The 71,452-nt window shown below is 43.4% G+C and overlaps 5 protein-coding genes across 5 annotated transcripts; 2 read left to right on the forward strand and 3 right to left on the reverse strand.

Moving 5' to 3' along the window:
- The first annotated feature begins 6,672 nt into the window (after nt 1–6,672).
- LOC133892756 (probable ribose-5-phosphate isomerase 3, chloroplastic) lies at nt 6,673–8,882 on the forward strand. The gene is made up of 2 exons (XM_062333701.1): nt 6,673–7,189; nt 8,332–8,882. The coding sequence occupies exons 1-2, from the start codon at nt 6,803–6,805 to the stop codon at nt 8,764–8,766; spliced, it is 822 nt and encodes a 273-aa protein (XP_062189685.1). The 5' UTR covers nt 6,673–6,802; the 3' UTR covers nt 8,767–8,882.
- A 5,531-nt stretch (nt 8,883–14,413) lies between these two features.
- Nucleotides 14,414–15,679, reverse strand: LOC133892256 (uncharacterized). The gene is made up of 3 exons (XM_062332944.1): nt 15,676–15,679; nt 14,842–15,578; nt 14,414–14,719 (listed from the first exon to the last, which is right to left on the reverse strand). Exons 1-3 carry the CDS (start codon nt 15,677–15,679, stop codon nt 14,519–14,521), a joined length of 942 nt encoding a protein of 313 aa, XP_062188928.1. The 3' UTR covers nt 14,414–14,518.
- Nucleotides 15,615–20,111, reverse strand: LOC133891966 (serine/threonine-protein kinase Nek3-like). Its single transcript, XM_062332697.1, has 15 exons — nt 19,830–20,111; nt 19,336–19,471; nt 19,165–19,231; nt 18,717–18,782; nt 18,520–18,566; nt 18,391–18,436; nt 18,215–18,295; nt 18,082–18,124; nt 17,926–17,975; nt 17,763–17,844; nt 17,628–17,677; nt 17,475–17,548; nt 17,308–17,359; nt 16,738–17,193; nt 15,615–16,334 (listed from the first exon to the last, which is right to left on the reverse strand). The coding sequence occupies exons 2-15, from the start codon at nt 19,419–19,421 to the stop codon at nt 15,771–15,773; spliced, it is 1,764 nt and encodes a 587-aa protein (XP_062188681.1). The 5' UTR covers nt 19,422–19,471; nt 19,830–20,111; the 3' UTR covers nt 15,615–15,770.
- Nucleotides 20,112–43,134: 23,023 nt separating this feature from the next.
- LOC133893335 (leucine-rich repeat extensin-like protein 6) lies at nt 43,135–44,459 on the forward strand. Its single transcript, XM_062334334.1, has one exon. It carries the CDS (start codon nt 43,150–43,152, stop codon nt 44,251–44,253), a length of 1,104 nt encoding a protein of 367 aa, XP_062190318.1. The 5' UTR covers nt 43,135–43,149; the 3' UTR covers nt 44,254–44,459.
- A 1,690-nt stretch (nt 44,460–46,149) lies between these two features.
- Nucleotides 46,150–51,636, reverse strand: LOC133893600 (protein tesmin/TSO1-like CXC 2). The gene is made up of 11 exons (XM_062334664.1): nt 51,429–51,636; nt 50,297–50,463; nt 49,467–50,184; nt 48,883–49,316; nt 48,719–48,793; nt 48,385–48,565; nt 48,199–48,294; nt 48,033–48,099; nt 47,259–47,415; nt 46,778–47,169; nt 46,150–46,671 (listed from the first exon to the last, which is right to left on the reverse strand). The coding sequence occupies exons 1-11, from the start codon at nt 51,474–51,476 to the stop codon at nt 46,661–46,663; spliced, it is 2,346 nt and encodes a 781-aa protein (XP_062190648.1). The 5' UTR covers nt 51,477–51,636; the 3' UTR covers nt 46,150–46,660.
- Nucleotides 51,637–71,452: the final 19,816 nt, after the last annotated feature.

Here is a 71,452-nt window from a genome sequence, read left to right on the forward strand (position 1 = left end):
TTTTGCTAATGGGATCTTCTGGTTGCAGAAGATTCTGGTTATTACTTAATTTTTATAGAACTTGTTGTGAACAACTAGCCTCCTTAGTGGAGTTATTTTGAAGGTTGAAGTGTTCTTCAAATCTTTATCTTTGAGCAGGTTGGTTACATCCCACAAATTATAAATACAGATCAGCTAAATATCTCGGGTTGTAACATTTCTTAGTGGAGTGCTTGTAGCATCCACACTTGTGACAAATATTAGATTTGTAAAATTTGAAAATACCTTGATCTTGATCTAATACATAGGGCTTCATTGTTGCGTTTGCATTTACCGTTAGAGTTCTTTAGATGGTATATGAAAGAGCCATCAAACTTGTTGTTATTCTGGATATTATCATGTACTTCAGGTAAAGTAGCAGCGCCGATTGGACGCTGATGATAATTCCTTAGAAGGAGTTCATCATGTTTTTTGCCTGAAGTCATATATGTATTAAATCAGAATAACTTGGTATTCTCTTGCACGATATTATTGTTGTAAGATCCTATCAGTGAGAAAAATAGTAGATAAAATTTTCTCTATCTTTTCTGCATTTGTAAGTTCTTTTTCGCAAAATACAATTTTGAGAAAATTTTATGATACAACATGATTGTAATTTTCGATGGACATAAAATCTTGGAGTCAGAGATGTGTTCATTCATAACTTGCATCAGACAAAATGATTGTCTTCTGCTGTTCATATCTTGTTTTGAGAGCTAGCCATAATGTTCTTAGATTCTCTTCCATTAGATACTCAGATTTGATATGCGGATGAATATGATGCCTTATAAGGTACAAAGTGCCATATTGATCTGGTAGCGGTGGATCTACCTGTTGAGGAGGTTGGAGTGCCGCTACAATTCTGCGAGACACAAGACTAACCTTGACGTCCATTACCCATGTTGAATAATTGTGACCGTCAAGCGCGAGTTCATCGAACTCTTTGCCGGTCATTGTATTGTACATCGATTTGACCATAGATTTGATTAATTTACTATATGTAAATTAAAAATCATCATGGTAATATTGTAATAATGACGCAAAATTTGTAAAGTTAAGTTGGGACTTGAATTATATAGTGTAGACCTTGAAATCTGTAGCTAAAATATTGAAGATAATCACCAAATATGGTGTAGATCTCTCAGTAGTAGGAGGCATAATTTGACATTTATCAGTAGATTCATATGTTCATATTACCTTGTGCTATGCTAAATAGAATATTTAGAAGAACACTTTGAAGGTAGTCATTAAATCAAGATGACAAAATGTAGACCTCACAGTAATGGTGGATAATCTGCAAATATACAATAGATCTATATCTCCGATACCTTGTGTTTCACAAATATTAAATCTAGGTAATCACTTAATTTGATTTTGCATTTTAATTCTGCTTGAAATGAGCACATTGGGGTGTAAGAGCTTTCAGGGCTTAATTAAGGTGAATTAATGTATAATCTTGCAAGAAAATGAATCTCAATTGTAAAATTAAAGTGGTCGTAAACATAATTGCATGTTATAGGGATTGCATGAAGCAAACACATTAAACAATACAAAATATTCTAGAAAAATAGGGTCTGAAATGTTAAATTACAACAGTATACAATACTAAATGTAATTACGGTAAACTTTAGGGGCTAAACATAACAATTACTTAATAAATAGTACTGGTAGTTGGACCATTTTGCAATATGTTGGAAACATGGGGTTTCTTGCAAAATGGCCTGAGCAGCGCTGGGGGCCAAGACAACCTTCAACTCTTATTCTTCTCTATACGTCTGCGATTATGATACGCTTGCTCTGTGTCTGTGTTGTTCTTCCTCACTGTTGTATCATGTGATTGATGGAGGCCTTCGTGCCTCCTGTTCTTGAACTTTATACAGAGGCCTTCGTGCCTTTGGAGTTCTTCTCGATCGCTCAGCGGAGAGCGCGTTGATAACGTATTGAGAATCGATAGGATTGCAATATAATAGTAGAGAAAACAATGATTCAAACTCTATCTTTATTGATCTTGTTGGACCCCTCTTTTGGGTTACCTTGTGCAACTCATACCAGTTCCTGGATCAGTAGCTGGTACGCATATATTTCCAACAGAAGTAGACATCACAAGCATACAATGATTAAGTACAATATTAGGGGACAACACGGAGTTCATTACAATAAGGGCCCGTATGCCTAATTAAATAAACCCTCACAACACAATGAAAATAAAGCAAAAGCGACCCATACCCTTCAGGCAACTTGAGTGCAGACGAAACCAACTTCTCTATTCTTCATCTTCTCCTTCAACGCAAAAACGAAGTTGAGTGTAGACGAAATAGCAAGAGTGAGTACATAAGTTAGTCAGCAAGTCCTACCTCAAGGGGAGACATTAGATGCATACAGGTAGATCAAGGATAAGGCTGTAGAGTCTTTAGGTTTTGCAGAAAGCTAGTTTTTTTTATGCAAGGTTCAATTTGCAATGACTATCTTAAAAGCATTTCTGAGGGTAACACATAAGTCGAGCTTATGAGGGGCGTCGGCCCTGGGGGAGATACTTTTATCCCACCAGTTCTCACACTTCTTTTGTCGGTGGACACACAGTCCAGGATACTCAAGGCACATAGCCAACTCTTTTTGAAAATATGAGTACACTGCCCACTCACACACCAAGGAAGTACTCACGCCGAAAAGCTAATCATTGTGACCGAACCATAGCATGTCCTTGACCGAGGATACGGTAATCCGGATAGGTTTAACACTCTGCAGAGGTTATACACTTTACTTACAAGATATACACAGACTTCAACCTTAGCAACTGGTGGAACTGTCATAACGAGACGCAACGACCTCACAACGTAGTAACAATATCCACCCATGTGGCACTAAGATACCAGGGGCCTTAGAAGATCCACGGGAAGGACCACTTAGCAATCCCAAGGCTCTGACATAGCCTCAACAATATCAGCAGCTAGACCTTGGGCTACGTATTACCCAAGTCTTCTCCTGATCCCCATTGCCACTATCGGCCTCCGAGTGGGTCCCGAACTAAGTTGGAGGGGTTTTGTCAAATCCTGCCCATTCATGTCATGTGATTGTACGATTGGATACTAGGTAGGATGTCATAGCAAACCGGTCTTTATACGACCGGGGCAAGTGCCTCCCAGCAAGAACACCACAAAGGTGAACCTTGCTCCAAGGTAGTTCCCACCTGTGCGGGGTACCTTACTCACCCTCGTCAACAATACTCTAGAGTTTTCCAGGAACACAAGTCTTACACGCCCACACACACTGAGCACATAACACTTCATATTTTTTAAAAGGCATGATTAACATATATAATATCCTGGTTTTTTCTTCTGAGAAAAGCAATCTTAAGCATGCTAGTAAACAAGAATTCATCCAAACAATCATTATAGTTGATGTTGGGGACCTTCTAAGGTTTCAACAGAATAAAGGTAACAATATCAAGGCATGGCATAAATAAGCTAGGTCATAACTATATTAGCATATTCTTTAAAATTACAGTCATTAACTTAAGCATACATATCCCTATTGTTTGAAACAATGACTCTACGGATTGTATTTGAAAACATAGGATCAATATGATCAACGGTGTAGGACCTGCCTTCGTTGAAGTCCTCATCTGCTTCTTCTTCAAACTCCGGATCCTCTGGGTCTTCCTCGAACGCGCCTTCCTCGAACAATCGCAACATACGACAAAAGCGCACACATAAATAATCAATCAAATGATTATATTAAAAACTAAATAAATTACAAAAATGATGAAATTGATATGATTGGGTAGATCTCGAATTTAGATGAATATTGGTGGAAGAATCGTTGAAAACAGAGTTAGGACGGAGGAGAAACGAGCTTCAGAAGTTTTGTCGGGAGAGAAAATCAGAAAAAAGAAAAGGGAGGAATATTCCTGAAATATTCTAGTTTTGGAATCGGCTCGACTCAACGGCTCAGCTTGGCTCGGGCCCACCTGTCAGCGATGGCGAGAGAGAGAAAAGGAGAGGGGAGCTGGCCCGATCTTTTGTCGGGGAGATCGAGAGGGCGAGAGGGAGAGAGGCGACGGGGCGGTGGCAGGCATGGCGGTGGCGCACCGACGGAGGTCGGCGGCGAGCTCCGCCGGCCGGCGGATCGAGACGGCGGTGGCCGGATCCGGCTCGGCGGAGAGGGGGCGAGGGTGTCGGCCGGCGACGAAAAAGCGACAGCCAGCGACAACGAAGAAGGCTAAGGTACGCTCCTCTAGGGAAAGGAAGAGAGAGAGAGAGAGAGGGAGAGAGGGAGAGAGAGAGAGAGGGAGAGATGGAGAGAGAGAGATGGCGGTGGAGCTCACCGGCGGTGCTCGGAGAGGAAGAGGGAGACGGCGGAGGTCAAAGAGAGGGGTGGTGCGGTGCGGACCGGGAAGAGATAGCACTGTTCACCTTTTATAGGGGGGTGACGGCGCTGCGCGGGGCACGTGGTGGTGGCGCGGGGCGCGAGGTCCGCCTGCGACGCGTGGCGACGGGATTGCGCGGCGCGGCGCAGGGTCACAGGGGGAGAGAGAAGGAGAGGGGGAGAATTGTTTTTGTTTGTTTTTGAATCCTTCTTAGAACATGGGTGTGACAGATCTTTCATTTGATATATATAGAAGTGAGAAGGTGTCCATTCGGGAGACACCCCTCCTAAACGGATACCTGATCGTTCAAAGGGTACAGCAACCGTCGTTAATTGCTGGCAAAGATCAAATGATTTCTAACAATTACCACTCTTCAACTAGACACCAACAATGAACTCCGCAATTCTTTTTGTCCGTGCGTGATATAATCATACAAGTAAAGGGGAGCCGTTGATTCATCCTAACCCTAGTTTATCAAAAAGGAAATGACCCACGTATGACCAGGCATCACTACAATACCCTGGTACTGTAGTGCCATAGGGTGCCTTGGTGGGACGGCTGGGTCGTAAGACCTTGTACATATAGAAGCACTCTTATCAAAAGGATCGTGGTAAATTTTGAGATAATCTTGCTGCGCTGATTGAAAACGCATAACAAGTTTGTTTGGATAGGAAGGATTGCCATAGCAATGTTTGGGATTTAGATCAAATATGTACTAAATTATAAGGATCAGCGAGATCCCCAACTGGAGCTATGGTTCATGATGCACTTTGGCTTTATTTCCTCTGTCTATATTGGAGAAATTTTTAATACAAACTAGTAAATAGATACAAACTAGTAAATAGATATAAACTAGTAAATAGTGAATGTCGTCTATCTGATTTCTATCCGAAGGCTACGGTTAATCTCACATCTCCCAGTAAAGAAGTTATTTTGTGATATTTTATGGTCGTACATAGATTTTATGCAAATCAACTCCACCACTGGTGGGATCGACCATAGACTTTGGATATAGATCAGACGAATACCATTTTTTGTTTGCACCAATTTACTTGTTTGCACTAAAGATTTTCTCATGTGCTCTTGCAAAATATACATAATATGTTTTAGAAGTAATCCAAGTCGTCATTTTCAAATGAACTTGTTGGACAAACGAAGTGCTGCCATGTTCTAAATAAAAGTTCATCTTTCTGTGATGTTCACAAAAGTTCTGAATTTGTAGAGAAAACAATGATTCAAACTCTATCTTTATTGATCTTTTTATTTGATATATATACAAGTGAGAAGGTGTCCGTTCGGGAGACACCCCTCCTGAACGGACGCCTGTTCGTTCAAAGGGTATGGCAACCGCTGGTGATTGCCGACAAAGATGAAATGATTTCTAACAATTACCACTCTTCAACTAGACATCAACAATGAACTCCGCAATTCTTTTTGTTCGTGCGTGATACAATTATACAAGTAAAGGGGAGCCGTTGATTCAAGCTAACCCTAGTTTATCAAAAAGGAAATGACCCACGTATGACCAGGCATCCCTACAATACCCTGGTACTGTAGCACCACAGGGTGGTACATGTAGCAGCACTCTTATCAAAAGCATCATGGTAAATTCTGAGATAATCTTGCTGCGGTGATTGAACACGCGTAACAAGTTTATTTGGATAGGAAGGATTGTCATAGCAATGTTTGGGATTTAGTTCAAATATGTACTAAATTATAAGGATCAGCGAGATCCCCAACTGGAGCTATGGTTCATGATGCACTTTGGCATTGATTACTCTATCTATATTGGGGAAATATTTGATACAAACTAGTAAATAGATATAAACGTATAAATAGTAAATGTTGTCTATCTAATTCCTATCCGAAGACTACGGTTAATCTCATATCTCACCAATGAAGAAGTTATTTCCCGATATTTTATAGCCGTATATAGGTTTTTTACATATCAACTCCACCACTGGTGGAATCAACCATATACTTTGAATAGGGATCAGACGGATACCATTTGTTGTTTATACCAATTTACTTATTTGCACTAAAGATTTTCTCATATACTCTTACAAAATATATATTATATGTTTTAGAAGTAATCCAACTCGTCATTTTCAAATGAACTTGTTGGACAAACGAAGTGCTGCCATGTTCTAAAAAAAGTTCATCTTTCTGTGATGTTCACAAAAGTGCTGAATTTGTGCTGCTTTCCTACGTGTCACCAAAGAAAGATTTTTGTGAAAAGAAATATCAAGAAATGCTACGAAGAAAAACCCCTGGCCCTCCAAGTCACCACCAACCCAACCTTTGATCACCACCTCCGCCTCCACCACCAACTCCCCATCCCGGCATCCCCTCCTCCGCCACTCCTCCCCACACACCTCACCTCTCCGAGCTCCAGCTCCAGCACCACCCACGCGCCCCATGGCTGCCACCGCCATCTCCGTCCGCTTCCACCCCGCGGCCGCGCGCCACGCCTGCACCTCCACCCGCCGCGCCCGCCTCGGGGTCGTCCGAGCGCAGTCCGCGCCGGCGGCGGCGGCGCTGACGCAGGACGACCTGAAGAGGCTGGCGGCGGTGCGCGCGGTCGAGCAGGTGCAGAGCGGGATGGTGCTGGGTCTCGGGACGGGGTCCACGGCCGCCTTCGCCGTCGCCGAGATCGGCGCGCTCCTCGCGGCGGGCAAGCTGACTAAAATCGTCGGCGTGCCCACCTCCAAGCGCACCTTCGAGCAGGCGCAGTCGCTTGGAATCCCGCTCTCCACGCTCGACGACCACCCGCGCATCGACCTCGCCATCGACGGCGCAGACGAGGTCTGCCCTTGCCTCTTTTTTCGCTGCTTTGTGCAAATTAATCAAGCCTTCCATTGATTCTGACGGAATTGGGGCAAAATCAAATCTTTTTGATTGGTTCTTGATTCTTTGCGCTTAGTAGTATCTGGCGAGCTAGAATTGCTGTCCTATGAACTTGTGACATGCAAGGTTTGACTTTGCACCTTCTGTTGCTGTTCTTGCATGAAAGAGGAGTCAGTCTGCTAGGTTGTCTTGCTAGTGCTAGTTATGGAGGAAAGATGAAACTTTTGGTCTATATCTTTATACTTTTTTTCTCATTGAAAAGATGAAGTTTAGTGATGCTGTGGTAGCTTTGGGAAGAGAGTAGAGGCCAAAAAAGAAATGCTTCAATGATTTTGGCTGTTGCACTTGCTGGCTGCTGATGAAGGAGCTCACATTTTAGATGTTATTATGTTGGAGTTGGCATTTCGGCCTGTTTGTCAGTGTAGCAAGCAATTAGCTAATTACACTTCGAGGAGAAGAACTGTAGTTCATAGAGAAGTTTAGTAGCATGCACTTAAAGCTGAAACATGTCCCTTGCAGGCTCACTACGATTTATTCGTGTTTTATCCTCATCAGCTTTGCAAAATGTGTTCCTTGTTTTGCCTCTCTTTTTTTCCCTAGCGTCGAGGTTATAGTACCTTTTTTCTCATGCAGGATAAACCATAGCACTCTGAACCTCTAATGTCTGTCTCTGCCATTTTGCTATACATAAAATGAACCCTTAAAGTGTACTGAATCACTAAGTCAACCTTTGTTCTTGAAGGGTGTGGATAGTAACTAAGCAACAAAGCAGCAATATGTATAATGCTTCAGCGGTGATATATATATTTTTTGTAAAGATAACACCTTCACACATGCTTGCAGAAACAGCCTAAGGGGGTGTTTGGGTGAGTAGTATTTCATTGGAAAGTATTGTAGTTTTTTAAATTTGAACTAGATCCCAAACTATCTAATGCAATACCATCAATCCAAACATGCTTTTATAACAATATTGTGGCAACTTTATGCAACTCTGTTCTCCAAATAGGCAAATTCTTGCACTGATATTTGGTTTTTTTATTCCTGTTATATTCAAACTGCTATTTTATTACTAAGTACATTGCGTTTTGGTATTAAAACAGGTTGACCCAGACCTTAACCTTGTGAAAGGGCGGGGTGGTGCCCTTCTCCGTGAGAAGATGGTTGAGGCTGCGTCAGACAAGTTCATTGTTGTTATTGATGAGACAAAACTAGTTACTGGCTTAGGAGGAAGTGGTTTAGCCATGCCAGTGGAAGTTGTGCAGTTCTGCTGGAAGTACAATCTAGTAAGATTGCAGGAACTGTTTAAGGAGGAAGGGGTGGAGGCAAAGCTAAGATTGGAGGGTGACAAACCCTATGTCACTGACAACTCAAACTACATTGTTGATTTATATTTCAAGACACCAATCAAGGATGCATTGGCAGCGGGAACAGAGATCTCAGCTTTGGAAGGAGTTGTTGATCATGGGTTGTTCCTGGACATGGCGAGTTCAGTGATCATTGCTGGAACGGATGGTGTCAGTGTCAAAACGAAGTGAGGTTTCAGGTTACTTGTTGTTTCTGTGTTGAATTTACAATTTTTCAATGTATAAGCTTTTGGTGTAAAAGCAGGCAATAATATGCTTTAATAAATATGTTTCCCAAATTTCCCAAATTTTCCATCGGTTCTCATCCTATGTTTAGGTTGGCTTGTGAGGATTGCCTATTGTGGTATAAAGGCCATTTTACTAGGTTGAAACTTCTGTTGACTTATACAAGTATTATTTGAGTGATACTGTTATGTTCTCCTGCAATTACATTCCAAAGAGGGAGCTGTCAGACCAATCATCTTTGAGAATTGAGATCCCTTGCAGCACAAAATTTTGAATAAACTTTGGGGGTCCTGCATGTATATGTTTAATTGGAACGCAGCTCAACAGAGCAATCTAATGGGCAATGAAAATGTTTCTCTTAAAAACTGGGGGGGGGGGGGGGGGGGGATGAGGTTCTGTTCCTAAGAAAGAAAATTTAAATAAGATGCCAATCTTGCCACCTGAATGCTGAACTTGGTGTGTATAGTGAGGAGGCATGTTACCTGAGATGTTTTTAGAAGTAATTTCTTGCGTATTGTAAATTTGCAAGAAAATTCTAGGTTCAGAGAACAAATGTTCATGTATGTTCACTGATGAACTAAGAGCATAGCTTCATGTCCATGTGCCACTTCCAGAAAATTAGGTCCATGGTTTTTGAAAGTTCGACACAAATCTCCTGCTTGTTGTGAAACTTGAGTTGGGCAGGATCAGTGGCTGTATTTTACTTTTACAATGTGATGTTCAGTAAATAGAGAGTCTATAAAGAGATATTTGAAGGGATGGAATGACTCTAAAGAACTATCTATGGATAGAAGCACGCGAAAGTTAGTAATCCACAGTAGCACTATAACTTATGCATCAGTCTTTTTTACTGTTATTATTTTTATTTTTATTTACTATTACTAGTACATTTATTTATTATTGTTTTATCATCATCTTTTTAGTTGGATCTGGTGGTTTTCATCTTTAGCCTATTTCAACTTGCTTAGGGCAAAAGCTTTGTTGTTGTTGTTGTAACGTGATGTTCAGTGCTGCTGAGCATTCTTCAGTAAAAGTTAGATGCAATTGGCCAACTCCTAGTATGGCCCATAAGGCCATGAATTTTCTCTTTTGACCTGAAGTGTTTTGGAAAAGTGACAAGATTAGAAGGTGTAATCTTACTGGTCAAGTAACCTGGGATCAGCTTGAACTGAATGACAAGGCCACAGAAAGAAGCTAGCTGCAAGCAAGGATATTCTGATGCATAACATGATCTCCACTCATACCAGCAAATTAGCAAAAGATTGTACGCTTTGGTATAGTTGTAAAAAGTTGTGGCCTTTTAGTTTTGGATAAGCAATGTGTTCATCTATTGGATCGTGCAAGGCAGAATGAGGCAGGTCTGAAGACTATATACAAAAAACCCGAACAGAAGAATAATAATTCTTTATCCAGATATCAGCATTATATTACAAAATGCAGTGACAATGAACAATGCCAAGCTACATCAACGAAATAGATCGCCAAATGTCAACTTGCTGGCCCACATGGTTTTGGAATACTATCTTACAGACATCTAAGAGCAGCTTTAATGGTTAGAGCTAGCTACTACCTCTAACCATTAGCAGCATACTTCTCAAATTTTATATGTATCTCACTGTTTTCAATTCCCTATCCCTCATAGAGGAGAGAGCTGCTGAGGTGGGGTCTGCTTCGTACATAGAGCTAGCTCTTGATGAAGAGCTAGCGATCCTAGATTCCTCTCAACATTTGCAAAATAAGAGCTAGCAGCTAGCTTTATCTTCACCTCAACCACTTCGCTCTCTGCAAAATAAGAGATAGCATCTCCCTCAATCATTGGAGCTACCCTAAGGTGGTCTCATCTGAGTGGTAATGGCGAAATTTTTGGTGCAAACCCACCGGTGTGTGCAATAGTGCAAAATCCCACTGGACCGCCCAATCTGCATCCAACGGCTCCACACAATCCCACCATCGTGCCATGGTTTTTTTGCAGAAAACCCCCTGTGCAGTTGCAATGTTTTGCGATTTCACCCTCCTTCCCACTAACCCGCCCATAGCCCGCACCCAAAGGTAGGGTTTGAGGTCCGTCGTCGGTTTCCTCCTTCGTGCCCTCCACATCGCTCCTTACTCGAGTCTAGTATTGGAGGGTGATCGGATCAGCAATGATGGATTGGAGGGCGATTGGATCGGCAACGATGGCCTTGGCGACTACGGATGCTGGCGCGGTGGCCACAGGCGTGATGACGACGACGACGGAGGCTAGCGTGATGGCCACCGACGCGATGGCCACATGTGCGATGGGCACGGGTGCGATAGGCACAGGCACGGTGGCCAGAGGCGTGACGTGCATAAGTGAGATGGCCATAGGTGTGACGGGCATAGGTGCAACGCCACATGCGTGCCGGCCATGGGCGCGAAGCCTTGGACAGCAACGGGCACGACGCCTACAGGCTCGATGCAGATGTAGTGGACGACGATGGGCGCAATCGCGATGGGCTCGACGATGACGGGCGTGATGACGATATGGATGGCGACAGGCATGGTGGCGACAGGCACGTCGGCGACACCAGGTGGTTTTCCAATCAAGGAAGATGGGTGTAGCACTCCACGAAAACACATAATTCCATATTGTGTAAGTTCAGTTAACATGAGCATAGTTTAGCGCAATACATGTGTCATAATTCCATTGTTTGTAATTTGTTTATTTGGCGCATTGCTGATCGCAATACATTTGTGATATTCTAGGGAGTTACATGCACACCGGAAGTGTCCGATCACTTTGTTTCAGCTGTGGGGATGGAGTTTGCTAATGCCGAATTAGCTGAGAAGTTTTACAAAGACTATGCTCATGAAGCTGGGTTTCTAGTTCGGATTGGACAACAGAAAAAGATCAACAACCACCTAAAGTGGAAGCGATTCTATTGCTCAAGAGAAGGATTTCGCCGTGAAGGTGAGAAAAAAGTTGGATGCACCGCTCCAATTAGTTGATAAGAAAAAGAAGAGAAAGCACGTGCATAAACTGACTAGGTGTGGTTGTGAGGCCATGATTGCCCTAAAATGTACCATGGAGAATAGATATAGGGTTGAGATGTTCCAACCTATGCATACACACATACTTGTCTCACCTCGCTCGTGCCACTTGTTAAGATCAAATAGGCAAGTAAGTGAGAAAATTAAGGTGGTATTATTTGATTACTATAAAGCTAGTATCGGAACCTCCTTAGCATATAGATATCTTCGTGTTAGTGAGGGGGATTTTGAGAATGTGGGATGCATGAAGATGAACCTACAGAATTATCATAATAGCTTGAGAAATTTGATAAAGACAAAGGATGCACAAATGTTTATTGACACTCTTGCTAAAAAGAACTTCATCAATTCAGGGTATTATTTTGACTATGTTGTTGATGAAGAGGGTAAGTTGGTACACATATTTTAGGCAGATACTACATGCAGGAAGAACTACTTACATTTTGGGAAGTTGATCTCTTTTGATGCTACATACAACACAAAACATGTACAACATGAAGTTTACACCATTTACTGGAGTTAACCATCATGGAAGTTGTGTATTATTGGGGGCCGCATTGATTTCTGATGAGACAATATAATCATATATATGGTTATTCGATACATTCTTGAAAGCAATGGGGGTCTGCACCGGGACTTATCATAACCGATGAAGATGCCAGCATGAAGGCGGCCATCACCAAAGTGTTCCCAACTATGTTACACAGATTATGCATGTGGCACATATTGATGAAGTTTTTGGACAAGGTCGGTTCACCGGTAAGGGAAGACAAAGAGTTTTATAAGCATGTGAACCATTGCGTATATTCCTCTGAAATAGCTAAGGGGTTTGAGTCAAAATGGGCTAAATGATTATGGAGTATGGATTGGAAGGCAATAAATGGCTAGCTCACCGGTATCATATTCATGCATCATGGATACCAGCTTACTTCAGAGACACATTCTTAGGTGAAATTCTTAGAACATTTCAAGGTCAGAGACTGCTAACTCTTTTTTGAAATGTTTTATTGGTTACAAACATACCTTGGTCGAGTTCTGGGTTCGGTTCGCTGCAATCGAAGAACAACGACAAAAAGAGTTGATACAAGACAATGCTAGCCTCCATACAGAACCAATAATGAAAATAGGATGGCCAATTGAGAAACATGGAAGTGAAGTGCCGGCATATGAGATATTTTTACAGATTTAGAAAGGAGTTGTTGGCTTCCACATTGTATATGCCAAGCTACATCAATGAAATAGATCGCCAAATGTCAACTTGCATTGTTGATAGCATGAGGCAGGACGGTTGTTTCAAATTATATTCCATAGTCGATGACGGTCTCAAGGTAAGACAAGTCAACCTTGATTTAACCACCATGATTGCTCATTTCTCTTGCATGTTATTTCAAAGACTTGGTTATCCTTGCCGCCACATTGTATATGTACTACACGGTGCAAAACTGATTGAGCTACCTAGTCATAATGTCCTAAAAAGATGGATGAAAAATTGCAAGCGAGAGATTGTATATGATGTATATGGTAATTTGCTAGAAGAAAATAAGAGAACTTGTGAGGATACTGAATTTAAAATGATGGCTTCGGAGATGTACAAGGGAATGGAAGAAATCTTCCATCAAGCCAGAGGTTCCATTGACACCATGCATATTGTCAGAAATAAATTTCAAAAGTTTATGGATGAAGTCAAACAAGAGATTCATGCCAATCAATGAAGCAAAACTGAAGAAATTGAAGGTTTCATTGGCTATGATATTCCTTCCTAAATTAACATATTGCCACCAAATGAGATGCACTCTAGAGGGAGAGTCAAGAGGATTAAGAGACACTTTGACAAAGGAGGAGGGGACAATAAAAAGGAGGATGCTAAGAGAAGGAAAAATGAGAGGATTCCACGCTTATACGGTTCATACAAGGAGCTTGTGCTACATGATAAATGTACTTGCCCGAAAAAGAAGACACCTCCGTGAGGTATGCATAGATTGTTGTCATATTTTTGTGATCATTTATCTTACAAGTCTAACAATCTCATGTTTACTGATCACAATGCTCTTACTTGTTTCAGCACAATATATTTTGAAGCAGTGATGTATTTTGAGGCGTCAACATAATGCTGCTTTCTTTTATTTTGAAGCAAGTGGCAACATAATGCTGCTTTTAGCACAATATATTTTGAAGCAGTGATGTATTTTGAAGCTGATCACAATGCTTTTACTTGTTTTAGCACAATATATTTTGAAGCAGTGATGCATTTTGAAGAAAGCACAGTATATAGTTTATATTGACAATCGCAGCTGAGCTATGAATGTGATGTACATTTTTTGTCTGTTTTCAGAGCATCAGATGAATGACTGCAGCTGAATTGTATAAAATTCTACAATAGTACCCTGAATTGGAAAACTACCAGAACAACTATAAAATTCTGCATACTAATTTGCTTCATGTCAGGAAGCACGCCACACCAGAAAGTCGCACAATTAGGTCTGGAAATCGCACAATTACAAACTGATGTTTTTGCCACACTACCACAAAATTTACACCAATCAGATGCTAGATTCTTTTGAATGACAACACAATTTACATTGAATTGTACAAACTTTCTGCCACATTACAGCTTTCTGTTTACAACTTTCTACACAGAATTTCCACCACACATAATTTCTGCCACATTACAGCTTCACACATCATTTAGCTAGCTACCAAAAACCTTAAGAACACACTGTATACATCTCAATTTGAATTCATTTGGGATTGCTTTTCTAATTTCTGATGCCTTGCTGAACTGAAAATGCCCGGGCCACCAGGATTTGTAGATAGCCATGGCCACAATCTGGAAGGCCTTGGTCCCCAGGAACGGCACGAAGAATGCATTGAACACGGCTATTGCCACCACCTGCAGTTAGTCAATTACGGAACACAGTAACAGATTATGTGAGTGGCAAATGCTAACAACCGCACGAACACTGGGAGGAAAAGGGACGGCACAACCCCCGCGCTAACTAGATTGTACTATACCTGGAGAGGGTGGTTGACAAGAACTTCAATTCTGCTGACTGCTCCATTTCGTCGAACAGGTGGAGCGCGTCCTCGGCGCCGAGGCGTCCTAATCGCGAGCGCGGTAGGTGGAGGGGGCCTTGGAGAGATCTGCCTGATCCTGGACGACGCGACAGGCCGAGGCGCTCGTGACGCTGCAGCTGGCCGTGCCCGTGGTGCGGACGGTGTGGACGTCCACCGACCTCGCCAAGGCCGTCGGCGCCCTTCGGAAGCACGAGTCAGAGAGGGTCCGCGGCCTTGCGCACGACATCTTTCGCCGGTGGAGGGCGTCGAGCGAGGGCGACCTGGCCAGACTCGACAGTGGTGGAGGGGGCCGACGTCGTCCTGAGCGCGAGCGTAGCGGTGGAGGGGGCCGACGTCTTCCCGAGCTCGAGCGTGGCGATGGAGGGGTTCGACGTCTTCCTGAGCTCGAGCGCGGTGGTGGAGGAGGCCGACGGCGGAGGCCCCTCGCTCGAACCCTACCGGTAATTGCGGCTGCGGGCGGGTGCGGGCAGCAGGCGAGTGGTGGACTGGTGGGGAAGAAGGAGGGCGAAATCGCGAAACATTGCAACTGCGCGGGGGTTTTTTGCAAAAAAGCCGTGGTGCGATGGTGGAATTCCTTGGAGCCGTTGGATGTGGATCGGGCGGTCCAGAGCGGGAGTTTGCACGATTGCACACCGGTGGGTTTGCACCAAAATTTCGTCGAGTGGTAATATCAGCTGATTTGTGCTACAGGTTTGTAGAAAGAGAGAAGAGAATGATAATTGAATTGCCATGTATATAGTACTTCACAAAGACCAGTTCAGAAAAAAAAACACATAGATCACAAAACTGAAACTGTACAGGGTGACCTTAAGCTGATTAAGACGCAAAATTATTGCAGGTTTAGGTTTGCATTTGCTGGCCTTTAGTTATAATCCAATTTCTTTTAAACTCCTTGACAACCATATGGCTGTCTCTCTTGGAGATGCCTTGCCGGGTCCGAAAGGCTTCAGCAAGATCCCCAGCTCCTCAAACCGCTCCTGCTGCAGCAACTGGGCGCTGAACTCAAGCAAGCCCTCCAGAGCCTCAGCTCTCTGCTGGTAAGACCTCGTGTTGAACCTCTTCTGGCTCCAATCGGATGAGCTTCTGGGCGAACTGTCAACACCAAGAAGGTCGCTATCAGGAGTGTCAGTATAGTTTCCACTGTCGCTTCGGAGCACTTGAAAAGTGCACTTGTCCTTGGTGATGGATTGGTCATTGATCGATGGCGATGTGAGCTTCGTGATGGGATGCAATGGGTCTTGGAAAGAGGCCAGTGGGAATTCAGCAATTCTGTCCATTCGAGGAGCGTTTACTGAAACATCAGGAGATTTCAATCTGGTAAGAATGTCGGTGCCCTGGCGCTTTTCTGGAGTTTTGATCGTATGCAGGAGGAGTGATGTTCGCCGTGTAGCTTGAACCATTCGGTCAACTGAAGACCTTGACGGCGGACGCTGCAGGTGTCGAAAAAAAAAGAAAAAAAGAAGGTCAGAACTGGAAACCTTTGATGTTTGTTCAATTACACAGAATTCTTCAAATACGCATTGAGTGGCAGGTCTAATTTGCTTCAAACATGCACCAACAAAGGCAGATGGGTGTAAAGCTTTGGACAAAATATGAATTATTTGCTAGAGACAACGAAATGCCACTTTCGTTTGAGGAGCTAAAGTTTGGTGAAACATTCTCCGTGAACAATGACTGAATTATTGAAAGCGTTGGGTTAGTGATTCTACAGCTAGGAACTGAAATATCAACAAATATGAACTGAAATGTGAACCATGACTAGATGTTAATGCTATCAACAAGATATTAAACACTGGACCCTTAATCAATTTTGTACGGTCAAATAGTCCATACCTCCTTGTGAGCTGTGGTAGCATGAAATGTCTTTGAAGTTTCCAGTCGTCTTCTAGGCGTCGATGACGCCCTTCTTGGAGTTGGCGATGGAGATCTCGATAGTTCTGAAGACTTATTGTGTAATACTTCGTTGACAACTTTCTTGGTAACTTGGGCTGACAATTCATTCATTGGTAGACTAAGCAATTCTGGGCAATCTTTGGCAGTTATGGTAGAACTAGGAGGGCCATGTCTATCAGCAGCTTGGTTCTGTTTTACAACCCTCTCTACTTTAAACGACTGGCTCTTACTGTATTTGGGCTTATAATTGCCTTCGCCATCAGAAAAAAGTGCAGTCTTGTTTGTGTCATGTCGGGTAGGAAGCTTAGCAGAGAACAAATTGCGAGTAGGAGTCGACTTCGATCGAAGTTCAGACACGTAGGGCTGGAGGTGCGGATGTTTAAGCAGTTCTGCAGCCTGAAAAAGCAATATCAGTATCAGGCAATGGGAGGAAATGGGTGCATGAATGTGTTCAGAAATCGGAGTGAGGTGAAATTAAATTGAATTTGCTGATAGTGAACAAACACATACACTTGGCCTGTGATTTGGACTTTTGCGCAACATGCTTTTGATTAGTCCCCTACTGTATGACCAAAAAGAAAGGCGTCATCAAGGTTTCAGAGATTGAATTTAAAATGTTATGAGATGCAATGATTGTCATCAATATTTCATAAGTTCTGTATGGGGCAAGGGCTTACAATGCACCAGAGTATAAAGTTGGTAGAGGAGATACAACGGACTTGTTTATCTTGTTTATCAGTGCTTGCATATCCTATTAGGAAAAAAAATCGTCAACAAAGATACAGCTTACGGTGAAATTAGTTATCAGTAAAACATCAGATGCTACTCACAAACGCTTTGAATGCAGGCTTGAGAGCAGTCATCTCATAGATGCAGCAGCCTGGGCATTGCAGGAGTTTAGCCAACACGGCAGGTTTGCAATATTCAGAAGTAGAGATGCAACTGAATCTTGTAAAGATCATTACCAAGTGACCATATATCAGACTTGGAACCATATGGAATATCAGCAAGAAGTTCAGGGCACATGTAAGTTGGAGTTCCCACAACCTTCAGAAGTAACGCGTAATTAGAAGCAACTTAGGACGTGAGAGGCATCAAACGCCAAAGGGTTGAGCAAGATGAACTTACTGAAGAAGCTAAATCGTCAGAAGTCAATACTTTTGCAAGCCCAAAATCACCTGTTTCAGACCGCATGTTGGGAACAGAAGGGTATTACCATCTTGATGCGAAGGACTGTTTAATACATGGTAATTTCCGAAACTTATTCGACAAGTGGATGCTTACCAAGCCGTATGTTTTGTTCCTTTGTGAGAAATATATTTGAGCACTGAAACAATTACATGACACAGTGAGTATTTTGTAAGCGGCATGAGTCCATTGCAAGGATAGATAACATAAAGGTTTTGAAAATAAAAACCTTGACATCGCGATGAAGGATATGATTGACATGCAAGTAATCAAGTGCCAGTAGGAGCTGCACAAGCCACATACAAAGTCTCTGCATGCAGAAAAAATGGACACAGCGAAGGGGCAAAGTTCAGTGAGCAGAATATAAGGATATATAGCATGCTATATTACAGACTATTTGACCACCTCTTCTGAGAAATGGTTACTGTTAGCCTTCTTAATGGCCTCTGACCTGCACAAACAACAAATGGGTGATCAGAATTGTATTAAAGGTTCCAGCAAAATTCAGGGCTTGACTTTCAGAAGTTTGCATACATGTCCCCTCCCTCGCAGTAACCGATCACGATACACACGTAGCAACCCTGAGAAGAACAAAATCAGACCATTTCAAGCCTTGAAGAACACACAAATCCTTCATTAGGACCATTGAAACACCAAGGAAAGGTACAAGAGCAAAGATTGCCCTTAGGATGCTGCCACTATGTTCAGCAAGGACAGGGGACCAAGCTCACCTTCTCCACCCAAGACTCTTTGTATTCCACAATGTAAGGGTTCCATACTTTTGCAATGAGCTCCATCTGCATGAACAAAATGTGAGTTTTCTACATGGTTATACACGTCTCAGCGCAAGAGCATGACAACATAATAGATGTGCATTTCCTAACTTTGGAGAACAGTCAACCAGGCCCTACAAGGCAACAAAGAAGTTTGGCCAATTTGGGTGCTCAAATTCTCTTTTTTTTAAAAAAAAAATTGTAATCATTTCTGTCCAAATTCAAGTTCTTCATAAAAAATGGGACTAGAAAGAATGGCGTGAAACCATCAAGAATAGTACAAGAAGGTACTATATGTCTATGTCCAATTCAGCATCAAAATTTGAACCATTTTTCACAAGCAAAGCTGATTTCAATGCTACGATGTATGTTACATGGCACAATGGGACAGAAAATATAGTCATGCCTCTTGATGTGCTGATCGGCGGCACCGATCTGACTGACGTGCGAGGCGGATCTTCTTCAAAACATACCTGAAAGGAAATGAGCCAGGTTTCAGAGGCGTAACGCCATGGCAGCAAGAAATCCATTCATGGCAGGAGAAGGAACAGGCCAGTGTCACCATCTGCCACCTCACCTCTTCCTCTCAACCTTGTGCCGCACCAGGAGCGCGGAGCCGAACGAACCCTTCCCAATCTGCTCCAACACCTCGTACTGCTCCATTTTCTGACGCTTCTGATTCAGAAATTGGCCTGAAATGTTTTTTTTTTTACCTGCAAAGAGAAAGGTGTTCTTGAAGGGGATTGCGAGAAATTCGCCAAGGAAATCGTTCAAGGAAAAGGAAATGTGGCCTAAATTTGAATAAGACTTTAAAAGAAGAGTGATAAGCAAGAATGGCTTCGAAATTGGGAAATGCAATGTTAAGCACGGGCTCAAGAACACATGCAATTCCCATTTCAAACACATGGAGACAGCATTTGAACAAAGCGCAAGGAAACGATGCAGGAATTGATCACACAGAGGATTGCAGTGGATCAACTATAGAACGATGTTATCGATTCGTGAAAAGATTGAAGCGGCCGCATTGACGCTTGAAATGGAACAGAGAAACAAGCCATGACCCTTCCTTACCTCGGCGAAAGGACGAAGGCACCCTGTTCTTGCGTTCTTTCTCACTTGCCTCCCATTTTTAGAGAGAGAAAGTATGGCTGATGGACTGCATGGGAGAATGAGAGAGAGAGAGAGATTGACACTTGGGTAATGAAATGGAGGGCTGACTGTGCCTGCGAGAGGTTTTCAAAGTTTTCAAAGTGCAGAGAGAGAAGGTGAAAGTGGTGGGAGCCAAGCACATACACTGTAGAGAGGGAGAGATTTGACTAAATTTTCTTTGCTTGATGCTCCATGCACCGAACATTCTTTATGAGCTTATTCGTAGTACATGATAGCGGATTTCATACGCGTTTCTTGTACAAGCCGGCCATAAAGGCTCAGCAAGAATTTCTGCAACGAATTTGGTCGTCCCTATGCAAAATTGTGCCTGGAAATATGCCCAAATTTTGTGGCTCGATCGTACCACACTCGTGACGCCAACTAATCAGGGAAATTAACGGTTGATGTTATGTTATACTGCAGCTCGCCATCACCTAATTATTTTTTTTTTGAAACATTGCAATCACCTAATTAGTACCAAAACAATCTTAAATGGCCATAATTCGTCAGAACAACCCTTGTTTGTTCTTCTCATGGCATCACTGCTTTAATGACGATTTTCATCGTGATGATTTGTACTACATACTAATACAGCTGCACTGTAGTTGGTGTTGCGTTAGAATAATGTTTTCAATTTTTAAAAGAGTTTTTTAAAATTTTTTTGCTCGATTAAGTTTATTTCTTGCTTGGTTAAATACTTCACGAAGCAAAAAAAAAAACTCAAGGTTTTAGCATGGATTGTGGATCAGTAGTTAAATGCTGCATTAACATCATCGCAAAAGAAAAGAGAGGAAACCATTATCCTATGAGCTTATGCCTCCTACTTTTTCCCTTCTCTTTCTGAATTTCATTTTTTCCATGTCTTTTTTTTCAGTCTTGAATAATTAACGAATGGATATTAGCAGTGCCTGCTCAAGTTTAATACTCCTGCTAGAGACTTTAGTTAGCGCGAAAGATGCCACACACGTCGCTTAGCTCGGTAGGGCACAGAATCCAGCTTTTTCTTCTCCCTGGTCCCCCATGAAACTATTTTTCAAAGTCTTATTATCACTTCTCTAATTGGAAATGTTTCTTTCATCATCTCCAAAAGAATACTCTTCTGTTCTTTTTCATTTGTCCTTTTAAGATCTATGCGGTCGAACTTCTAAATATTTAATCACTAATATGTCTAAAGTTGTTAAGATTGATTATATAAAAATTATATCACTAGATTTGTCCTTACAAATGCTTCAATAAAAATACAAATTTATTAGTGTATATTGATATAAAATTATAAAAAGTTATAGTCAAAATTACGTTTTGAAGACCACAAAGAAATCGATATAAACAACTAAAAAAATGGAGATAATATAATTTATTTTCGTTCAAAGCAAAAGAATTATCACCAGCCTTCCAATGAACACCTTAGACCATCTACAACCATATTCCCTTCATTTCGTTCCCTTCTCGATTCCCCTCTTCGTTCTCGTTCCCTTTATTTTCTCTCATCTCCAACAGGTTTCCTTCGAAAGTATTCATGGAGGGAAAGGAGAGAGAATCCCGTCATGAAGTGAATGACCTTAGAAATCCTTTCATGACGAAAACCGTGAAGTAAAACCGTTTGAACGTTGAAGAAAATAAAAATCCCTTCATGGTCTCTAACAAAAATCTCTTAGAGATGGTCTTAGCTATCCGCGAGCACACCGTGCACCGTGCAGGACACGTGTGCACGCAACAATCAATACGAGGCCAGTACACGTGTTGGTGGGCTAGTCAACCCAGGTTCCATTCCTCCCTTCTTAAAAATGTTACTCTCCGTTCTAATATCCGAGGAAACTCTCTTTCTAATATCCGAGGTATTTCAGAGGTTATGAACATTACAAGATCTTCAAGATTTTTTGAGTGTTTTTATTTTCAAATGGTCGACAATTATTATTCTTCTATAGAAATTTTCTTAAGTGGATAAGGATTTTCTTGTCTAATTTGGACATTGTCCGAGCGTGAAAATGAATTAACAAAAAAATCACTAACCAATAATTTTCAATAAAAAAAATCACCGGCGGCCATTTAGTGAATAATACTCAGAAAATGCCCAAACAGGCTAGAAAATCCTCAACCATTTGGTGAAATTTTTAAAGAAGGACAATAACCGTCAGCCATTAGCAAGAGGACACTCGGGGAATCTTGAAGATCTGGTGGTGGAAGCATTTCTGATTTTCTGACACATTCTTAATCTGAAACTTTAAGTAGTTCTTTTCTTGAAAAAAATCTGAAACTGGAGAGAGATGCCTGCCTGATCAAAATATATGCACTAATAAATCCGAATGCATGTGACAGATTGGAGGCCTTGAAAGCTACGCTCATCAAGTGATGAATTCATGCATGATTGTGAGTAGGGCAGGGATTTCTGTTAGGACAGTGCCATCCTACCCGTCATCTTTTTTTGTCGTCTGTTCGATATAAGCATCCATGCTTTTGGAACAGATTTCTATAAGGGAAAAAAAAAAAAAGAGAGGTGCAAATCATACCAGATTTAGCGATGTGACGTGCCACCGCAAGTCCGCAACTTGACTGTGTGCTGTTTACTAGTGGATGCATGGACGAAGAGCGATGCACGAGCATGGCTATGTCTCATCAAGTCGTCATTAGCTCGATGTATGTGTATCAGCTAATATCGGTTCCCATTGTTTGTTAGGTATCTGACCATTTTTATATGAATTCCTGCGTTCCAAAACGACATGGAGTAGTTACGGTAATCGTCTGAAATCGTAAAGTCAGGTTCACTGGAAATCAAGTTTAGATGTGACTCGATTTAATTATGATAAGTCATTGATAATATTGAATTTGAGTTGAATTTGGTTGGCTTGAACTTGTTTATGCGTGATTTTGTCTATGGCTAACCCAAGTTGTAGTTAGAGTTTTTGTCTTGAGTCTAGGAATTTTAGTCTCACTAGATTATTCGGTGCTTAGAATTCTGACTGCATGGATGGTCTAGTGCGTGAAAGCAAAGGAAGCACGGGAGCATTTTTGTGTGGTAGCAAAATTTGAAAGGGTCATCAGATGATCCGGTGTATGGTAATAGTGACCAACAGAGTATTTTCTGCATGACAAAAAGTTTGGCGCCAAAATTTGAAGTGGACACCAGATGTTCCGGTGTTGGCAATGAGTGTTCACCGGACTAATTTTTTCTAGATAGTAGATTTTTCAGTGGATAGAGGAGTAACACTCACGGATGGTTCGGTGGTGTGTACATTGAACACCAGAGGTTGCAAGCTTGTGATATGTAGAAGTTGAACGCATTGGATGCACCGGTGATTGGAGTGTGTACACCAGAGTTTTGCACTGGATAAATATTTATAGAGAGCAAAACTTTCAGCATGCAGAATGAGCTATACTGACTGAATGGTACAGCATTCAGTCCTAGAGCACACCGGAGCATTCGGTGTTCTCGAGTTCCGGGGAATGTGCTTTCAACTAAGGATTTTTATTTTGAGTTAACCTGGAGATAGTTTGGAGTGGTAGAAACATATTTGCTTATTTTATAGTGTGCAGATGATGGATACAACTTGGTGATCGATAACGAGATGATCGAGGCCAAGTGGAAGGCTTGGTGCCGGACGATCAAGGAGGCCGAGCAGAGTCAAGAGTGATACTAGTGGTACACGTGGAGGTAAGCAAAGCATGGATGGAGAAGGATGGAGATGGTGTGTTAACAAAGCCAAGCAAAGGAGATGCCGATGCAAGTGACAAAGCGACCTGACGGATCGGGAGCGGGAGAGACTTGTCAGCGGTCAAGATCGCAAGACGGAGTACACGTGTCGACATCGGAGCGCTTGCTTGAGGCAAAACAAGTGACGACTAGTTACGCTTTGAGAAGTGTGCTGGGGTTTCACGGTTTGCCCACAAAACCACGGGAGGAGTAGAGGGTCACATGGCATCATCATGAAGCTTATGTCAAGGTGAAGCTAAGTCATGAAGAAGTCATGGCCGTTCGATGGAATGACCGAAATCTGGAGCAAAATGCTCCGGTGGTAGGTAGTGAGTATTTTGAGAATAAGGAAAAAGATCCAGCACATTCGTACTATCCGAGAGATCTAGACTACTCTGAGTGTCTTTCGTGAATGCACTAATTAGATTAAGGCCAGATTCCAAAGAACATATAGCTAAGAATATCAAATGTTTATGCAATGGCCTAGTGAATCTCTAGATGCTATATTTGCTCGTTTTGATGGAATTGTGAGCAACATTATATCCACTAGTGTTTTGCCCTACTCTGATCATGAGAGAGCGATCAAGCTTCTCTATACTCTCGATCGTAGTATATAGGAAGTGAAGATCTCATGTATTAAAGAGTCACCAAGTTATAACACGTTAACTTGTGATGAACTCTTCAGTAAGCTTAAGTCCACCGAGATAGCCAAGGTGGCTCGGATTGGTTTCGGAAACCCCGTGTCTCAGAATAGGGTGTTGGTTTTTGAACCTAGTGGTGGCAACCAGTTTGGAGGTGGTGTTTCTTGTGCTAACACTTTATCTGGTAGATTTGCTTTGTCATCCCCTATTTCTATCACAGAGGAGCAGGCAGGCGTACTTGATGATGAGGACATTGCTCTCATTGTGAAGAAGTTCACCCGCTTCTACAATAACAGCCAAGATCGGAGGAGGGGTGGCTCTCAAGCCTGCTTTGAGTGTGGTGACACCAACCACTTTAAGGTGGATTGCCCCAAGCTTAAGAAGAGGGAGGACAGCGACCACGACTACAATAAGCACAAGAAGAAGAACAAGAAGCCCTTCTTCAAGAAGAATCGTGACAAGATGGTCAAGAAGGCGACCAAAGCGACTTCTAGCGCATTTGTTGTGGCTCTCAGCGACGTCAACACCTCTTCTAGCTCGAAGGAGAGCTCGGAGGAGGAGGAACCACAAGTGAAGAACAAGAAAAATGCTAAGAACTTTATCGGCCTTTGCTTTATGGCAGACGACAACAATAACAACAACAACCCCGAGCTTGATCTCTCCTAGGTATTACCTTCCTACGACTAGTTTTCCATCCAAGTCGATACCTTGAATGATACTCTCATTAGGCAAGATAGGTTACTTAAAAGAGTTGTGTGTGAGTTGAAGGAGCTTATGTCTAAGTATGAGTCTGTTTCTTCTGAGGTTGAGTTGCTTAAGTCTAGTGCAAAGGTTGAGGATGAGGATTGTGAGAGTTACTTAGTTGTTATGAGTGAGCTTACTGAGCTTCAAACTATACATGCTCAAGTCGCCAGTCGGATTGAGACTGTCAAGAAGAAACTCCTTGAGGAGGAGTTTAGACCTACTCTCTTAGACGCTTGTAAAAATTACCCTTTGCTCTCAAAGGATGCTGATGTGAAATACAAGCGCATAAAGAAGCTAGAGTCTGGATTAGAAAGTGCTGAGAGTTCAACGGATGTGCAGTCAAAGTGTCCAACCTGCATTTTCCTTAAGGAAAAGCTCAACTGTGTTAGAAGGCAAGTTAAAAAGCTCATGGCTGAGAATGAGTACCTCCTTTCGTTTGTGGAGAAGTGCTCAGAATGCGAGGGCAAAATAGATTTGATCTTGGCCAAGACCAAGATGTATGCTGATAAGGCTGGGTTAGCTTTGTGTTTGGGCTTTGAGAGAGTTGCTTACACCAGTTCTAGCAAGCTGTTTTCACCTCACCCACTATCCTAGAGTCATAGAAAGTAAAGATCAATGCCTCACAATCCATATCAGAAAAGAACAAGCCTACATCTCAACCTGCAAAGAAGAAACCCACACTCAAGAGAGCTCCACAGCCTAAGATAAGGGCACCTATGAGAGAGCATAGAGTTATTGACAGTCGAGTTCCTAAAAAACGCTACCACTGCACCAACTGCTAGAGAGAGAGTCATCTTTTTGTTGGATTCTGCTTTCACCATAGGAGAGATGAGAGGCGTGAGTGGGAGTGGACCACTCGGGACATGTATCGCCCCTCGATTGGTGTACATGATACTTTTTCTCGTCCTCTCCCACGAGGATCACATGCTCTTCAGTCTATTCCTAAGGGTGTTGCTCGGCGTGGGTTTCACTATGACTCATATAGTTTTGGTCCACGTGTAAGAGGTTTTGAGTCCCAGCGCTTTGGCGGACCACATGTTCCCCATCGTGGTACTCGTCCCCAACGTGTTGGTGTTGAGTTGCATGCACATACAATTTCGGCTTCAGGATAGATGACTCGGTACTAGATTTCCATGAGGTTTTTAACTAACTCCAGTATTGAGCCATCCACCTTCTATTCTTTTTGTATGTAGGTGGCAGGTGGAGGCCTGGAGAACAAGTGGTTCATTGACTTCGCTTGTTCGTGCCACATGACCAGATATTCATCACGGTTCTCCAGCTTCACACCCAATTAAGTATCACGAGTATATCACTTTTGGGGATGATCGGAAAGGTAGAGTGAATACCAAATGAATGGTAAAGGCAAATGGGAGTTTCATTCTCAAAGATGTGGCTTTGGTTGATCATCTGTAATACAACTTGCTTTCTGTATCTCAGCTGCTAGAAGAGGACTTGAAAGTGCGCTTCAAGTATTATACTTCTCGAGTTCTAGATTCTTTTAGCGTTTTGATTTATAAGATTTCTAGAGTTAGAAGAGTTTTTGGAGCTAATTTTTCTGGGTCTTCTAGTTCTTCTCAGTGTTTACTTGCTCAACATTCTTCTGAGTTTTGGATGTGGCATAGAAGACTTATGCACATGAGCTTTTATTTGCTTACTCGTTTGAGTGCCATAGACTTGATCCGAGGATTTTCCAAGCTCAAGTTTGAGAAGAATCTTGTTTGTGCTTCTTGTCAGCATAGCAAGATGGTTATCGCTCCTCACCCACCAGTCAATCTGGTGATGACTGAATGACCGGAAGAACTTCTCCATATGGACACTGTTGGTCCTTCCCGGGTTCGTTCGGCAGGTGGAAAGTGGTATATTCTTATAACTATTGACGATTACTCTTGCTACTCTTGTGTATTCTTTCTTATGAGTAAGGATGAAGTGTTCTCATACTTTTAGAGATTGGCTTTGAGATTGTTCAAGGAACTCTGTGGTGCTTTGAAAGCAATTCACTGTGATAATGGCATCGAGTTCAAGAACTATCTCTTTGATGTTTTCTGCCTTGAACATGGTATTGAGCATCAATTTTCTTCCCCATGTGTTTCTCAGCATAATGGCGTGGTTGAAAGAAAAAATAGGACTTTGGTGGAGATGGCTAGGACAATGCTTGATGAGTATAGGACTCATACGAAGTTTTGGGCTGAGGCTATCAGCATAACATGCTACATCTCCAATCGGATTTTCTTGTGTTCGATCTTGAATTTGACTTCTCATGAGTTGTGCTTTGAGAGGAAGCCGAATGTTTCACATTTGAGAGTTTTCGGTTGTCGGTGCTTTATTCTAAAGCGTGGCAATCTTGATAAGTTCGAGTCATGCTTTTCTGATGGTATTTTCTTGGGGTATTCTCTTCATAGTCATGCTTACAGGGTTTACAATATTGACACTAATACCATCATAGAATCCTGTGATGTGACTTTTGATGAGTCAACCCCTTATGCTAGTTCTGTTTTTGAGTGTGTAGGTGATTAGAAAATGAGTGAGAACATCTTTGTAGATGGCGACCTTTCAGCTCTCAGTAAGTGTAGGATCTAGGATACTGACTAGAGAGGGGGTGAATAGGTGGTTTTAAAACTAAAAGCTAAGCGATCAAGAAAACTTGCGGAAATAAACTAAAGATCACTGCAGCAATATGAAAATAACTAAGAGCTATATCAAGGTTTGCAATCCTAGGGTGACATGCAACAATTTATATTTTAGAAGATAAATTGTATAAAGTAAATTGCATGAAAGTAAATTTCTTAACGGATGACACACGAAATTTATCCCATGGTATCGGTGATTTGCCGATCACCCCTAATCCAAGTTGAGGTGAGTTCAAGTTTCATACCGCTTCTCTATCAAGTATCCAATTATCACATGAGAAAGGGCTCACACCGAGCAACTTGATCTTAAGCCAGAATAGAACAAAAACTACTCAATACCTCGATTCCACTAGTGTAGCACTTTACTGCTCCGGCAAGGTGTGCTTAAGCCTCTCACAATCACCGTCGTGGCTCCTTCACAATCTTCTTTGAAGGGCTCAACAGTGCAACAATCTCCAAGCCGTCTAGGATGTGGCAACATCTAAGAGTAACAAGTCGATAATGCTTGCTTAAAGGATCACTAGTGCCTCAATGCTCAAACTCTCAAAGTCATGCACTAGAAGTTCTCACACTCTCAAAAATGCAATCACTAAGCCAAGAGAGGGAGAGGAGGAAGGCAAGAGCTCAAAAGGGTTGTAATGAAATGCTAGCTTCCTTCGTTGAACCAGCCAAGCTCTTATTTATAGCCTACACTCCAAAATGTGGCCATTGCTGTTGAAAAGACAGCTCTGCGACTCTGGCGGTCTGACTGCAAGTCACCTAGCGGGCGGACCGCCACCTTTACACACGGTCGGCGGTCAGACCATGACCCCTCATGGTCAGACCATGAGCAGGGAACAGAGTGCCAAAACTCTCTGTTCCCAGGGCGGTCAGACCGGCCAAGCCGATGGTCAGACCGCCAGCCAGACCAGAGGGTCCAAATCCCTCTATTTGTTTGGCGGTCAGACTGGCACAACCTTCGGTCAGATCAGGACTGGGTACTACTCAGAATCGATGAGGTTTTATACAGCGGTCAGACCGCTAGGGCTCAGAAACATACCAAAGATGAGTTTTTTACTTTGTTTCTTCTCAAACTAAATTTTTCACTCTATATGAAATGCAAGTTTGAGCAACTGTGGTACTATAGATACCTCAAGTAGACGCACATCAACCCCACTTTATAGTACGACACTTATAATATCAATCCGGTCAATTTCTCTTATATAATCTCCTTTGACCGGTAAAAGAAAATACCCTACAATTATACCTTTGCCTTGAGCTAGCCATTCTTCATGTTTTCCACTCATGCATGTTCTAGCTCCGCAACATCTCTTGTGACTAACCTTTTCATAACTCATTCAAACATGTTAGTCTACAAAAGATATATTGTCATTAATTACTAAAACACGAATTAGAGGCCTAGATGCTTCAGTAAGGACAAGGAAGATTCACTACTTACCTCGACTACATTTGCTTTGGAGCTGGCTCCTACTTCTTCTACTCTAGCAGAGGGTCCTGCAGTCTCTACATCCACTTCAACTGCTCTTGAGCCTGCACCAGCTGTGTTTGAAGGGGAGATTCTCTCATGGTGTGTGGCTCCTCAATATATTCAGCAGCGACACCCTCCACACAGGATGATCAGAGATCTCGATGAGCGGGTAACAAGGTCAAAGTCTGCATCTCATGTTCACTTTACTGATTCTGCATTTGTTACTTCTTTCGAGCCCCATGATGTTAGACATGCTCTATCTTATTCAAATTGGGTCAATGTCATGCATGAAGAGTTAGAAAATTTTGAGAGAAACCAAGTTCGGATCCTTGTAGAACCACCTCCCAATGTACACACCATAGGCACAAAATAGGTTTTCAAGAATAAACAGGTGGAGGACAGGTCTATAGTGAGAAACAAAGCTAGACTTGTAGCCTAAGGTTTCACTCAAATTGAGGGGATGAACTTTAGGGAAACCTTTGCACCCTTACCTAGGTTAGCAGCCATTAGGATTCTTCTTGCATTTGCGCTACCCAAGGGTTTCGAGTTGTATTAAATGGATATCAAGAGTGCGTTCCTAAATGGTTTCATTCAGAAAGAGGTCTATGTCAAGCAACCCCGGGTTTTGAGCACCCCAAATAACCATATAGAGTATACAACCTTCAAAAAGTTTTGTATGGGATCAAGCAGGCACCTAGGGCTTTGTATGATATGCTTAAGTCCTTCTTGCTAGAGCATAAGTATGTGATGAGGTCGATCGATAAAACTTTATTCACTCTCAGGTATGACAAAGATTTCTTACCTATTCAGATTTACGTGAATGATATCATTTTTTATGGCTCTTCTCATGCATTTGTGGCCAAGTTTGCAGAAACTATGAGTAGGAAGTTTGAGTTATCGATGATGGGTGAGCTCAACTTCTTTCCTGGAATTCAAATCAAATAATGTAAGTAAGGTACATTCATCCACCAGACGAAATACACCAAGGAGCTGCTGAAGAAGTTCGACATGAGCGACGTGAAGCCTTTGGCTATATCGATGGGTACCTCGATCGTGCTTGATCTGGATGAAGATGGAGAGTCGATGGACTAGAGGGAGTTCAGGAGTATGATTGGCTCCCTCCTGTACCTGGCTGCTACAAGACCGTACATCCACTTCGCCGTCTACTTGTGCGCTCGCTTCCAGGCTTCACCATGGGTGTCTCACCGCCAAGCGGTGAAACGCATTCTGAGGTATCTCAAGCACACTCTCGAGTATGGACTTTGGTTTTCTGCTTTCTCCTCGCTTTCTCTTCGAAGTTTTCTGGATGTGGATTTTGCTGATTGTAGAATTAATAGGAAGAGTACATCTGGTACCTGTCATTCATTGGGTACTTCTCTTATGTGTTTGTCTTCTCGCAAGTAATCGAGCGTTGCGCAGTCTACTACTGAAGTTGAATATGCAGCTGTCGCTAGCTGTTGCTCATAGATTTTGTAGATGGTTGCTACCTTGAGGGACTTTGGATTAGATTTCAAGAGTGTGTCCCTTTCGTGTGATAACACCAGTGCCATAAGCCTAGTTAATAACCTAGTCCAGCATTCCAGAATCAAACACATAGATGTGAGATTCCACTTATTGAGAGATCACAATGAGAAGGTGGACATAGACTTGAAACACATTGATATCCAACACCAGTTAACCGACATCTTCATCAAGCCTCTAGATGCTACTAGATTTACCTATTTGAGGGGAGAGCTTGGTGTGTACCATCTCTATAGTATTATGTGAGGGGAGTTGTTTTTGTACATACTCTATCTTACTCTTGTTGTATTTGCATTTACATTGCACTTTGTAAGATATTCATAGTAGTTAAGCTTCACTTATAAGTTCATTTCATTTTCTTATAATAGTTGTGAATTTGTGCTAGGTGTAGTGAATATATGACAAATTATGCAAGCTTAGACTCTTTTTATATGACATAAAATTTGTTGAGCTAGCTTGTATTTTCTAAGAATAAACTTGAGATATGAACGTAATCACTTGTTAACCTTGAGTATTTATTTTAGTTTAATCAGTGCTTATATTAGGGATGGTTCTATGAAAAGCTTGTGTTAGGCCGCTTTGTTAAGTTTAGCGAATTAGGGGTCTTTGACCTTTGTCTATGTAAATATTTAGCCCATGATTAACCCTTAGGAGAGCATGTGCTTTTTTTTGTCGCAAAGGCACAACTAGCTTTGGCTTTATGAAAAATTGCATACCTTAAATCCTATGTTAAGTTAATCAAATGGATGATCGAGTTTTGAGCTAAAAATGAATTCAATAAGGTGGTTTAAGGCTTCATGTGGTTTTCGAAAGAAGTGAACCCATGGTTGCTTAAGTTCACTTGAGGATATTTAAATGATCAAATGTTTAAGTTAACTTGTGCTTTGTAATATGCTAATAATATTCTTTTTCATCTTGTCAAACTAAGATTTGGATTGAAATGTAGGTGTTTTCATAGCCCGTCGGATTGAACTTGGTGACTAGTTAATATAACACTAGTTTCCCTAATCTATGCACTGATCATGAAACTATAGATGCTTTAGTGGTGACATCTTTTGAATAATTGGATAACATGATCAAAAACTGCTTCACTTCCGGTGCTTGTGACATGGAATCACTTTGAGATTTTGTGCGCCTTTGAGTTATATTGTTTACTCATCATAATGCTTTGACATCTCTAGTCCTTGCAAGTGCTTTGTGATCTATATATGAAGCTTGGTAGGTTTGCATCGCATTTGCATATCTTCTGCATTACCAAAGGGAGAGTAAAATGGGTGAAATTGCATAAGCAAGGGGGAGCTTTTGCATTCATGTGTACCCTTTTTGCATTCATGAGGAATCCGGGCCATCAAGGGGGAGAAATAGAAGATAGCATGATAGCTTAGGGGAGGAAGTTCAAGCCTTTTGTCACGGGGGAGTTTCTTTTCGGCTTTGAGATTTTTCCAATTCCTTTTTATCCTAAGTGATCATGATCTTGCTTCTATTTGGCTTTTATATCGGTTAGATATGCTTATTGGTTCTCGTGCTTTAACTCTTTTTTTATTTTTATATGTGTTGTCAATGGACTCACCAAGGGGGAGATTGAGAAACCAAGTTGAGATGTGCCTTGGTTTGATTGTGTTGAGTCATTGATAATGTTGGATTTAAGTTGAGCTTGGTTGGCTTGAACTTGTTAGTGCGTGATTTTGTTTATGGCTAACCTAAGTTGGAGTTGGAGTTTATATCTTGAGTCTAGGAATTTTAGCCTCACTGGATTATCCGGTGCTTGGAATTCTGGCTACATCGGATGGTCCGGTGCATGAAAGCAAAGGAAGCATGGGAGCATTTTTGTGTGGCAGCAAAATTTGAAAAGGTCACTAAATGACTGGTGTATGATGATGGTGACCAACGGAGTATTTTCTACGGGACAAAAAGTTTGATGCCAAAATTTGAAGTGGATACCGGATGTTCTAGTGTTGGCAAGGAGTGCTCATCGGACTAATTATTCTAGAGAGTAGATTTTTCAATGGACAGAGGAGTAACACTCACCGGATGGTCTGGTGGTGTGTACATTGAACACCAGAGGCTTCATCAGACAAATATTTGCAAAGAGGTTGCAAGTTTGTGATCTGAAGAAGTTGAACGCACCGGATGCTCCGGTGATTGGAGTGTGTACTCTGGAGTTCTGCACCAGACAAATATTTGCAGAGAGCAAAACTTTCAGCATGTAGAACGAGCTATACTGACTGGATGGTACGGTGTTCAGTCCCAGAGCACACCGAAGCATCTGGTGTTATCGAGTTCTAGGAAATGTGCTTTGAACTAAGGATTTTTGTTTTGAACTAACCTGGAGATGCCGATGTTCTCGAGTTATGGGGAATGTGCTTTGAATGGAGGATTTTTGTTTTGATCTAACCTGGAGATGGTTTGGAGTGGGAGAAATATGTTTGGTTGTTTCATGGTGTGCAGGTGATGGATACGACTTTGTAGTTGACGGTGAGATGATCGGGGCCAAGCAGGAGGTTTGGTGTTGGACGATCAAGGAGGTAGTCAAGGGTGATCCTAGTGGTACAAGTGTAGGTCAAGCAAAGCATGCATAGAGAAGGATGAATACGATATGTTGACAAAGTCAAGAGAAGGGGATACCAGTGCTAGTGATAAGGCAGCACGAGGGATTAGGAGCGAGAGAGACTTGTTGGTGGTCAAGATTGCAAGATAGAGTACACGCGTCGATATCAGAGCACTTTCTTAAGGCAAAGCAGGTGGCGGCTAGTCACGCTTTGAGAAGCGTGTTAGGGTTTCGCGATTTGGTCACAAAATCGTGGAAGCGTTGGAGGGTCATGTGGCATCATCGTGAAACTTGCATCGAGGTGAAGCTAAGTCATGAAGAAGCCGTGGGCGTTCGATGGAAGGAGCGAAATCTGGACCAAAATACCCCAGTGGTAGGTAGGAGTGCACTACCGATGGAGGGTATTTTGTGAACAAGGAAACTTAAGGGTCAAAGAAGCTTCTAAGGGCTATAAATAGAGGGGTAGAGCTGTGGGAGAATCTTGAGCCAGCTATTTGAGAGTCTAGTGATAGGTTTTGGAGGAGAAGAGAAGATAGGCTTAGTTTTTGTAATATGCTAAAGCTTTTGTGAGATAAACAACTTTGTAATCTACTGAAAATAAGGTTGACCTTTGTGCTTAATGAAGTTTATTCTCTCGCATGAGCTTGTGTTCATCTCCTTATATCCTCCTTCTTTTGGTTCTCTTGCTTTCGGTGCAAGTTTTTCGATTTTCTTGTTGATTTTCATTTTTGCCTTTTAGCTGTAATTTTTCAACCTTGGAAAGTTGCTCTCCTTGTTGCTAGAGGCATAAACGTTCATATACTCATGTGTCGGTGTATCAGGAACCGGGGGTCCCCGAATCCCGAGGCCAGGCCAGTAATCCGCCACGTGGCGCCAAAACTCCGCGAGGTAAAAAAGATTAAGTCCCGGGAGAGGGCGCTCAGGGCCACAGTCGGTGATCCCCGAGCACCCCAGTTCCCCGATGATCTGCGAAGTCTAAGTACCGGGAAGAAAGTGCTCGGGAAGGTGTACAGTGATCCCCAAGCACCCGAGTCCCCCAACGACCAGGAAGGCTAAGTACCGGGAGAAGTGTGCCCGGGGCCGCGAGCGGTGACCCCCCAGACGCCCAAGTATCCCGAGGACCCACTGAAGGAAGTTTCGGGAGAGAGTGCTCAGGGCTGCGTGCGGCGGCCCCCGAGCACTCGTTCCCCTGAAGGTCCGTACAAGTATGCCGGGAGAGAGTGCTCGGGAAGGAGAACAGTGACCCCCGAGCACTCGGTTCCCCGAAGACCAAGAAGGGCATTCCCGGGAGAGAGTGCTCGGGGAGGTGAACAGTACCCCTGAGCACTCGGTTCCTCGATGACTCAAAAAGCCCCCTGACAGTGGCCCCAACAGGGGTCCGCTGATGAGGTGTCAGCCAGTCAAAGGCCAAAGGCCGCATTTAAAGAGCGTGCGTGGCCTGTCACCTCCAACTGCTTCCGTCGTGCTCAGTGTCAGTTCCTGCCACACACTGGCAGAAGGGCGTGGGGTCATTGAATGCACAGGTTCCATCCCGTGCCATCCGGCCCGTCTCGGGATAACGTCGTAAGGGCCGAGGCATTCCGTCTGCCGCGCTGCTGTGGCAGGGGAACAAGACAGGACCGGCACGCCGAGCCGCTCTACGGCTGCCCGGTGGGCCCTCTCCACGGCGCCCGTTGCCAGTGCATTTATGGTGACGGACAACTAGGCGTGGGACGTTTTTTCCACCCCCGGTCACTTCGCCCAGAGGAAATGATGACGCCCTTTCCTTTTATGGTGTCTCGGAACTCGTGCTCCCTCTCCCGTTCGGGGCACGCTGCTGCCGGTGGGTATTTAAAACCGCCGGCGGCACAAAGGAAACAACAGCGGAGAAGTGAGGGAAAACACAGCAAAAAAGAAACAACAGCAGAGAAAAGAGAAAGAAAGAGAGGAAAGAAAAAAGAAAGGGACAAGGAGCTGAGAAGTGTGAAGAAACACATGCTTAGGAAGAAGAAACAATTGCTCATAAACAGAGAAGAAAAGAGCCCCAGGCTCTAAGATAGAAAGACATTCTTGTAACCAGCAACATTCTGAGGGACTTTCTCAGGGCATTTATAGTATCCATACAGGAGTAGGGTGTTACGCCTCTGTGCGGCCCGAACCTGTCTAAACACCAGCGCGTTTACTCCGTTCCGCATTAGATCATTCCATTCCACCGGCCTTCACATTCAAACCCATTTATTTCTCCGGCGAACATATTCAGGATCATCCCCCGGCCGAATCTCTAAAAAGGGGTCCCTCAGGATCCCTGCGCCAAGAGTTCACCCTCCGACATCATATATTTGAAAGGGTCTTGAATCCTCTTGCCTCTAGACCATCAACTCGGTGACTGTCTTTTGCTTTGTTCTTCATTCAAGTTTCAATCTTTGTGCATAAAGACACATAAAATGGTCTTCAATAGAGTCTATGGTTTATATTACATCCGTGGAGTCATATTGCTTTGGAATTTTCTTTCTCGCTTTGTCTCTCTAAAGTTTATGCTTCTGTTAGTATGTTTTTGAGAAACGTTAGGTGAACAAGAAGTAGATCATCTATTTCGTAAGATATTTATAAAATGTCTAGTCACCCCTCTCTAGTCGTCTATCTCAATCATACAGTTCATATAAAGAAGAAATTGTGAGAAATGCTCTATTTGTAGTCAAGAACCACCACTTGCTGGGATGATAGAGCAAAGGAGCATGCATTATCTTGGTGTAACATGTCCAAGCCTGAAATTTTTATATTTTTAAATTAAAAAATTGTAAATGTATATGTCTGTTTTGAAAAATTACATATCTATACCATATCGTCTACTTGTCGTTCTTTCGACGGACGACATGTTTAAAAATAAAAAATTACGTTCCAATATTCTTAAAACTCAAAATACTATCAAAATAGTCATGAAAATTTTTGAAAAAAATTATGTAGCGTAAATGATGCTATCATCTAGCTCTCCAAAACGGTCGTCCTTTCAACAGGCGACAGAAGTCTAGATCTGCAATTTTTCAAAACAGATCCATATATATATATATAATTTTTATTTTAAGAACATAAAAATAAAATAAAAACCTCCAAGTCTGTAGCGATATTGGGTTGAGATGGGCTACGTTTGTGAGGCCCGACAGCGCCTCACTGTTTGCCAAGAACTTTAAACCCAAAACGTAAGAACATGAGGTCTACCATGTTGATGAACTGAATGGCCAATGCACAGCCCATTGTACATATCTGATCAACTGGGGCAGTTCTGGGCCACATACCTTGTCTTTGCAAACCCAGTTTAGCAATATATTACCACCATGTAGTCTCTCTCTCTCTCTCTCTCTCTCTCTCTCTCTCTCTCTCTCTCTCTCTCTCTCTCTCCAAATAATACCATATAGTCTTTGAGATATATCAATTTCCTACCATGTTTCCAGTTCCTCCTATTTATCTGTATATGTACCAATATCTCCACTTCCCTTCTTTTTTTTACCAAAGTCTGTAATACCTTTTCGACTTTGATCATGTATATGTATTGCTTAGATATGTTAATTTAGGAAATGATATTAGTAGACTTGTCACGGAAGTATTTCCACACCCTAATTTTTTAGCTTGGCCAGCTACAAACATAAACCAAATAGCTTCTGAATTTTTAGTTAATTTTTTTAGTTTTAGATCAATCCAACGACAAAAAAAAAAAAAAACTTTCATGTCTAATAAAAAGGTGAGTCGATGTGTGTACTTGTACACTAACCGAGTAGGACGGAAAAGTCGTACGCATATCATTTCCCTTTATCTATTGGCTTGATTTTTTGGGGGGCTCAGTTTGTGAAGGAATTAATGGCAAAAAACAAAAACAAAAAGTTGGTGCAAACGCGTCGCATGCACATTCCACGTCAGCCAGCCCCATCGGCTAGCCTACATCTTTTTCACCAGAAAAATAAAAAAAATGATGAAAAGAGCTAGGCACGTAGAAAAAGTTTATGCATAGATGCTGACGTATGAAATGACAAAAGCACAAGTCCAGAAATGCATGATAGCTGGTACGTAGTTTGAAACCTTAGCTGCCACATCAGCAAGGATGGAAAAGTCTGCCACGTAAAAGAAATGATTATTTTAACAGGTGAGATCCATTTTTACGATTTTTTTGGGTGGGATCCAGGGAGACCGCTCCGTGTGTAGACCGTTCTGTACGTGTCCGCTTCGCGCATGTTTGTACGAGTGCTCGGATTCGAAGGCTGGCTCGAACGCTCGCGGTGTGCGAGCGCCGTCTTTACCAACCGGGCTAGCACCCGGATACGGTAAAAGAAAGTATTTGTATAGCTCAGGGCTCTCGTCCGTTGGAATTGACGTATTCATGAAATTTCAAAACATGTACACTTTTTATGGTAAAGATTTTCTTTTAATAAAATCTAGACTTACAGTTTATTGCAATTTTCCAACATCTCCTAACCAATTGATCCAGAACAGGCCGGGCTTAGATATGTACGGCATAGCATTATCCGCAGAATTCGTGCGACAACTAATTGTCTAATCAAAGAAAACCAGCCAACTTTCAATTAGGACGTTCTATTTTTGTTGTGGCTACTACATGGGAATTTAACCGAGGGCTCAAATCACTTGGATGGTTGATGATCACTCACATGAATCAAAAGCACATGGTTGTATATATGGTCGTATGGGGAGGAGTTCTACATCAGGGTTGGACACGTATTATTTTTCAGATATTTGTAATACGTGAACTTTCAACATTTTATCTGCAATTTTACGGGAACAAGATGGAAAAAAGAACCGCCCAATTCTACACACGTGATGTTTCAGCACAAGTTAAACATCACAGGTCACATGTTTTTTTTTTCATGTGACTTCAGAACAAGTCAAGTGATGTTTCAGCACAAGTCATATGATTTTTCACACGACTTCAGAACAAGTCATGCGATATTTTACAACAATAGACTGTCACAAACGATTCTTAGCGTCAGACTTATCACGGATGGCTACAACTGTAAAACCATCCATGATATGAAATCGTTTTTGATGAACCATCAAATAATATAGCCTCTTCTGTAGAGTGGCAGGGCATTTGGGATTTATGATCTTGTGACTCTCTCTCGATCGCTGGTGATCTTGTACGACGTTTACCTCTGCAAATCTTTTTTCTACTAGGAAAAGAGATTCGTAAATGTATTTCTAGAAACTAACCCATTACCATACGGGCGATGGATTACCAGATCATAGATGACATCATGTCTGGCATTGTCCGATCGATACACTGTACACGAGTCCTGCCTAGTGATGGCAATGGGATAAGATGGTGCCAACAGTGCCCCCTCGTCCCCACCTCAATCCTAGAACGCGGGCCCCACTCTGATCCGAAAGATGTATCAGGGCAAAAACTCATCTTATCCTGACCCTATCGGATCTCCGAATTCCGACGAGCAACGATTGGACGAGCAGCGGACTCAGGCCCATAAGACTGAGCCTAACGGATTCCTTTCGAGGACGAAAATCCCGTTGTGAAGGGATTTTCGTTCCCTTCAGCGCTCCAACAGTTTCCTTTCACGGTTCCCTTCACGACATGATTCTTAGGGTCATTCCCTTCAGGACGAGATTCTCTCTCCTTTCCTTTCGCGATTCCCCTCAAAGAGAAGCTGTTAGAGATGAGAAAAAATAAAAAAAATAAGAATAGGGAAGAGAATCGAAAAAAAAAATAAAATAAAGAAAATATGGTTGGACCCTAAAGCCCAGTGAGAAGAACTCTATCTATGTCCCTATCCCCGTCCCTCCCCGTCCGGGACGGATCCCCGATTACCATCCCTAGTCCTGTGTCAGAAGATCAGTATGTGATCCGATGAATCCTGGCCGTTCGTTCATATGCATGCGTGCTTTAGGACACGATGGTCTAGGAAGTCCTAATGGCTGGCTATAGCTGCTTCATAGCTAGAACGAAAACAAAAACAAAAACTTGGTGCAAACGCGTCGCATGCACATTCCACGTCAGCCAACCCCAGCGGCTAGCCTACATCTTTTTCACCAGAAAAATAAAAAAAAGATGATGAAAAGAGCTAGGCACGTAGAAAAAGTTTATACATAGATTCTGACGTATGAAATGACAAAAGCACAAGTCCAGAAATGCATGATAGCTGGTACGTAGTTTGAAACCTTGGCTGCCACATCAGCAAGGATGGAAAAATCTGCCAAGTAAAAGAAAGGATTTTTTTAACAGTGAAATCCATTTCTACTATTTTTAAAAAGTGGGTCGAGCGAGGCCGCTCCGTGCGTAGGCCGCTCTGTGTGCGCCCATTCCGTGCATGCCCGTGCGAGCGCTCGGACTCGAACGTGGGCTTACTCGAGCGCTCGCGCTGTGCAAGCGCCGTCCTTACCAACCGGGCTAGCGCCCGGATGCGGTAAAAGAAAAGATTTGTGGAGCTCGGGGCCCTCGTCCGTTGACGTATTCATGAAATTTCAAAATATATACACTTTTTACGTAAAGATTTTCTTCTAATGAAATCTAGACTTAAAGTTTGTTGCAATTTTCCAACATCTTCTAGCCAATTGATCCAGAACAGGCCGCGCTTAGATATGTACGGCATAGCATTATCCGCAGAATTCGTGCGACAACTAATTGTCTAATCAAAGAAAACCAGCCTAGTTTCAAGATGCTGAGACGCCAATTAGGACGTTCTATTTTTGTTGTGGCGACTACATGGGAATTTAACCGAGGGCTCAAATCACTTGGATGGTTGGATGATCACTCACATGAATCAAAAGCACATGGTTGTATATATGGTCCTATGGGAAGGAGTTGTACATCAGGATTGGACACGTATTATTTTTCAGATATTTGTAACAAGATTCTCAGTGTGTGATCCGATGAATCCTGGCCGTTCGTTCATTTGCATTGCGTTCTTTAGGACATGATGGTCTAGGAAGTCCTAATGGCTGGCCATAGCTGCTTCATAGCTAGAACGAACAATGCATGGATGTATGGGTCTCAGTTGGCAGATCATGTGATCCTGAGCATGACATGCTAACAAACGGACAGAAAAAGGTCAGCAGGTGTCTGCTCCGGCGACGGCCGGCCCTGTGCCGGGGCAGGCACGATGTGAGGTTTCCTCCGGCATTGCATGAGGGAGATGAGAATCTTGTTTGTTCTAGGAATTCCAAGTTTTTTATATATTTTTTACCGATGAAAAGATCAAAGTTCATAAAATTTCATCGAAATTTTGATCATTTTCGTCTTCTACTATGTGAGGCTCATATTTCAGTGAAAGAAGATTTAAAATAGATATTTTGCTCATCTCCAAAATTCTTAAATTTCGTCAAAATTTTGACAAAATTTTAATCGCTGGTTTGTTCTGAATTTTGTATCCATGGGGAACTAAATGGCGGAAATTGCCTGCAAAACTTCTGATTTTTTCGACAAGGCGAATAGTCATTTTGGTCCCTTAAGGTTTGCGAGACGATCGATTTGGTGCCGACCTTCCGAAATCGCCTTCGTATCTCATTTAACTCGTCTTGGAATCAACTCCATCAAGCTGCACTTTTGTGTTCGCCATCCATCCGACTTGGGATCTGTATCTATATGTCAGCTGCGAATGAAATTGAACTGACTCGTCTGGCACCTCTAGTTTTTATCATTTTGATGAAAGGCTTAGTGGACTTGAACGCGAGGGGTGCAAGTTAAATGCCATTTAAATAGAGCTAATAAGGCAAATTAGTGCTGCTCCACCATGCATGATGAGATAGCAAGTACATGCAGGCACAAGGGCAGATTTGACCCAAACATCTCATTCGGCCATGCATTTTCTACGACCAGGGGCGAAGGTGCACTGGCACTAGAAAAAAAATCTCAGTTTGTAATTCAATTTCACTTCTTGTACATCACATAATTACAAACATATACACCATCTAGATCTACATATGTTGAATTGTGTACTCGAATATTTGGAGCTCTAGCTTCGCCCGTGCCTAAGGCCAAGAGCCAAAACTACCCTTGCCAATGGAACTTCAAGGACCATTAACCATTTTGCAATACTCGAGTACTAATGTGCTTCGGAACATCGATTATCATCGCTAAATTTACTGTGGTCCGTGGTCAATTTTTCGACAATCTTTTTTTTTTTTTTCTGGAAAAACTAGCGGCCGCCTACGGTGTCTTTTTTGTTATTTTATTTCACTTGCATTTTTCTACATCCATTGCATAACGCAGAGCTGTAAATGGTGCGCCCGGCCATGAATAAGAAAGTTGGACGGGATCCAAGTCTCCCGTAGCCGATACCACGAGCAGAGCAGAGACATGTTCCTGCCATTTGACAACCACCGGGCCCGACTACTGAACTGAACCAAGTGACAACCACCGGGCACAGCTGCAGCATATCCAAAAATACACGCATGCACCCATAGATAGTTGTCGATGATGTGAGCCAAGCCGTTTGTTTGATTCTTGGCCAAGCTATACTTGTTTAATTTTTGGGTGGTTCAGTTGTTGGTCAAGGTTGTCTAGCTCCTGTTTTGTGCATGACAGCTACCTTGTAGCCAGGAAGACATGTTCAGGCACATAGGTAGATGGATGCAGGAACGCGGCTTCAGCGCTAGCCGTCGGTCGCCATCACTGTCTCACATGTCAGAAAACAGGAGGAGGCAGGGCCGGGGATAGAGATCAGGTCGACGGCTCACGTCGTCTCTGAATCTGCCGATCGATGCGTTTCAGTTGTGAGAGGGACAGGCAGAGGATGATGATCTATGTTGAGGCAGACCAAGTGAAAAGAATGGAGAGTAAATTGCATTAGATAGCTCTCGAAGTTTAATCAGTTGTGACGCCGTCGGTTTTTTAACAGAGATTAACTTGGTTTTTATTAAAAAACAATGACTAGGTTCAGAACAATAGAAGAAAGGAGAAAAGCAAGCGGGAATAATAGCCTGCTGGGGCTACCAGTGCAGCCGAGAGTTCAAACACATTTTACGGTGAAGCTGCAACAGTGGTATGCACTATGCAGCAGCCATATGGGACGACGTCTCTTCTCTTTACGAGGCCGTGTCAACTGAAACGTCCAGAAGCAGTGAAGCAGGCCTTCAAAGGAATCTGAAACTGGTGACCAGAGTAGTCTTTATACTATTCAAACGAACTAGCTTCAACAGGCATTCATGAGAGAGAGAGAGAGAGAGGAGACATTATTCTGGGTTCTTTGCTGGTAGCGGCTGAGCAGCCAAAGCACCGCGTCGTTGGTCTGAAAACAAGGGAAAGAATAATGCAGCCAAATGGAGGAGACAGAGAGAGGGGCCAACAAACAAACACACACTAGCTGGCTGGTGCCATGGAATAAGTTTTAGTGCTACTACAATATGCAAAAGCAAAGGACATCCTCTAATATTTTCTTCTCAACTTTTATTATTTTGGTTAATTGGACAGGGACCCAGCAAGATTATCAGTTTTTTTTTTCTTCCAAATGAGACATTGCTTGGCTGTTTGTCAAAGCCTTAAAGGAGTGGCATCCTTTTTGCCTAAGTGCTTCGCCAGTAATGATGTGGTTGGATTGAAAATGGAGAAGAGAAGATATCATTTGGTTCTGGTTGAGGATGTGGCATGGACAATATGACAGGTTGGAGAGCACTAATTACTCCTATTTGCTATCTAAGGAGCTGTGAACAGATTAAGATCTTTAGTTAAAATATATTATTCTTATTTTGAACTAAAATAAATATTTAAATTACTTTATTTTGTCATACAAACTCCATATAATTCAAATGAAATCTACAACTTGCAAGAAACAAAAACAAAACAAACTTTTTAAAAAAAATAGTCAACTGTGCGGAACGAAACCAGCAAACCAAGATACAAATAGAAATTTCAGGACGCGCTTTCACACGCGCGAAAGCGTGTGTGCACGAGTCCCAAACGCAGAGCGTTCGTCGTCTATATATAAACCCGATTCGCACAGGCACAGAAACGCAACCAGGCACGATCGATCGAGTTGGCAAATGGCAATGCATCCGAGGGCGCGCACTGCAGGCATGAAGGCCTCGCCGGCGCCGGTGCAGCTCCTGTTGGCCCTGCTCCTCTCCTCCGGGCTGCTGGCCTCCGGCCAGCCCCCGATGCAGACTGCGGCGAACAACCCGCGGCTGCAGCAGGCGTACGTGGCGCTGCAGGCGCTGAAGCGCGCCATTACGGAGGACCCCAAGAACCTGACGCGCAGCTGGTGCGGCCCCGACGTGTGCGGCTACTTCGGCGTCTTCTGCGCGCCGGCACCCGACGACCCGCACACGCGAACCGTCGCCGGCCTGGACCTCAACCACGGCGACCTGGCGGGGACGTTCCCGGAGGAGCTCGGCCTGCTCTCCGACCTCGCGCTGCTGCACCTCAACTCCAACCGCTTCGCCGGCGGGCTCCCGGAGTCGCTGCCCAAGCTGCACCTCCTCCACGAGCTGGACCTCAGCAACAACCGCCTCTCCGGCGGCTTCCCGCAGCACATCCTCTGCCTGCCCAACGTCAAATACGTCGACATCCGGTTCAACAACTTGTGCGGACCCGTGCCGCCGACCATCTTCGACAAACCGCTCGACGCTCTCTTCCTCAACGACAACAACTTCGACTTCCAGCTACCTGAGAACTTCGGCAACTCGCCGGCGTCCGTGGTCGTGCTCGCCAACCTGCACCTGCGCGGTTGCCTGCCGCCCAGCATCAGCCGCATGGCCGGCACGCTCAACGAGCTCGTCGTGCTCAACGCCGGCCTCCGCTCGTGCATCCCGCCGGAGGTCGGCGCGCTCCACGAGCTCACCGTGCTGGACCTCAGCTTCAACCAGGTCCAGGGCCAGCTGCCGGGGTCCATAGCCGGGATGCACAAGCTCGAGCAGCTTGACGTCGCGCACAACGAGCTCTACGGCCACATCCCGGAGGGCATCTGCGCGCTGCCGAGCCTGAAGAACTTCACCTACTCGTACAACTTCTTCTGCAACGAGCCGAAGCGCTGCCTCAACATCCGCCGCATCGATGACAGCCAGAACTGCATCGCCGGCAGGCCGGACCAGCGCCCGGCCGACCAGTGCCTCGCGTTCCTGCACCGCCCGGAGCCGGTGCAATGCGACGCGCACGGCTGCATCGTGCCGCCGCACTACTGACCACCTCGCGGTGGCTAGCGGCACGCGGCTGGCCGGCGGTGACTCGTAAAATTCGATGGTGATGTGAGTGAGACCGAAAGGGTAAATTCGTACACAGACACGGCCGTACATATATATACAGTGTAATTTTTCTCTTTTTCTTCACAGGAGTTGTAATATGTGATGGAATTGTAGACAGAAATGATAGTGCATTACAGTTTCAGTTACCCACTGACCAGCGTTTTCTGTGCTTGTTATATATTCTTGTAATTTTATTCATTAAACAGATGAAAAATGAAAGCTAATACCACTAGTAATTGTACTCATCAACTAGATGATAAATTAAGCTAGAATAATCCAGGCCATGGCCAGCAAATGTTGAAGAGCAGGAGAGGCCGGAATGAGTGGCATGCACATCTGATTAGGATGGGGGTCAAAGAAGAACTGGAATAAATTAAAGCAGCTAGCAGATGCCCATGGCATCCAGCTGCAAAGAAGAGGAGCTTCCTTCCTTCCATCCTCCACATGTGCACATCACCTTGGCTGGCTCCAGCTTACATTCAGAGTACTGTTCAACTGTTGCATATTTAGATGTATGCTTGCTGTGTTCAAAAATGTCCTTGTCACACACACATCACCAGCATGCTAAACATGGGATATATTACAATATTTGGTACTCCTAAGTATATACTCTCGTATACATATCTTATTAGGTAGAGAGTTCTCATGTGATAAATGATATATATATGGAACATGTGAGTATATAAAATCATACAAACGGTATGTATAATTTTTTATTGGTTTGCATATATATATATTTTTAGGATATTATATTTTATGTATAAATACAAAGATATTATTAAAATCTAATAAAATTGATGGACTTCTTTTCTACTTTTTTTTTTAAATTTATATTAGAGTATTTTAGAATGAGTATGTAAGTATACTTATAGTGATAAATGAGTATATCTGATTTATTTATATGGTATATTATAATAGGGAGTATATACTCTAAGAGTACATACTAGTATATAAGATCATCCATGAAAGTTTTGAGAAAAAGGTAGAGATATTCAAATGCAACACCAGTACTTTCAGTTCTCAGGTTTGTACGTGCCCGATAGAATATGGCAGCGATATGGTTTCCAAAGACGGCGACGGTGACCGACGGCGATGTCGCTGAAGGGGAGATCCTGACGGCAACGTTCATGGGCATGCAGGGGTGCTGATGAGGAAGGAGAAGAAAGATCAGAGCAGTTGCCATCAGAATAGACTGAATTTGCTGCGAACCGAGCGGCCGGTTGCGCGACAGCCTGGAGGGAATCAACTTGGTCAAGAACTGGACAAATGTGAGGCCTCTGAAAGAGAAAATGAGGCCATGAGTGTGACCAGTTGATCAACAACCTTGCCCTGGGGCTGCCATGACATTATGCATCTTGACATATTTTTATGGCAGTTATGCCTACTTGCCATTGAACAAAATGCAAGTCAGGATGATGGATGGATCACTGTTAGATATGTGTGTGTGTGTGTGTATACACATATATCTATATGTATAGCTTTAGTTGTGGTATCCAATAATGCAAGACAGAGAAGCTAGCAGGTAGGCCTAATGCAATGTCTAATTGGCAGGTATGATAGAGACAATCAGAGAGGAAACAAGGGGGGTGCTTGCCCACCAAGTGAGTGACAAGGGCCTATCAGCAACTCCAACTCCGACACACAATTCTGAATTCTTCAGCACATTACATTTATGCAAGCATGTACTGATGTTTGGTGCCGGTGTGGTTCTTTTTTCAATCATCGTCTGCCATCTGGTAACCGTTTATAAATGTTAGTTCCATGGAGATGCATGATTGGGAGGCTTCATATTATCAGGGACAAAATCTCTTCTCCAACCAACAACCTCCACTCAACTGGGTGCTCTGAATTTTCATGGACCATGCAGCAGAGGCGTAACTTTGGTAGTACCAGTTCAGGAAGGGGAGCCTGACATCTCAACACCCATCAGCAACAGCAAGTACTATTCTAAGACAAAGCTCAGAGCACCACCCTTAGCTTTAGACATGGATGGGATTAGGAGGGCATATGCATGCAGGAAAGAGATAAACATGATAAAGAGTTTATTTTGTTCAGTGAAAGCCTGAAAGGGGTGCTTCAGATTTAAAACATGGGAATGGAATTATGGAACCTCCTCAGAGGTGATTTATATAGTATTACTAGAATTCAATAACGATAACGACTTCAAGCATCACAGCATCTTACATACAGATTATTGAAACTACATATTTTACAAATACAGATTACTACACCTTGAAATTTAACTTACTGTTCTCTGACAGCACCTCGAGCCTTGCTGCGCCTTAGGATGTGAGGTACATTATCGGACTACAAGTCGTACTCCGGTCCCATAGTCAACCACGCAGCTTTAAGATGGTCCTGATTCAGTGGAGAAGGATATGAGTAAGATGCTACCACTAATTTCAAGATAACATGTGTAATATTATCTAGTATTATTTACGCACATGAACAAAGAAATGCTTACCTAAAGCAAGAGGCGATGCGCTTAATGTGCTGTCAGTAGTGTTCACAGCAGAACCACTGTTTGTGTCTCCTGTAAGTGACGGAAATGAGGGAATCGACTTCAATATCAGCTTCCTACCACCTTTTCGGTTTGGTGAAATACTGAGTGCATTATGTGGTGGTGAGACTCGTTTTCCATTGGGCGAAGTAGTCTTGACACAGTTACTAGGAGAATTAGCTTCTCTTAAAATATCCGGCATTTCCTCATCTAAATCACGATCAGCAACCTTGGAAATTTTGCGAGATTGAACTGTTTCTGTAGCTTTTGAAGTAGACGATCGGGAGTTCCCACTGCGAGCTTTAGAAGGTCTTGGTGGCTTTGCACTTGAGAAATTTGGCGGTTTGAGCAAAGAACTGGAAAACATTATTCGGTTATTACTTATTAAAATGCAGAAACAAAGGTATGAGGTGCGCTCAAGGAGAGAGATATGTAATCAGCAAACCTGGGAACATCAAAAGGTGGTGTTATTGGGACAAGCTCAAGGAGGGGGTGATCTTCGCTCTGTACATTAGACTTTTGTTGGTCATTTTCCTTTTCTTCTCCACAAATTTTTGTTTCTTCACCTCCTTGTTTCATTTCTTCAGTAAGTTCTGTGTCAGCTGATGCAGCACCAGTGAACAAAACATTAATATTTGGAGGAATGACTTAATAACAGGTGTCTTGTCATTTCAGAATTCAGACTGATTTGGGCACATTAGGTACTCTATATCTATCTGAGATAAAAATAAGCACATGTAGCATAGATCCAGGAAACAAAAGTCGATTATTCAGAAAGTTGGAATGACAAAAGACTCCAAACACAAAAGGATGTTCCCTCGAATTAGATGCAGTTTTGTTGTATGTCAGAACAACCCATGCCAGTCATAGCACAATTGTGTTTGCACTTCAAACATAGTTTTTTTTTTTAACTGAAGTCATTATGTGCCTATTTTAAGGTAACAAACTAGCAAAATATCCAGAATGTCATACTTAAAAGTTACAGTGGTGATTCATGCAAATAAGAAACATAAGCAAGGCACTCTTATACTATTATGGTGATTTAGTGCACAGAGATATTTTTTAAATGGGAATAGCACTGAAATTTTATGGGACACGGCATAAGTTATTAATATGTCAGGCAAGAAGCAACAGATTGTGCATGTTTATAGAAAATTACGAGTCTGAAAAATTAATAAATATAGCATGGTTGCACAAATTACAAAAGCTAAATGCTTACCATCTCTTCTGCCGAAAGTGTTTTTGCAGCTCTCGCATCTGCAGTTGCTGGAGCATCCAACACCTCCCTTTAATTCAACGAAACATTAAAGCATAAGCAACAAACAACAGGTGCTACTTCAGATAACATTATCTTCAACATAAGTTTACAGAGCAATTTGAAGTACCTGATAGCATTCACAGTATTTCTTGAGACAGCTTGACTTCTTGCAATTGCATCCTCTCTTATGACGAGCTGAAGCGGGAGTATTGGTAGGATCTTCCTGCAATTCATTAAAGAATTTAAGCATCACGCACTTGGGGAGTAATGGCCAACAGAAGTAGTACATCTGAATATCCAATAGAACCCCTACCCCAGTTTCCTGACCAGCGTCAGACATCCGGATCACTTTTGGAGCAAATGCTAGTGGATTACGGAACTCTATCTGCTTCCGAGTGGAGAGAACAATTTCCTCATGTATGGGCTTGTTCAGACATCCTTGGCATGAACAGGGCTCAGAGCAGTAAACACCAGCAGCAAAACACTCGCAATACCTGCACATGGCACCAGTGGGCAAAGACTATGAGAAGATTATAACATATATTCAATTTAGCCAAAGTAGTTTTATTAAATTCCATTCCATTCAAAAGGAGCCCCTTCATGTAACTATGTTCACGAAATCTTAACAATATGCAAAGAGCACTCACAGTTTCAAGCACTTTGACTTCTTACAGCTGCACCGCTTGCATGCCTCACCATCATCACCATTATCTGTTTTGCATCTGCATTTTAGCCAAATAGTTGTCAATTAAGTGAAGTGAAGATGAAACATCTTGCAGCCATCAAAATGAAACAAGAAGCACAAACAAACCTCTTCTTTTGAGGGCTGCCGCTTTGACTTGAAACATGATCATTTACAGGAAAACCTCCAGCTGAACAATCATCCATCGGACGTTCTAAAAGATCAGCACCTGAGTGGGTGAAGTACTCTCCTGCAGAGAGCAACTTCCCATGCACATCCTGTTCAGATGTCGACAATGGAACCAAAGCAGAAGCCATAGGATCCTGACAGGCCATTTTCACTTTTGGTCTTAATGCAAGAGCATTTAAATGTAGACCAATACCACGCAATACACGTGACTGAGTTTTCACTGGATTTGTCTGAGTTTGTACAGGGCTTTTGCCTTTACATGTTGAGATAGACAGATCTTCAACAGTTCCTTTCTGCTCGATACTGTTTGAAAACCCAGCTGCCTCAAAAACCAGACAGCGTCTTCGTATGCCACGTTGTTGTTGGATCTCAACCTGAACGTTAACAGGAAGAAAATGAATGAGAGAGCATTATGGTAGAATAGATAGCCATAACAGGTCAAGTTACAGAAATCTATGGAGGAAGCGTTGGCAACATTTTAATAGCAACAGAAATTGGTGGACCAAATTACGGTATTCAAGTACCTTGTAGTCTAATGGAATACATCCATTTGCTTCATAAATATTATCCTGAATTTCTTCACTTGAGATGGTTTGTTGACCATCCTGAAATATTTGAGCATTTTCTGTCTGATCTTCTCCCATAACGAATTCTTGATAGTATGCTTGACCAGATGCATTAGGATGTGCTGTGTCTGAGATGTCACCATCTCCCGTAAGTTTTGATAGAAAATATCCACATGATTCCGCATTTTGTGCTGCCAGCTGCACTCCTCTGTGATGCTCATCCATCGATGAGTCAAAGGCCACAAGCTCACCCGAAGTTGTGGAAATTAAGTCGGACCATTCACATCCCAATACTTCACCATTGTCTTTCTCAGGCTGGTCGCCATCCAGGAGCTTGATTTCAGTGGAAAATAAGCATTTCCTTTTCTCCAATGTATTTTTAATGGTTTGTACAGCTTCTAATTTCCGACACTTATCTTGTTTAATGTCTGATCTGACACCATGGCAAGGTGTCGTGTTATGATCTGGACTGCCAGTATCGAATTGACCAGGTTGAGCCAAATCACATGGCCCATTAGAAGGATCAACCACACCTGAACATGTAATTGTGTGTGTTTCTTGAGTCACAGTGCTCGTGCAGGCAAACAACCTAACAGCATGTGAAGACTTAGATGGCTTGTTTCTGTCGCTGCCGTTAGCACAAACCTCGCTTTCAGAAATTTCAACGAGAGAGCTCCTGAGAAGGTCAAAATACGGCATCAGAATCACCTTATTCCTTCAAAGTTTAAAGCTTTTCACTTTCACATAACACCGTACATATGTCTGAAAGAAAGACGTCCGGAACTTACTTCGGAAGCCTAGGTTCCTTCTGTGCATTGTCGTGCGGAGAAGTGAAGATGGAGGAAACAGAGGTTATGTTGATGGATTGATATCCTTGGAGACTATTAGCGGTATAAGCCGACTTGAGAGGCTCGATCGGAGACAGACTATCGATGAAGCTGAAAACTGGCGAGTCCTGCATCCATCCAGAAAGTAAAGAAATTAGATTATGAGCAATGCAAGAAATGGCACCGGCATTGCGCCAAATTTCAAATGTCCTGGTTTCACACACAAATTAAAAAGAAGGAAAGAGATTCCCTGAATCAGAAGAGGAGAAAAAAGATTCCCTAATTGTAATAACCTAATAATCTAACCACCCATTTAGCACAAGAGAAGTACTACTACATAGCACAACACCAATTAATTACGACTGACAACACATGTTGCAACCTGCAGGTAAATTTCTTTTATTTGTACAATCACAGTGTCGAAGTCTTGTTTGCAGCCATAGAAAAATCCATCAACGACTGGCCCAGCTTGAGGAGGGCACAACCATGTGAGCAAAAATGTGCTCTAAATGGGATACTAATAAGATTTTTTTTTGCGACAAGGATACTGATAAGAAATTAGTATAAATCCCAAGTCAAACACTACCGCAGAATGGATCTGGCTGCGCCGAAGGTCGGCACTTGGCACGGAGAAAGCATATTCGCAGGGATCTAACTCTGGCCTGCAGAATCCCTGAGATCTGGGCACGACGCAGAGTTCACTCTAGATAGCAAGGATGAGGCGGCAGTGCACTGGTCTCCGCGACAGGTGGCCACATCGGGAGCACCATGGGCGTCGCTGAGGGATCGTGGTCATGGTAACCCACCGCCTGGGAAGTTGGGACAAACCCCACCCACCGGAGTTGAATCAGAGGGGCCGGGTCAAAAAATCGACGGAACGGGTCGCCGGCCCCGGAGCCGCAACGGCCCGGTTCTTTGCGCTGGACTGCTCCCCCACTCGACGCGAAGGCCCGAGCCCGAGCCCGAGCACCCGAGGGGAACCACCGGGAGGCCACCGAGGGGAGACGCCGGGAGCAGAAAGGCCCCCTCCGAGAAGGCTGCGGGGAACGGCCAGTGCAGGAGAGAGAGAGAGAGAGAGAGAGAGAGTCGTCACCTCCGCACGCGAGGCCGGCGGCGCCGCGGCGCGGTCGGGCGTGTCCATCTCCGGCTTGCCCCGGCCCCTATCCAATCCCCCGTCTCCTCCTCCGCTCCGCTGGCTCGCTGCTCTCTCCGTGCCCGAGTGAGAGGCAGAAGGAGAGGGGGCCGCGCCTCGGTGTCCGTTTCTATAGGAGCTTCCCCTGGCTGCCACGGCGGCTGCGAGGCAGGGGTGCGCGCAATTTTGAAGCCGCGCGAGGGCGGGAAACAGGAGGAGCGCCTCCCTCTTTTCGCCCTCCCCCTTCTCTTTTTTTTTTTTGTCTCCCTCTGGCTTGTCTGACGTGGCGAGGAGCGATGTGTCGTTCCGTCCACGCGGCACGCGACACCCAGCCTTTTTTCTGTTTGTCTGTGCAGTTCACTGACAAGTGGGGTCTCCACTTCTCCTCCGTCGCTTCTGACAGTGGGCTCCGTCGTTGTCCTAATCATTGGCGGTTCAGTTGGTCACGGAACAAAATGTTTCCTGCTACCAGAGGGACAAAAAAAAAGTAATGCTACACTTAAAAAGTTATATAAAAATTCTACTTACATGTTAAAGTGGATAACGAAAATGATACATGCTGACTTACACTTACGGATTGATGATATGATGTTTCACGTGATGGAGCATGCATAGTTGTTGTTCACGTGAAATAGATTTTTTGTAAAACTTCTTTATAGGTGTAGCATTAAGTACTAGAAAAGGTAAAGGTGGCGGTTCAGTCGGCCGCTAACCATTTTCGAACCGTCCCGAGCGCGAGAGCGCCGCTACTCGCCGGTTGTCTCCCAGTTTGGTGGGCCCCATCAAAGGTTACCCACTGTAAAGAAACTAAAGTCAATAAAAGGGTGGGCCCGGTGCGGTTCCCGCGTTAAATTAAATTACCGCTGCCTGCCGCAACGGCCTCGCCGGGATCTGCTGTGCCCGGTGCACCGCGTGGCCCGACCTGGTGGGCACCCACGCAGACGCAGGGATGCGCCCGATCGGCCTCGTGATCCGCGATCAAGGACGGCACAGCAGTGCAGGACCGTAGGGCTGGTACTAGGGAGCCACGCCCATGAATGTGCCATTTTTTATTTCGACGCCCTAGCCCTCGGACGCCGACGTAGCTTTGTACGATTCTGTGTGGTTGTATCAGACTATTTAAATCATATGATTTAGAGTGAAAAATTACTACCGCAACAAATTGATATGTTGCACGCTATATCATGCTGACGGTTAATTCACCGTTTGTCTAATTAATAGTCTATTGTAACATCTAAAAATAGCGTTTACAATATCTAAAATTAACATTTGTAACATCGAAAAATACACCAAGATATCTTGCTGTATGCACCGATTCCGAGAGAAAAAATCCCACCGTAACATCCCGTCATGTTGCGTGCAACATATCAAGTAAAAACCCATGTGGTGTAGAATTGGATGTAACATACAAAAATAACAATGACAACAAATTTCATAACGTCTGAAACATTAAATTTGAACATCTGAAACATTGAAAATACGAAAATATAGGAATTATCTCAAATGAATAATTCTTTCGGGCCGAATCTGTACACCAGAGATTCTGCGAGGAATATGTGATGTTTGATGGTTTCTTTCACTTGGCTTATTATTTTTTTCATAAATAATAATACAACTCGTATATATGTATTAGCACGATATCTACTCAAGATGATACATACAAAACTTAAAGATTAATAAAATTGTCACATTAAGTTACACCTCTCTAATCTCAATCTATGTTTGAACTTCTTTTTTCCTTTATTCCAATCTGGGGCAGAGCTAGAACTTAAATGACAGTGGTGCTAAATACATAATCTAAAATAATTATATTGTTAAACTTAATTTATCCTGGTGCACATGTAGTCAAAATAATATAATTACTGCTAAAATTTTAATTTACCTTAGTGCAAATGCATCGGCCTGCCTCTACCACCTACCTCCGTCCCTGATTCCAACCCAGACAGAAGTAGACAGTTGAAAAGATTGATTCAAATCCAAGATCAACTGTAGAAGCTCTAGTGAGAGAGCTACGGACGGTAGTCAAGTGGTGCGGCGTACGACCTGCTGTCCAGCTAGACAGGGTAACAAGTGTGAGGCCAACTTACCGTGTGTTTGATTGGACGTATCAACTACTTATATACTAAAATGCCTGGAATCGGTAAAATCTCAGGTCCTGCTACTGTATGTGCTGTAGCAGTGGGCCCTATGTATGTATATACATATGTATATGTGTATGTATATATACATACATATATACATATATATGTGTATATATATATATACATATATATGTAATTTTTTCGAATATTCTAGAAAAATGTCGAAATAAATATTAGTTACATTAATAAATCGGCTGAAAAAATCTAAAATACAAAGAAAAATATCTAAAACTCAAAAAAATATGAAACAAATTATTTTAGGTTAGTATTACTTCCACCTCCATGTTAAAACTATGTGCATGCATAAAAGTACTATTGTTTTCTCTATAATTAATTGAATGTGTTTAACATTAATAATTCCATAAATAAACATTGAAATATACAAAATTTGTGAATCTAATTTTTTTAGTCTTTTTTCGTGCTCTACACAGCAAAATAAAAACGGACGCGACGTAGGCGCGCCAATCAGACTAGTTAACCTGAGTCTGGATGGGATTGTATAGCGAGATCTCATCCCTACCTTTGGTTGGTTGAATAGAACTTAATCATTCTAGTCGGAGTGGTATATATTTAAGGAATATTCAATTCAGATGTTGAATAGTTTTATACATGAAAATCGGCCGAATGATCCGTACATGTTGTGTCAACTCCGCTAATCATTTATTGTTAGTGATAATTAGTGAATATTAGTGGTTATTAAGAATATTTAGTTAAACATTAGTTACAATTAGATGCTATTAATCATAACTAATTACTATTATGGGTATTTAGTGATAATTATTGATAACTTAAGTTATAACTAATTAAAATTAGTAATGATTAGTATTGATTAGCAATGTTTATTGATAATAACAAATATAAAAATTATTAATTCTATAAAATATTTAAGTTATATAAGGATATAATACATGACTTTTTTTAAGCAACTAAACACGTTATCGTATTATCCCATACATCCAACCAAACATATACATGTACAATCTCATATATCTAACTAAACGATATAAGTGCACCATCTCATTTAGAACCATAGTATCTAAAACAATCCTATCAAATTCAGCTTTATTCGACCAACCGTCTGCATGAAAGCTGTCCTTCCTCTCTTTTTTTGGCCCCAGTATAGGCGTCTGCAGAGACAGAGAAAAACAAAATACTCCTACATGGGAGAGAGAGAGTGTGTATTTGTCTGGAAGAATTAGGACGGGAAATGCTCTGCAAAGGAAGTTGTGGATATGCAACTGTCAGAGGCTGCGTGCCAGGGATCCACTGGACTGAAGAAAGAATGAAAAAAATCAGGAGTAGCTTACTAGCTGTGCCGGCCGGCCGTCACCTGCGCAGCAGGCGTACATCACGTGAGTGCGATTAGGGCTCGTGCTAGCTTCTGACATGTACTAGTACTACTCCAAGTTACGAGTATGCTACAAGCAGGACGAGAGAGTAATTTACTTTCTGCCGTGGTTAACTATTGTTTTACCTGGCGCAATAGGTAGTCTGGAATTACTGATGTTAACTCCAACATCAGTCAAAATTAGATTGGCTCTCTTTTTTTTTCTCTTCCTTGTATTCCTCTCTTCGCCTCCACTATCACACACAATTGAAACCGCCGAGAGCATGGTAGATTATTGGATCTATTTTTAGACCACCACATAAGTCTTTACTATGATTATTTTATACCGTTAGATCTGTCACTGAGTATGATAGATTATTGGATCTACCTCTAGACTACCGCGTGAGTCCCTGCTGCCGGTTATTACTTCCGGGAGTACTTGCTTATTACAGCTGGGATCGAATTTTCCATAGGCGTCTTGCAGGACGTGTCAGGTTATTGAGTAGCTAGTCCCCACGACGCAGAGGCAGATCCACGTGAATTGTGTGTGCAGCCGTGCAGGGGGGTGCAGTGGTTGGAAACTTGGAGTGGGAGGAGCAATATCGAGAGGGGAACAGATGGAGTAGACCGTTTCTTAACACCGAGCCAAATATATGGATGCATTGACAGTTAACAGTCACGTTCCAGCTGCTGCGACATGTCAGCGTGTGTGTGGATCGAGCTAGGGGCTTGCACATAGACTACACATGGCGCGTTGTGCTTGGCATCGACTGTAGGTGAGCACTAGTAGTAGAGACTTTGGCAGCCAAATGCAGCGAGGAGTGGCGGCGAAGGGAAAGGAAAACTGACCTGGCTGGGGCGGCATTGTTTTCTCTGGCCAAAGCCAAAGCGGTCGACGCGGCCGAGGCAGTCGTACCTGCCGCTTTGGACTTTACGCCATGCAGGCAGGTGGTCGTCTCGATCGCGCGCGACTTTTGTCTCTCGGCCCTGCGCCTCGATGATTGCCGGTCGCGTCGTGCCGAGCCATTCCCCAACAAAAAGAAGCCCGTGAAAACCCCTCCGCCTCACTCCCCGCCTCGGCTCGGAGGACGTGCCTGGGCCGGCGTCCGGCTCGGCCGGCAGATCCCCGAGCTGCCTCGGCGGCCGCTAGTGTTTGGCGCGCCTTGGGGTCTCCAGGACATGCATGCCCGTCGCTCGACCGAGGTGTCTGCATGCGCCAAGGCCCCGTTGCTGACACACGAGACCAACTCAGAGTTGACGTTCGTGCAGGTCAGAGGATCTCCTTCCCAAGCAAACAACATGGCAGCTGAGTTAACCATTACAACTTTGGTCACTCCGGTTGCCTTTTTCTCAAACAGTCTTTATACAAAACAATCTTCAAAATGAGATCCCTTCAAGATCACTTGAAGTTCTACAAAGCCAAAGGGAAGCTATCGGTGTATCAGGAACTGGGGGTTCCTGAGTTCCGAGGCCAGACCAGTCATCCGTCACGTGTCGCCATCCCGCGAGGTCCTTCCTGCGGGATGAGGAAAGTTCAAGTCCCGGGAGAAGGTGCTTAGGGCCACAGTCACTGGTCCCCGAGCATCCCAGTTCCCCGATGATTCGTAAAGTCTAAGTTCCGGGAAGAAAGTGTTCGGGGAGATGCCCGGTCACCCCCCGAGCACCCTAGTCCCCCGACGATCAGAAGAGCTAAGTTCCGGGAGAGAGTACTCGGGGACTGTGTGCGGCAGCCCCCGAGCGCTCAGTTCCCCAAGGATCAGTGTGAAAGTGCTCGGGAGGGAGTGCTCGGGGCTGCACGTGGCAGCCCCCGAGCTCTCGGTTCCCCGAAAAATCTATGCAAAAGTGCTCGGGAGAGAGTGCTCGGGGTTGCACGTGGCAGCCCCCGAGCACTCGGTTCCCCGAAGGTTCGTGCAAGAGTGCTCGGGAGAGAGTGCTCGGGGAGGTGAACAGTACCCCCGAGCACCCGATACCCCGAGGGCAAGGATAGGCATTCTCGGGAGAGAGTGCTCGAGGAGGTGAACAGTACCCCCGATCACTCGGTGCCCTGACGACTCAGAAAGACCCCCGAGGCACCCGCCGATGGGGTGTCAATCCGTCAGAGGTCCGAGGCCGCATGCAATTAGCGTGCGTGGCCTGACATCCTCAACTGCTCCCGTCGCAGTGTCAGTTCCTGCCATGTTTTGGCAGAGAGGCGTGGGACCATTAATTGCACGAGTCCCGTCCCGTATCATCCGGTGTGTCTCGGGATAACATCGCCAAGATCAAGGCGTTTCGTCTGCCGCCCTACTGTGGCAGAGGAACAAGACAGGGCGGGCACGCCGGGTTGCTCTGCGGCTGCCCGGTGGGCCCTCTCTACGGCGCTCGTTGCCAGGGCGTTTATGGTGACAAGTGACTGGGCGTGCGCCGCGTTTTCCACTCCCCGGTCACTTCACCCAGAAGAAATGATGACACCTTTTCTAGTCGTGACGTCTTGGAACTAGTGCCCCCTTTTTTCCGTTCGGGGCATGTCGCAGCCGGCGAGTGCTTAAAAGAGCCGGCAACACAGAAGAGAAGGATACATCCCACAAACCACCCAGGGACCCAACGGGCGAACAAGCAATCGAGCAAGAGACCGCAAGCATCGAACACAGAAGCACCAAGAATCGAACCATAGACCAACTCAAAGCATAGTCCCTGCCCAAGAACAAGGAGCCTCAAGCTCTTAGTTAGACAAATATTCTTGTAACCAGCAACATCCTTGAGAGACTTCCTCAGGACAGTTATTACATCCATACAGAAGTAGGGTATTACGCCCCCGTGCGGCCCGAACCTGTCTAATTTCCGGTGCATTTACTTCTCTTTGCACTAGATCATCATCCCCACCACCGGCCGTTGCATTTACTCTCATTCATTTCTCCGACGAACTTATTCAGGATCATCCCCCCGGCCGAATCTCTAAAAAGGGGTCTCTCGGGATCCCTGCGACAGGAGTTAATCCTCCGACAGCTGGCGTACCAGGTAGGGGGAAACATCCCTGAATCTGTTTGTTTGTTTTTCCACAGAAAAAATAGCCGATGGACACCGCCTCTAGCGTTCCGGCTCCAGTTATAGTGAGGAAATACAGCCCCTCGCCAGCGTCCGGCTCGGCCGGCAGATCCCCGAGCTGCCTTGGCGGCCGCTAGTGTTTGGCGCGCCTTGGGGTCTCCGGGACATGCATGCCCGTCGCTCGACCGAGGTGTCTGCATGCGCCAAGGCCCGGTTGCTGACACACGAGACCAACTCAGAGTTGACGTTCGTGCAGGTCAGAGGATCTCCTTCCCAACCAAACAACATGGCAGCTGAGTTAACCGTTACAACTTTGGTCACCCGGTTGCCTTTTTCTCAAACAGTCTTTATACAAAACAATCTTCAAAATGAGATTCCTTCAAGATCGCTTGAAGTTCTACAAAGCCAAAGGGAAGCAATAATCAATAGCGGATGAAAACTCGTTTTATTTAATTTAATTGCTCCCGTGCAGGATCCCAACGTCTTTGCTTGGTGGGCTAGGAAACGCGAGCCGTTTTAGATTGTTCATTTGTCCAATAAACTTTCGAGAACATGTAGCATATCTATAGCAATTCAATTCTATCTGGGTCGTCGAAACATACAACATCCATGTCCTGTGGCTGACGATCATAGTTGGAGTCCCACTCATTAACTTGTGGTCTGGACCATATCTATATTGATGATGTACGTTCGAGCATGTCTTCGATAACCATTTTTACTACATTGATGAAAAAGATGACTAGTTAATTCTCGTGAAAAACAAACGCACTAATTGACTGGACAAAAGCATGGTTCACAAATTGGTTGGACATCTGAAAACAGGACTCCAGCGAATTTCAAAATTCACCAATATCGCAGAAATCGCTCAAAATTTAGTGAAAATCTGGTCAAATTGTAAATCGGAGGCAAGATCCGGCCGATTCGACATTTGGTAACCGCTCGAATTCCATCAAAAACCGCTTGAATTCAACTGGAAACCGACCGTATTTCGTTGTTGGTCCTCTTAAGATACACCATACATAAGAAAAATATGTGTTTGCATGTTAAGCTTTCCCTTAACGTGATGGACCAAATCATCATATTCATACGGCCCATTTCAGTATTTTTCTTCTATTTAAAATTCCTCTCTATGAAATATGATGCAAACGATATTATTTTTTAATTTTTTTTTATAGAAGGTCTTATAATTGTCTCTAGTATTTGTAGAAATTTTTATGATTTTTTTTAATTTTTTAATTCAAATTCGAAAACCGGTCTTCAACGGTTTTGACTTTTGTGAACCTTGCACAAAAGAAAATCTTTCGTGGGTAGAACGGTCACGACACTTTATACCTACTATCTCTATTCTTTTTTACTTGTCGTGCGAGTCATTAGCAACCAGATCCCATTAGTTTTGCTTAGTGGGCTAGAAAATGCGAAATACTGAGTTAGTTTTTATTTTTTGAATTGAATTAGCTCTTGAAAAATGTTGAATCAAGTCTTTTGAAATGTACAGGCACAAAAATCCTAAACCAATAAACACAGGGTGTGTTTGGTTTCCTGGATGGGAATTTGTAGAGTTTTATTATATAGTCTTGTTAAGTAGAGTTATATTCGTTGAAAAAATAATATTTAAGTTAAATGTATTTATCTAAACAGTCTAAGCTGAGTTTCTATTTGGTTGATCGAATATGAGGTTATATGATCAGATACAAAAGTTGAGATTGTGATTGATTACTCACGAAAATGATTTTATGACATTGATAAGTGGATCCACCTGTATAAGTGGATGTAGAAGTCTACATCCATCAGGCCAGACTAAAGACGTATAATTATATATATTGGACTATCAAATGTACTTCTAGATATGAAAAGGAGAATTTTCTAGTGCCTGAGGGCATATCCTTTTGTTGCTAGGCCTCGCGGTGGGCCACAATGGCCTATATAGGGAGTCCCATGTTTCAGCTCCAATCGTAGCACTCGAATCTTTTTTTTATTATATATTTTCAATATTTATAAAAATATATGTTTATTTTAAAATATCACACATCTAAGTCATCGTTGGTTGATCGACAGAAATGTGTCACCCATGCAACATTTCTATATCTAGACCATTGTTTGGGTATCATATTGTTCCAGTAAAAATCCTATAAACAAAAAACATAAATATAAACCCCGTTGCGGTGTTTACTTAGACGGTGCGGCAGTCGACGTTTTTTCCTTTTTCTCATTGGATGCAGAAGAAGAGGAGCTTGCTAGCTGGTAGAAAGTTGGAGCAAGGAGCGAACGAGCCGACTGGGCCTTTTTTTTTTCTTCCCTTTTTCTCATTGGATGCAGAAGAGGCTCACACCTGTATATAATAAAGTATTGGTTTGAGTTGAATATTTTCGGAGAGATATATTATAGCATCCTCTATAACATACATTTTTTCCTGTTTTTTTATGACTATTTAGATAGTGTTTTGAATTTTCAAGCAATAAAACAATGTTTTTTTGGATTTATTAAGTTTTCGCCCGTTAGGTGCCTTGGATTAGAGTTTGCATGCGTCGTGCAGACTGAAGGACAGCGCGCATGCAGTGTCGCCAAAATGATCCACCACTGCCACTGCCACTGCAACACCTATCCTCTCGATCGCTTGATTATATTCAGCGCTCAATCATGATCATCCGTGGCAGCTCCAGACCACGGCTCAATCATGTTCCTCATAACATATCATAACACGGTTGGGATTTCAGTTCCTTATCAGCATTTGACCAATAGAAGAGCTGCAGAATTGCCGATAACTTCGGCCCCGTTTGGCAGGGATTCTTGTTGGGATTTCAGTTCTGTATCAGCGTTCGACCAACAAAGGGAGATGCTAAATTTCAGTGACTGAAATCAAATGAATTCTCGGTCGACGATATTAACCATTAGATGAAGAACTAATAGTCAGTATTGATTGTAGTTATATTTTAGCTAAATTGTCTCAACGACCTGTAAGTAAACCCGGTTATCTGTTCCAGTTGATAATGGGACCGTGAAACAAACCCGTTTGTCTGTTTGAATTTGCTACCGGACGTACAAGAAAGACATATTTGTATTTTAGTTTAATGGGCCGGAAATTCCAACTGATAATGAAATAGGCCAACATATATATATATATATATATATATATATATATATATATATATATATATATATATATATATTATTAGGCTAAGAAGCATAGCTATATTTGGCCTGTTAGAAAAATAACAGGAAAATAGGCCAAGTAATGTGTACAAGGCTACAAGCACTTACACAACTTCTATAGTGAAATACCTAATATACTATTAAGCCAATGTACAAGTGCACAGAGAGATAAAAGAAAACAAAGGAAAAACTCAAGATCAGAGGAAGACATGCAGTAAGGCATGTTATAAAAAGAAATTGGACAAGATGCCATGAACATAAGTTAATAGTTTGTCAGTTGACTAAAGTATTCACTGACCAATAAGCTATGCTAATATAAATATATATTTGGACTAAATGATGCAAAACAGTCAAAAAATTAAAAAAATAACAACAGTATAAAAACACAAGTATTTCTATGGTCAAACAATCACAAACGACAGCGAGGCAAGAGCGACAAACTGGATCTAGTGCAAACGGCGACTGGAGACTGTCCGATCCACATCCAACGGCAGCGAGGGAGCCCCTCATCCCACCATGCACATTTTGCAGAAAACCCCTTGTGTCATTTTAGTTTGTCGCAACTTGGTCCCTCCTCTTTCCGCTCTTGCCTGCCCCCGGCCCATCACCAAAAATTCTCCAGATCCGGTTTGGAGCGCCGCCACTCTCCCCCTCCTCTACTAGCTCTGGGTGGTCCGAGGTGCAGGATTTGGCGACAACATGCGATCTGCAGGAGGATGAAAGGGTGCCGCTCACTGAGGTGGTGTCCGACTGCACGAGGCGGTGGTTCCAGGACGCGCTCAAGGAGGCGCACGTCGCCAACATTGCCATGCAGGTGCTCGTCGGCTAGATGTACCGTAGCGGATACGGCGACAACAAGAATGAGCACAAGGTGAGATGTATAACTTAAGTAACAACCTACTAATAATTCTTAACAACGTTGTTAGTCTATATATATTATCATTAATTACCAAAATCACACATAAGGGCTAGATGCACTTTCAGTGTGCACGCAGCAATCATGAAGCATCTGAGGAGCCTCATGAGGCAGTTGGTTACTGTTACACCTAGTTTTAAGACCAAAACTAAATGTAAACTATATGTATGCTAGGATCAGCTTACACATACATATAGCAACGTACTTAGTGGATAACAGACGTAGTGATCATTATTACAACGTTATTTATTACAAAATGACCACACGGGTCTAAAGAAAATTACACAGCAATGGAAAAGAAACACAGCATAGTGCCCACTCCAAACGCAGTCGACCGGAAGCTCTACAAGCCTAGAACTCTGCACCGACTTCAGGATATTCTTCATAGGCTTCACCTTCTGAAAAGCAACCGTGAGTATTTCTAATACTCAGTAAGTAGGGGAAAATATGACATGGATGCTTAAACCAAGATTTTCTATCTTCTATAGTTCAATTTGTATAAAAGCCAATTTTAGCCTAAAGCTGCAGAAAAGAAGTTTTTCAAAAGGAAAGATGTGCAACAGATCTCAATAGGCACTTGCCCACTGAGGTTTCACCACCATACATAAGTGGAGTAACCCTCCACCCTAGAAGCCCCTTCTTGTGCCAGATAGAATCGGGAAGTACCCCTTCATTCTCTACACAATCGTCTGGCTCATACAATACTATGAGAACATCTAGTTACTTAGCCAAGCCGTACCATATAGGTCTCGTGGTTGTACTGTTGTTATGGGTGGTCGCTCCACGAATCGGTCCTTATTATGGGAAGGGAACGCCGCACGTGCAGATCGCGGCTGCTGCTGGGGCGCAGCAGCGGCTAGGGCCTCCTGTTCGAGGGGCTGCATTTCCTCGCTGGAACTGGAGCCGGAACGCCGGAGGCGGTGTCCACTGGCCATTTTTTCTGTGGAAGAAAACAAACAAACAGATTCAGGGATGTTCCCCCCTACCTGGCGCGCCAGCTGTCGGAGGATTAACTCCCGTCGCAGGGATCTCGAGAGACCCCTTTTTAGAGATTCGGCCGGGGGGATGATCCTGAATAAGTTCGTCGGAGAAATGAATGAGAGTAAATGCAACGGCCGGTGGTGGGGGTGATGACCTAGTGCAAGAAGAAGTAAATGCACCAGAAATTAGACAGGTTCGGACCGCACGGGGGCGTAATACCCTACTCCTGTATGGATGCAATAACTGTCCTGAGAAAGTCCCTCAAGGATGTTGCTGGTTACAAGAATATTGGCCTAACTAAGAGCTTGAGGCTCCTTGTTCTTTGGCAGGGACTGTGCCTTGTATTCGTCTATGGTTCGGTGCTTGATGCTTGGGTGGTTGTGATCTCTTGTTGGCTTGGTTATTGTTGGATTGTCCGATTGGGTCCGATTGGGTCTGATTGGGTCTAATTGGGTCTTCTGTGTTGCCGGCTCTTTTTGTACTCGCCGGCTGTGACATGCCCCGAACGGGAAAGAGGGGGGGGGGCACAAGTTCCAAGATGCCATGACTGGGAAAGGCGTCATCATTTCTTCTGGGTGAAGTGACCGGGGGTGGAAAAACACCGCACGCCCGGTCACCTGTCACCATAAACGCCCTGGCAACAGGCGCCGTGGAGAGGGCCCACCGGGCAGCCGCAGAGCAACCCGGCGTGCCCGCCCTGTCTTGTTCCTCTGCCACAGCAGGGCGGCAGACGGAACGCCTTGATCCTTGCGATGTTATCCCGAGGCAAGCCGGATGATACGGGACGGGACCCGTGCAATTAATAGCCCCCACGCCTCTCTGACAAAGCATGGCAGGAACTGACACCACAGCGGGAGAGTTGGATGTGTCAGGCCACGCACGCTCATTAAATGCGGCCTCGGACCTCTGACTGGCGGACACCTCATCGACGGGCCCCTCGGGGGTCTTTCTGGGTCGTCGGGGCACCAAGTGCTCGGGGGTACTGTTCACCTCCCCGAGCACTCTCTCCCGAGAATGCCTATCCTGGTCCTCGGGGTACCGGGTGCTTAGGGTACTGTTCACCTTCCCCGAGCACTCTCTCCCGAGCACTCTTGCGCGGTCCTTCGGGGAACCGAGTGCTCGGGGGCTGCCACGTGCCGCCCCGAGCACTCTCTCCTGAGCACTCTTACACGGATCCTCGGGGAACCGAGCGCTCGGGAGCTGCCGCACGCAGTCCCGAGCACTCTCTCCCGGAACTTAGCTCTTCTGATCGTCGGGGGACTAGGATGCTCGGGGGTGACCGGGCGCCTCCCCGAGCACTTTCTTCTCGGTACTTAGACTCCGCGGATCATCGGGGAACTGGGGTGCTTGGGGACCACCGACTGTGGCCCCGAGCACCTTCTCCCGGGACTTGAGCTTTTCTCACCCCACAGGAGGGACTTCGCGGGATGGCGCCATGTGGCGGATGGCTGGCCTGACCTCGGGACTCAAGGACCCCCGGTTCTTGATACACCGACATACATGATCATCTAAAAGCATGGCTAAGTAGTATCCTCATGTTATTGTGAATAAAAATCTTTAGAGGAAACCTACACATGTTGCCAATGTTTGCTAAACTACCTTAATTCATCACAAAAACAGTATTCATGTTTTGTAAATCTGACATTGAATGAAAACTGGGTTCCCAAAATGGTCAAGACACTTGCCTTCGTCGAGGTGATGAACGGGTCCTTTAAAGTCTTCTTCTTGGAAATTTCCGAAATGCTCCTAAACTGATTTGTCGGGTCTATATGGCCGCGAACCGAGAAGAGTCTTCGGTCCACAGGTCCATGGTGGACCAGAGCGACCGACGACGGAGCTATGCGACGGAGGGTGGCCGGAGTTTGCCGGAACGGGGCTCCAGCGACCAGGCTTCTCCAATGAGCGGCGGAAGAGAGGCAGGATAATGCTTGGGCGGTGACGAGGCAGCTAGGCGATGAGGACGGGCGATGGAGATGACCAGAGCGCATCGGGGAGGGGGTTTCAACGGCCAAACGAAGACACAACCGCACGGGATGACCTCCAGGGTTTTCGAAGACAACGGTGACGACAAATCGAGAGAGAAGAAGAGGTGGGAAAGGATGGATGGGGCGCACAAGAGCCCGACAAACTCGGTGGTGTAGCATATATAGAGGGAAATCTGCTTGGCCAGAAATGGTAGTGGGTGACCGTTTCACGTGATTGAAGAGGGGAAAGGGTGTGTGTGTGCGGCAGTTCAGTGTTCGGGTGGGGAGGCGAAAGGAAGCGGCTTTGATTGGAAACGGCAGCGGCGACGACGTAGGAACGAGGAGGCGAGCGGCCGGAGGTAGGGGAGTAACTGGGGCGGCTCGGCTCGGTGCGGATTGAGCTGGACCCGTGGACAGAGAGAGGGGCTAGGTGGCTGGCTTGAGAAGGCCGGCTCGGCCCAAGGGAAAGGAGAGGGCGAACGGGCTTCGACCTAAGGGAGAAAGAGGGAGAGGGGAGGGAGGTCTTGGCCCGGAAATTTGAGGGGTTTTGGCCCGGGGTGAGTTGATTTTATTTCTTTTCTAAATCTATTTCTATTTCAAATCTAAACCAAATTCAAACGAGTTTTTGAAACACTTTTCACCCAAAAATTCAGAGAGTGAGAAAAAGTGGCCTACTGCAACTACATAGCCAACATGAATGCAACCGATCAAAATATAACCTAAGTTATTTATTTGATTTATAAAAATATTATTTTATTCCTATACCAATGGTGATGCTATCAACTAATTTGTGGTTAAAATTTAATAATTGACAAAGCCAATAATTAGGGTGTTACAGTTACTGCACGTGTTGGTGAGCTAGTCAACCCAGGTTATTCCTCCGTACTTGTAAAAAATGTTACTCTCCTTTCTAATATCCGAGATATTTTAGAGGTCATAAACACTACAAAATCTTCAAGATTTTCTTAGTGTATTTTTGCAACTGGTCGATAGTTATTATTCTTCTATAGAAATTTTCTTAAGTGGCCGAGGATTTTCGAGTCTAATTTGGATATTTTTCTGAGCGTGAAAACAAAATAGCAACAAAAAATCACCGAACAATAATTCCCAACAAAAGATCACTGTCGACCATCTAGTGAATAATACTTGGAAAATGTCAAATAGACCAAAAAATCCTAGGCCATTTCACGAAATTTCTAAAAAGAAGAGACAATAACCGTTGGGCATTAGCAAAAAGACACTCAGAGAATCTTGAAGATCTATTAGTGTAATCATTTCTGATTTTCCGACACATTCTTAATCTGAAACTTTAAGTAGTTCTTTTCTTTAAAAAAAATCTGAAACTGGAGAGAGATGCCTGCCTGATCAAAATATACGCACTAACAAATCCGAATGCATGTGACAGATTGGAGGCCTTGAAAGCTATCATCAAAGCTAATCATCATCAAGTGATGAATCCATGCATGATTGGGAGTAGGGCAGGGATTTCTGTTAGGACAATGCCATCCTACCCGTCATCCTTTTTTGTCGTCTGTTCGAGATAAGCATCCATGCTTTTGGAGCATATTTCTGTAAGGAAAAAGAGAGAGGTGTAAATCATACTCCATGTCGTTTACTAGTGCAAAAAAATGAGTACCAAATTTAGTGATGTGACGTGGCACCGCAACTTGACTGTGTGCTGTTTACTAGTGGATGCATGGACGGAGAGCGATGCACGATCATGGCTCTGGCTCATCAAGTCGTAATTAGCTCGATCTATGTGTGTTAGCTAATCTTGGTTCCCATTGTTTGTTAGATATCTGACCATTTTTATATGGATTCCTGCGTTCCAAAACGACATGGAGTAGTTACGGTCATCGTCTGAAATCGAAGAAGAATTATGAGAAATACTCTATTTGTAGTCAGGAACCACCGCTTGCAGGGATGACAGAGCAGAGGAGCATGCATGACCTTGACCTGCAGATTTTTATTTTGGTAACCTGTCCAAGTCTGGATTTATTTTATTTCTATATTTTAAATAAAAAATCGTAAATATATGTGTCGGACGTACGTCTGATGGGCGATGGGGAGTTGATCCGAGCACAAGTCCAAAAATGCATGACAACTGGTACGTAGTTTGAAACCTCGGCTGCCACATCAGCATGGATGCCAAGTAAAAGAAGGGATTTGTGCAGCTCGGGGCCCTCGTCAAGCCAACGAGATAGTTTTCGGTTAGAGAGCGAGGTGAGATAGAAAAGGCCGAAGATGAAGTCTAGATCACGTCCTCGATTAGGAAGACGAAGTAGTCGATCTCATTGAACACCTCATCGACTACCTCGTCGACTAGGTACTCGCACTTCTCAACAACCCCCAAGCAGGTATATCGTGCTCCTCGACATAGAGCACGACTAACACCACAATCTTCATGCTAAGGAGATCAACACTGCAATAGCAATAGTGACTCTACAGTATCCATATGTATAGGGATGAAATGCTGTGCACCGGCGTGCTAGCACCGCACGTCCGACTAAGGTTTCGCAGTGAGTTTGGGAAGAGGTGTTGGCCATGATTTTTAGTGGCGAAAAACTTGTGCGCCCACGACTTCTACGTCATCTTATATAGAGTACGTTAATAGGTCTTTAATCACATTAAGGCCCATTATGACTCTAAACCCTAATGGACATTCAATCATATTAAATCTCATTCACAGATTCAATCTGCATACATGATCGCCTCTAGGGCATATCACCAACAATCTCTCCTACTTACGCTAGAATCGATTCATTTAAGTTTTAAATTCCACCCCTTTAAGTGTGACCCGTTAGTTTCATATGTAAACAGCCACGACCCAAAAACCCTTTCCATATTGCAAGTCAATAGCGGTACCTAGCAGCACATATTGACTCCTAAGCACATATAAAGATCATATCGGTTGAACTTTAACATACACATACACCAATCCCTTTGCCACACAATACCAATCAAACTCAAGGCGAGATACGTGCCACCCTTGTGATATCTTGACCATTCACTCGATGAAGCAGTGGATTCATCATGATTAACTCTTCCATCATATTGATATGACCATGCACTTTCTCAATCCAACTACCTCGAGAGCCCCAGAGATATCTCTCCAATTAAGCAGGAGGGGCAAATTTCATCTTGACCGCTCACACCCCATGACATGCTTTATAACATACCTGAAAACAACCTTTATAACTACCCAATTACGGAATAACGTTTGGAATCCCCTAAGTGTGTTACTATATATTCTAGGAATTAATGACTATCTGAGGTCAAATGATTCTGCAGGTACAACTTTTGAGACTACTGATGGCACTTTGCTTAACTATCATAATAGTGTCTCGAGGTGGGTCTATCCAACACCATGTTCGCTAATATATGCCCACACTATTGATTTGATATCTCCATATCTATAATCTACGAAACATGATCATCAATCAATATATGTGCTGGTTTGTGAATCATCATTGTTCCACATGATGATATGAAACCAAGAACTATTTTAGAATGACATCAAACAATGAGTCTCATGAGCAAATCACGTACTTGCTGATTAATATCTATAATGGCCATTTAAGGAACAGAGTAACAAATTACTCGACACAATACAAACATAGAAGTGATACAATCGCCTCCATGATCGCCTTTATGGCATATCACCAAAACTTTCCTATTTACACTAGAGCCAGCCACATAGGTATCCAATAACTATTGCTGGATAGTACATATTCTTTCAGGTTATAATATAAGACATGCTAATAGATCCAATCCTATAGGTATCCAATACCAATTGCATATATTTATATCACTTCTCCATTTAATTCAAATGGTGTATCCATACCTAAGTATATCCTCGAAATTATGGTGGTACCAATGCACCCAGTGCTCCGATAATAGGTCAACTTTCGACAATAGGGATCTATTGGACTGAACACATTGCAAACCACACATAACTCAGAAACTAATTTTCTAATCCAAGCAATTTCCAATGCGACTTCAAAAACGATGGTGTACTTAGAAATAGTTGTAGAGTAGGCAATGGTTCTTACATGGAACATTTCTAGATCATTGTTCCATCATTTACACAAAACTATATTCCACACCATGATTCCTTTGTTGGTTTGGAATCTAGCATCGATATAACCATTTACAATGACCTTTTCTTTCCTCCAAAAACCTTAGTCCCATCCTCATTCTTATCCAGTACTAGACTATCAACAGGATAATTTTTCCTAATGACTATCAACAGAACTTGTAATTGATATCAAGATTTTCCTGCTCATCAAGTATCATAACACGCCGAGTCTCGCAAAGATTGACGCTACATGGCATTGGCAAGAAACCTTACTTGAAATCCTGTATATTGAACTATTTCAATACCTTGTCAATGTGCGTTCTTTGGCTTAATCTCATTAGCCTTTTTCTAGGTATTTTATTCAGGATATCATGCTCATCATGTGTCATCACACACTGATTCTCGCAAGTGCCAATACTTTAGCCTCCTTTATCTATCTCTATAAGTCTTTATTCCCTATATTGTCTTCCTCATAACTTTATCTTGAAACCATTTCTCAATGAAGATTTGAGAAACTTAATGTATTGGATTGTCCCGATGAGAAACTTAATGTATTGGATTGTCCCGATCAATAATATGTTATACATATTTATGAGATCAGAAACACAGATGTGCTCCCACTAGCCTTGTTGTAAACACAAAGTTCTTACTCACTCTTGATGCAGTCAAACTCCTTTGACCACCTCATCAAAGTGAAAATTCTAACTCTAATACTACTGTTGGGTAACGGATAGGCTACGCTAGCATAATTTTTTTCTCTACCGTGTTCAACTAATGAACCATACAAGTAGGGGATCATAGATCGTTACCACTAGACGCATAGTGCAATAAAAGAAGAGTTGGAGTAGTCTAATCCAACATCGTGCGCGTCGTCGACCAACTCTAACCACATCTATCACATCCTTGACCAGCTCCAAGCAGGTACATCACATCCTCGACCAGCTCCAAGCAGCGTTGTCACGATCCATGACCATGAAGAGGAAGCTTCGACCACGTCCTCGATCATGAAGAGGAAGTAGTCAATCTCGTCGATCACCTCGTTGACCAAGTACTTGCACTCTTCAACCACCTCCAAGCAGGTGCGTCGTGCTCCTCGACCACAGAGCACAACTAGCATTGCAATATTCATGCTAAGGAGACCAGCACTGCAATAGCAGCATCGTCTCTACGGTATCCATATGTACAAGGATGGAACACTATGAGCTAGTGTGCTAGCACCGCTCGTCCGACTAGAGTTTCGCAGGGAGTTCGGGAAGAGGTGTCTGCCAAGATTTTTGGTGACAAAAAACTTGTGCGCCCACGGCTCCTGCCTCCTCTTATATAGAGTATGCTAATGGGCATTCAATCATATTAAATCTCATTTGTAGATCTAATTTGCATACGTGATCGCGTCTACGGCATATCATCAGCATATCGAGTTGTCTGTCACCTTTGGCTCTCCGAATAACTTCAGGATCGAAAGGGTTCTGTTCGATATGGTGGACTTCGGAACTTCTTATAACGCGATCCTAGGGTGACCTGCGATGGCCCAGGTCATGGGCATTGCCCACTACGCATACTAGGAAATCAAGATCCCTGGTCCGACAGGAGCCATCACTGTTTTTTGCAACACGAAGACGACGCTACACTGCGACAAAAGGAGCCTCGATATGATCGAGCTGACTCCTCGGTCACAGCCCGAGGACGCCGGACCTGGTGGTTGCCCGATGAAAGTCCATGTCGTCACCAGCACAGACGATCAGCTCAAGGCAATTTGCCTAAATGACGTCGATCCATCCAGTACGATCCAGATAAGGGCCGACCTGGACCCTAAATAGGAACTCACGCTCATCACTTTTCTCCGAGCAAATACTGACGTCTATTCATAGAGTCCGTCTGATATGCCCGGAGTCCCTAAGAATGTGATCGAGCATAAGTTATCTGTACGAAGGGACGCATGACCAGTAAAGAAAAAGATATGTCGGTTCTACGCCAACCGAAAGAAAGCACTTCGAGAGGAGGTCGACAAGCTCCTGAAAGCAGGCTTCATCCGTGAGGTACAATATCCAAAATGGTTGGCTAACCCAGTCATGGTTCAGAAACACAACAGTAAGTGGAGGATGTGCATCGACTTCACTGACATCAACAAGGTATGATCGAAGGATATCTTCCCTCTGCCCTAGATCGACCAACTTGTTGACTCAACTGCTAGCAGCGATCTGCTAAGGTTCTTAGATGCTCATTCAGGGTACCATCAGATTATCATGTATAGGGTAGATGAGGAGAAGACTGCTTTTGTAACACTCTTGGGGTCTTTTATTATGTAAAAATATCTTTTGGTTTGAAAAATACCGATGCCACTTCCAACATTACATTTAGCTCATTCTCCGACCATAGCTCGGTAGAAAATATCACGGCATACGTT

The sequence above is a fragment of the Phragmites australis genome, chromosome 15, assembly GCF_958298935.1.
Source record: "Phragmites australis chromosome 15, lpPhrAust1.1, whole genome shotgun sequence".
Lineage (NCBI taxonomy): Eukaryota > Viridiplantae > Streptophyta > Magnoliopsida > Poales > Poaceae > Phragmites > Phragmites australis.

Bases quoted from the DNA above. Each gene is read 5' to 3' on its own strand.
- LOC133893335 (XM_062334334.1), top strand. From the start codon at position 43,150: ATGAAGGCCTCGCCGGCGCCGGTGCAGCTCCTGTTGGCCCTGCTCCTC.
- LOC133892756 (XM_062333701.1), top strand. From the start codon at position 6,803: ATGGCTGCCACCGCCATCTCCGTCCGCTTCCACCCCGCGGCCGCGCGC. The intron at 7,190-8,331 runs GTCTGCCCTTGC...GTATTAAAACAG, and splicing joins CCATCGACGGCGCAGACGAG to GTTGACCCAGACCTTAACCT.
- LOC133891966 (XM_062332697.1), bottom strand. From the start codon at position 19,421: ATGGAGCAGTACGAGGTGTTGGAGCAGATTGGGAAGGGTTCGTTCGGC. The intron at 17,549-17,627 runs GTGAGTAGCATC...TTTTCCTAATAG, and splicing joins AGCCTGCATTCAAAGCGTTT to GATATGCAAGCACTGATAAA. The intron at 16,335-16,737 runs GTATGGACTATT...CGACACCTGCAG, and splicing joins CTACCACAGCTCACAAGGAG to CGTCCGCCGTCAAGGTCTTC.
- LOC133892256 (XM_062332944.1), bottom strand. The intron at 14,720-14,841 runs GTATAGTACAAT...GACTAACTGCAG, and splicing joins TTGTCAACCACCCTCTCCAG to GTGGTGGCAATAGCCGTGTT.
- LOC133893600 (XM_062334664.1), bottom strand. From the start codon at position 51,476: ATGGACACGCCCGACCGCGCCGCGGCGCCGCCGGCCTCGCGTGCGGAG. The intron at 48,566-48,718 runs GTGAGTGCTCTT...TGCCATGTGCAG, and splicing joins AAGTCAAAGTGCTTGAAACT to GTATTGCGAGTGTTTTGCTG. The intron at 47,416-48,032 runs GTAAGCATTTAG...GTGCTGCATCAG, and splicing joins CACTTTCGGCAGAAGAGATG to CTGACACAGAACTTACTGAA.